Raw genomic sequence first — 72,089 nt, forward strand, 5'->3', positions numbered from 1 at the left:
CAATGAATATTCTAGTAAGAGCACCAGTGGAAGGGGAAGCCCTGGGTCCTGCTAAGACTGAACCCCCAGTGAACTAGATTGTTGGGGGGAGGGTGGCAAGGGGGGTAGGATGGGGAGGGGAACACCCATAAAGAAGGGGAGGCGGGAGGGGGATGTCTGCCCGGAAACCGGCAAAGGGAATAACACTCGAAATGTATATAAGAAATACTCAACTTAATAAAAAAATAAATAAATAAAACAAGACATAAGTTCACACAATTGGAGACACCTGATTTTTTGGCAAAATGTCAAGAATAGACTGGAGAAAAGAAAATATAGACATGTAAATCAATGGAATATAAAACAAGACATAAGTTCACACAATTGGAGACACCTGATTTTTTGGCAAAATGTCAAGAATAGACTGGAGAAAAAAAAAGACTTCAGTACATTGTGCTTTGAAAAGTGGATATCTACTTGTAGAATGAATTTAGATCTTAATACCTCATTATGCACATGCACATACATGCATTTGCGCACACACACACACACACACACACACACGCACGCACGCACGCACGCACGCACTAATTCAGGCACCAATCCTTAGTGGATCAAGATCCTCAAAAGAAAACCTGAAACACTGAAACTCCTGGAAGAAAGAGGAGAAATTTCACATTGAGACAGAATAAGAGGTAAAGTAGGTGATTCGTGTCATTTTAAAATTGGACCTCATGAAGTTAAAAGTCTTATGTCAACCAAAAGAATATAAAAGCACAGCCTATAGTATGAGAGAAAAATCTTTTGGCAGCAGTATACTCCCAAAGAAAGCCCATGTAGTATCAACATGAATTTAAAACTCACCCTTAAGAAACAACTGATGTGAGATAAGGGCACAGGAGCAGTAGGTCTCCTCGCTGATCCCGGCCCACAGCTCACTGCTCCCAAACGCCGTGGGAGACAGAGCTCACCGCCTGGACACGTGGGCACTCCTGAGACTGCAGAACAGAAGAGACCACCAACACTGCCCAACACTGCCGACATCCCTGGCTGAAGAGGAAACTGTATGCAGCCTCTGGGTTCCCGTAGATAAGGGCACAGGAACAGCAGGTCCCCTGCGACTGAGACACCCCTGGAAGCTGAACAGACCAACTGGATAAACAGTTCTCTGCACCCAAATACTGTGGGAGAGAGAGATAAACCATCAGAGAGGCAGACACGCCCGGGAAACCAGAAGAGACTACACTCTGCCCAAATTTCTAACTCCTGAGGAAAACACCAAACGCCATCTGGGATGCTGGTCCATGGGGGCTCCCGGAAAGCACGGCACAAGTTCTCCTGGTTGCTGCCCTTGTGGAGAGCTCATAAGCAACACCCCATGAGGAAATTTGAGCCTCTGGACCACAGGTAAGACCAACATTTCTGCTCCAAGCGACCTGCCTAGTGAACTCAGGACACAGGCCCACAGGAACAGCTGAAGATCTGTAGATAGGAAAAACTACATACCCAAAAGCAGAACACTCTGTTCCCATAACTGGCTGAAAGAAAACAGGAAAACAGGTCTACAGCACTCCGGACACACAGGCTTATAGGACAGTCTAGCCACTGTCAGAAATAGCAGAACAAAGTAACACTAGAGATAACCTGATGGCAAGAGGAAAGCACAGGGACCCAAGCAACAGAAACCAAGACTACATGGCATCATCGGAGCCCAATTCTCCCACCAAAGCAAACACTGAATATCCAAACACACCAGAAAAGCAAGATCTAGATTTAAAATCACATTTGATCATGATGATAGAGGACTTTAAGAAGGACATAAAGAACTCCTTTAGAGAAACGCAGGAAAACACAAATAAACAAGTAGAAGCCTACAGAGAGGAATCACAAAAATCCCTGAAAGAATGCCAGGAAAACACAATCAAACAGTTGAAGGAATTAAAAATGGAAATGGAAGCAATCAAGAAAGAACACGGGGAGTCCCAAACCCACGGATCCCTGACTGCAGCAGCTCGCTGCTCCCATCTGGAACCCTGGTGCACAGAAGCTCCCGGAAAGGGCAGTGCGGATCTTCCTGGTTGCTGCCGCTGTGGAGAGCTCGGAACCAACACCCCACTAGCAAACTTGAGCCTCGGGACCACAGGTAAGACAAACCTTCCTACTCCAAGCGACCTGCCTAGTGAACTTAGGACACAGGCCCACAGGAACAGCTGAAAACCTGTAGATAGGAAAAACTACATGCCAGAAAGCAGAACACTCTGTTCCCATAACTGGCTGAAGAAAACAGGAAAACAGGTTTACAACACCCCTGACACACAGGCTTATAGGACAGTCTAGCCACTGTCAGAAATAGCAGAACATGGAAACAGGAATTAAACAGAGACGTAGACAGACTAAGAGAAGTCATGAACCAAATGGACTTAACAGATATTTATAGAACATTCTATCCTGAAGCAAAAGGATAAAACTTCTCTCAGCTCCTCATGGTACTTTCTCCAAAACTGACCATATAATTCGTCAAAAAACGGGCCTCAACAGGTACAGAAAGATAGAAATACTCCCATGCGTGCTATCAGACACACCTACGGGCACTTGATTTTTGACAAAGGAGCCAAAACCATCCAATGGAAAAAAGATAGCATTTTCAGCAAATGGTGCTGGTTCAACTGGAGGTCAGCATGTAGAAGAATGCAGATCGATCCATGCTTATCACCCTGTACAAAGCTTAATTCCAAGTGGATCAAGGACCTCCACATCAAACCAGATACACTCAAACTAATAGAAGAAAACTAGGGCAGCATCTCAAACACATGGGCACTGGAGAAAATTTCCTGAACAAAACACCAATGGCTTATGCTCTAAGATCAAGAATCGACAAATGGGATCTCATAAAACTGCAAAGCTTCTGTAAGGCAAAGGACACTGTGGTTCGGACAAAACGGCAACCAACAGATTGGGAAAAGATCTTTACCAATCCTACAACAGATAGAGGCCTTATATCCAAAATATACAAAGAACTCATGAAGTTAGACCGCAGGGACACAAATAACCCTATTAAAAAATGGGGTTCAGAATTCTCTGCACCCAAATCCCGTGGGAGGGAGAGCTAAACCCTCAGAGAGGCAGACACGCCTGGGAAACCAGAAGAGACTGCATACACATCTCGGACACCAGAGGAAAACACCAAAGGCCATCTGGAACCCTGGTGCACTGAAGCTCCCGGAAGGGGCAGCACAGGTCTTCCTGGTTGCTGCAGCCGCAGAGAGCCCGTGGGCAGCACCCCGCGAGCCAACTTGAGCCTCGGGACCACAGGTAAGACCAACTTGTCTGCTGCAAGAAAGCTGCCTGGTGAAATCAGGACACAGAGGCAGAATTCCTCTAGGACCGGGCACGTCCTGTGTTTACCGGAAGTCCCACCCCGCGGATCCCGGCCCGCAGCAGCTCTCTGCTCCCAGACCCCATGGGAAAGAGACCTCACCGCCTGGTCAGGTGGGCACTCCTAAGGCTGCAGAGCGGAAGAGACCACCAACACTGCCAACCCCTGCCCACATCCCTGGCCCAAGAGGAAACTGTATAAGGCCTCTGGGCTCCCGTGAAGGAGGGCCCAGGAGCGGCAGGACCCCTGCCTGAGACACCGCCGGAACCTGAAGGAAACGGACCGGATAAACAGTTCTCTGCACCCAAATCCTGTGGGAGGGAGAGCTAAACCCTCAGAGAGGCACACACGCCTGGGAAACCAGAAGAGACTGCACTCTGCATACACATCTCAGAGGAAAACACCAAACGCCATCTGGAACCCTGGTGCACTGAAGCTCCCAGAAGGGGCGGCGCATATCTTCCTGGTTGCTGCCGCTGCAGAGAGCCCGTGGGCAGCACCCCACGAGCGAACTTGAGCCTCGGGACCACAGGTAAGACCAACCTTTCTGCTGCAAGAAAGCTGCCGGGTGAACTCAAGACACAGGCCCACAGGAACAGCTGAAGACCTGTAGAGAGGAAAAACTACACGCCCGAAAGCAGAACACTCTGTCCCCATAACTGACTGAAAGAGAGGAAAACAGGTCTACAGCACTCCTGACACACAGGCTTATAGGACAGTCTAGCCACTGTCAGAAATAGCAGAACAAAGTAACACTAGAGATAATCTGATGGCGAGAGGCAAGCGCAGGAACCCAAGCAACAGAAACCAAGACTACATGCCATCATCGGAGCCCAATTCTCCCACCAAACCAAACATGGAATATCCAAACACACCAGAAAAGCAAGATCTAGTTTCAAAATCATATTTGATCATGATGCTGGAGGACTTCAAGAAAGACATGAACACACTTAGGGAAACACAGGAAAACATTAATAAACAAGTAAAAGCCTACAGAGAGGAATCGCAAAAATCCCTGAAAGAATTCCAGGAAAACACAATCAAACAGTTGAAGGAATTAAAAATGGAAATAGAAGCAATCAAGAAAGAACACATGGAAACAACCCTGGATATAGAAAACCAAAAGAAGAGACAAGGAGCTGTAGATACAAGCTTCACCAACAGAATACAAGAGATGGAAGAGAGAATCTCAGGAGCAGAAGATTCCATAGAAATCATTGACTCAACTGTCAAAGATAATGTAAAGCGGAAAAAGCTACTGGTCCAAAACATACAGGAAATCCAGGACTCAATGAGAAGATCAAACCTAAGGATAATAGGTATAGAAGAGAGTGAAGACTCCCAGCTCAAAGGACCAGTAAATATCTTCAACAAAATCATAGAAGAAAACTTCCCTAACCTAAAAAAAGAGATACCCATAGGCATACAAGAAGCCTACAGAACTCCAAATAGATTGGACCAGAAAAGAAACACCTCCCGTCACATAATTGTCAAAACACCAAACTCACAAAATAAAGAAAGAATATTAAAAGCAGTAAGGGAAAAAGGTCAAGTAACATATAAAGGCAGACCTATCAGAATCACACCAGACTTCTCGCCAGAAACTATGAAGGCCAGAAGATCCTGGACTGATGTCATACAGACCCTAAGAGAACACAAATGCCAGCCCAGGTTACTGTATCCAGCAAAACTCTCAATTAACATTGATGGAGAAACCACGATATTCCATGACAAAACCAAATTTACACAATATCTTTCTACAAATCCAGCACTACAAAGGATAATAAATGGTAAAGCCCAACATAAGGAGGCAAGCTATACCCTAGAAGAAGCAAGAAACTAATCGTCTTGGCAACAAAACAAAGAGAATGAAAGCACACAAACATAACCTCACATCCAAATATGAATATAAAGGGAAACAATAATCACTATTCCTTAATATCTCTCAATACCATTGGCCTCACCTCCCCAATAAAAAGACATAGATTAACAAACTGGATACGCAACGAGGACCCTGCATTCTGCTGCCTACAGGAAACACACCTCAGAGACAAAGACAGACACTACCTCAGAGTGAAAGGCTGGAAAACAACTTTCCAAGCAAATAATCAGAAGAAGCAAGCTGGAGTAGCCATTCTAATATCAAATAAAATCAATTTCCAACTAAAAGTCATCAAAAAAGTTAAGGAAGGACACTTCATATTCATCAAAGGAAAAATCCACCAAGATGAACTCTCAATCCTAAATATCTATGCCCCAAATACAAGGGCACCTACATACGTAAAAGAAACCTTACTAAAGCTCAAAACACACATTGCACCTCACACAATAATAGTGGGAGATTTCAACACCCCACTCTCATCAATGGACAGATCATGGAAACAGAAATTAAACAGTGATGTCGACAGACTAAGAGAAGTCATGAGCCAAATGGACTTAACGGATATTTATAGAACATTCTATCCTAAAGCAAAAGGATATACCTTCTTCTCAGCTCCTCATGGTACTTTCTCCAAAATTGACCATATAATTGGTCAAAAAACGGGCCTCAACAGGTACAGAAAGATAGAAATAATCCCATGCGTGCTATCGGACCACCACGGCCTAAAACTGGTCTTCAATAACAGTAAGGGAAGAATGCCCACATATACATGGAAATTGAACAATGCTCTACTCAATGATAACCTGGTCAAGGAAGAAATAAAGAAAGAAATTAAGAACTTTTTAGAATTTAATGAAAATGAAGATACAACATACCCAAACTTATGGGACACAATGAAAGCTGTGCTAAGAGGAAAACTCATAGCGCTGAGTGCCTGCAGAAAGAAACAGGAAAGAGCATATGTCAGCAGCTTGACAGCACACCTAAAAGCTCTAGAACAAAAAGAAGCAAATACACCCAGGAGGAGTAGAAGGCAGGAAATAATCAAACTCAGAGCTGAAATCAACCAAGTAGAAACAAAAAGGACCATAGAAAGAATCAACAGAACCAAAAGTTGGTTCTTTGAGAAAGTCAACAAGATAGATAAACCCTTAGCCAGACTAACGAGAGGACACAGAGAGTGAGTCCAAATTAACAAAATCAGAAATGAAAAGGGAGACATAACTACAGATTCAGAGGAAATTCAAAAAATCATCAGATCTTACTATAAAAACCTATATTCAACAAAATTTGAAAATCTTCAGGAAATGGACAATTTCCTAGACAGATACCAGGTATCGAAGTTAAATCAGGAACAGATAAACCAGTTAAACAACCCCATAACTCCTAAGGAAATAGAAGCAGTCATTAAAGGTCTCCCAACCAAAAAGAGCCCAGGTCCAGACGGGTTTAGTGCAGAATTCTATCAAACCTTCATAGAAGACCTCATACCAATATTATCCAAACTATTCCACAAAATTGAAACAGATGGAGCCCTACCGAATTCCTTCTACGAAGCCACAATTACTCTTATACCTAAACCACACAAAGACACAACAAAGAAAGAGAACTTCAGACCAATTTCCCTTATGAATATCGACGCAAAAATACTCAATAAAATTCTGGCAAACCGAATTCAAGAGCACATCAAAACAATCATCCACCATGATCAAGTAGGCTTCATCCCAGGCATGCAGGGATGGTTTAATATACGGAAAACCATCAACGTGATCCATTATATAAACAAACTGAAAGAACAGAACCACATGATCATTTCATTAGATGCTGAGAAAGCATTTGACAAAATTCAACACCCCTTCATGATAAAAGTCCTGGAAAGAATAGGAATTCAAGGCCCATACCTAAACATAGTAAAAGCCATATACAGCAAACCAGTTGCTAACATTAAACTAAATGGAGAGAAACTTGAAGCAATCCCACTAAAATCAGGGACTAGACAAGGCTGCCCACTCTCTTCCTACTTATTCAATATAGTTCTTGAAGTTCTAGCCAGAGCAATCAGAGAACAAAAGGAGATCAAGGGGATACAGATCGGAAAAGAAGAAGTCAAAATATCACTATTTGCAGATGACATGATAGTATATTTAAGTGATCCCAAAAGTTCCACCAGAGAATTACTAAAGCTGATAAACAACTTCAGCAAAGTGGCTGGGTATAAAATTAACTCAAATAAATCAGTTGCCTTCCTCTATACAAAAGGGAAACAAGCCGAGAAAGAAATTAGGGAAACGACACCCTTCATAATAGACCCAAATAATATAAAGTACCTCGGTGTGACTTTAACCAAGCAAGTAAAAGATCTGTACAATAAGAACTTCAAGACACTGAGGAAAGAAATTGAAGAAGACCTCAGAAGATGGAAAGATCTCCCATGCTCATGGATTGGCAGGATTAATATAGTAAAAATGGTCATTTTACCAAAAGCAATCTACAGATTCAATGCAATCCCCATCAAAATACCAATCCAATTCTTCAAAGAGTTAGACAGAACAATTTGCAAATTCATCTAGAATAACAAAAAAAACCCAGGATAGCTAAAGCTATCCTCAACAATAAAAGGACTTCAGGGGGAATCACTATCCCTGAACTCAAGCAGTATTACTGAGCAATAGTGATAAAAACTGCATGGTATTGGTACAGAGACAGACAGATAGACCAATGGAATAGAATTGAAGACCCAGAAATGAACCCACACACCTATGGTCACTTGATTTTTGACAAAGGAGCCAAAACCATCCAATGGAAAAAAGATAGCATTTTCAGCAAATGGTGCTGGTTCAACTGGAGGGCAACATGTAGAAGAATGCAGATCGATCCATGCTTATCACCCTGTACAAAGCTTAAGTCCAAGTGGATCAAGGACCTCCACATCAAACCAGACACACTCAAACTAATAGAAGAAAAACTAGGGAAGCATCTGGAACACATGGGCACTGGAAAAAATTTCCTGAACAAAACACCAATGGCTTATGCTCTAAGATCAAGAATCGACAAATGGGATCTCATAAAACTGCAAAGCTTCTGTAAGGCAAAGGACACGGTGGTTAGGACAAAACGGCAACCAACAGATTGGGAAAAGATCTTTACCAATCCTACAACAGATAGAGGCCTTATATCCAAAATATACAAAGAACTCAAGAAGTTAGACCGCAGGGAAACAAATAACCCTATTAAAAAATGGGGTTCAGAGCTAAACAAAGAATTCACAGCTGAGGAATGCCGAATGGCTGAGAAACACCTAAAGAAATGTTCAACATCTTTAGTCATAAGGGAAATGCAAATCAAAACAACCCTGAGATTTCACCTCACACCAGTCCGATTGGCTAAGATCAAAAACTCAGGTGACAGCAGATGCTGGCGAGGATGTGGAGAAAGAGGAACACTCCTCCATTGTTGGTGGGATTGCAGACTGGTAAAACCATTCTGGAAATCAGTCTGGAGGTTCCTCAGAAAATTGGACATTGAACTGCCTGAGGATCCAGCTATACCTCTCTTGGGCATATACCCAAAAGATGCCTCAACATATAAAAGAGACACGTGCTCCACTATGTTCATCGCAGCCTTATTTATAATAGCCAGAAAATGGAAAGAACCCAGATGCCCTTCAACAGAGGAATGGATACAGAAAATGTGGTACATCTACACAATGGAATATTACTCAGCTATCAAAAACAACGAGTTTATGAAATTCGTAGGCAAATGGTTGGAACTGGAAAATATCATCCTGAGTGAGCTAACCCAATCACAGAAAGACATACATGGTATGCACTCATTGATAAGTGGCTATTAGCCCAAATGCTTGAATTACCCTAGATCCCTAGAACAAACGAAACTCAAGACGGATGATCAAAATGTGAATGCTTCACTCCTTCTTTAAATGAGGAAAAAGAATACCCTTGGCAGGGAAGGGAGAGGCAAAGATTAAAACAGAGACTGAACGAACACCCATTCAGAGCCTGCCCCACATGTGGCCCATACATATACAGCCACCCAATTAGACAAGATGGATGAAGCAAAGAAGTGCAGACCGACAGGAGCCGGATGTAGATCGCTCCTGAGAGACACAGCCAGAATACAGCAAATATAGAGGCGAATGCCAGCAGCAAACCACTAAACTGAGCATAGGTCCCCTGTTGAAGGAATCACAGAAAGAACTGGAAGAGCTTGAAGGGGCTCGAGACCCCAAAAATACAACAATGCCAAGCAACCAGAGCTTCCAGGGACTAAGCCACTACCTAAAGACTATACATGGACTGACCGTGGACTCTGACCCCATATGTAGCAATGAATATCCTAGTAAGAGCACCAGTGGAAGGGGATGCTCTGGGTCCTGCTAAGACTGAACCCCCAGTGAACTAGTCTATGGGGGGAGGGCGGCAATGGGGGGAGGGTTGGGAGGGGAACACCCATAAGGAAGGGGAGGGGTGAGGGGGATGTTTGCCCGGAAACCGGGAAAGGAAATAACATTCGAAATGTATATTAGAAATACTCAAGTTAATAAAAATAAAAAAATAAAAAAAAATAAAAACAAAATGCCAAGGGAAAAAAGATTATGGGTCTTTTTGGTGAAAACTCATAAAGATATTCTAGGATGGATTTACTGATAACTGTAATGTTATAAATATATTAAATGTAATTAATTAATTAACTTGCATACTTGCAATGAGTAAGTTGTACATTGTTTAGGTGACATTTAAATAAAGCTGTTATCAAACTTGAAAAAAAAAAGATAGAAATAATCCCATGCCTGCTATTAGACCACCACGGCCTAAAGCTGGTCTTCAAAGCAATAAGGGAAGAATGCCCACACATACGTGGAAGTTGAACAATGCTCTACTCAACGATAACGTGGTCAAGGAAGAATTAAAGAAAGAAATTAAAGACTTTTTAGAATTTAATGAAAATAAAGGTACAACATACCCAAACTTATGGGACACAATGAAAGCTGTGCTAAGAGGAAAACTCTGGTCCCTGCAGAAAGAAACGAAAGAGAGCATATGTCAGCAGCTTGACAGCACACCTAAAAGCTCTAAAACAAAAAGAAGCAAATACACCCAGGAGGAGTAGAAGGCAGGAAATAATCAAACTCAGAGCCGAAATCAACCAAGTAGAAACAAAAAGGACCATAGAAAGAATCAACAGAACCAAAAGTTGGTTCTTTGAGAAAATCAACAAGATAGATAAACCCTTAGCCAGACGAACGAGAGGACACAGAGAGTGTGTCCAAATTAACAAAATCAGAAATGAAAAGGGATACATAATACAGATTCAGAGGAAATTCAAAAAATCATCAGATCTTACTATAAAAGCCTATACTCAACAAAACTTGAAAATCTGCAGGAAATGCACAATTTCCTAGACAGATAACAGGTACTGAAGTTAAATCAGGAAGAGATAAACCAGTTAAACAACCCCATAACTCCTAAGGAAATAGAAGCAGTCATTAAAGGTCTCCCAACCAAAAAGAGCCCAGGTCCAGACGGGTTTAGTGCAGAATTCTATCAGACCTTCATAGAAGACCTCGTACCAATACTATCCAAACTATTCCACAAAATTGAAAGAGATGGAGCACTACCGAATTCCTTCTATGAAGTCACAATTACTCTTATACCTAAACCACACAAAGACCCAACAAAGAAAGAGAACTTCAGACCAATTTCCCTTATGAATATCGACGCAAAAACACTCAATAAAATCCTGGCAAACCGAATCCAAGAGCACATCAAAACAATCATCCACCATGATCAAGTAGGCTTCATCCCAGGCATGCAGGGATGGTTTAATATACGGAAAACCATCAACGTGATCCATCATATAAACAAACTGAAAGAACAGAACCACATGATCATTTCATTAGATGCTGAGAAAGCATTTGACAAAATTCAACACCCCTTCATGATAAAAGTCCTGGAAAGAATAGGAATTCAAGGCCCATACCTAAACATAGTAAAAGCCATATACAGCAAACCAGTTGCTAACATTAAACTAAATGGAGAGAAACTTGAAGCAATCCCACTAAAATCAGGGACTAGACAAGGCTGCCCACTCTCTCCCTACTTCTTCAATAAGTTCTTGAAGTTCTAGCCAGAGCAATCAGACAACAAAAGGAGATCAAAGGGATACAGATTGGAAAAGAAGAAGTTAAAATATCACTATTTGCAGATGATATGATAGTATATTTAAGTGATCCCAAAAGTTCCACCAGAGAACTACTAAAGATGATAAACAACTTCAGCAAAGTGGCTGGGTGTAAAATTAACTCAAATAAATCAGTAGCCTTCCTCTCCACAAAAGAGAAACAAGCCGAGAAAGAAATTAGGGAAACGACACCCTGCATAATAGACCCAAATAATGTAAAGTACCTCGGTGTGACGTTAACCAAGCAAGTAAAAGATCTGTACAATAAGAACTTCAAGACTCTGAAGAAAGAAATTGAAGAAGACCTCAGAAGATGGAAAGATCTCCCATGCTCATGGATTGGCAGGATTAATATAGTAAAAATGGCCATTTTACCAAAAGCGATCTACAGATTCAATGCAATCCCCATCAAAATACCAATCCAATTCTTCAAAGAGTTAGACAGAACAATTTGGAAATTCATCTAGAATAACAAAAAAACCCAGGATAGCTAAAACTATCCTCAACAATAAAAGGACTTCAGGGGGAATCACTATCCCTGAACTCAAGCAGTATTACAGAGCAATAGTGATAAAAAAAACTGCATGGTCTTGGTACAGAGTCAGACAGATAGACCAATGGAACAGAATTGAAGACCCAGAAATGAACCCACACACCTATGGGCACTTGATTTTTGACAAAGGAGCCAAAACCATCCAATGGAAAAAAGATAGCATTTTCAGCAAATGGTGCTGGTTCAACTTATCACCCTGTACAAAGCTTAAGTCCAAGTGGATCAAGGACCTGCACATCAAACCAGATAAACTCAAACTAATAGATGGAAAACTAGGGCAGCATCTCAAACACATGGGAACTGGAAAAAATTTCCTGAACAAAACACCAATGGCTTATGCTCTAAGATCAAGAATCGACAAATGGGATCTCATAAAACTGCAAAGCTTCTGTAAGGCAAAGGACACTGCGGTTAGGACAAAATGGCAACCAACAGATTGGGAAAAGATCTTTACCAATCCTACATCAGATAGAGGGCTTATATCCAAAATATACACAGAACTCAAGAAGTTAGACCGCAGCGAGACAAATAACCCTATTAAAAAATGGGTTTCAGAGCTAAACAAAGAATTCACAGCTGAGGAATGCCAAATGGCTGAGAAACACCTAAAGAAATGTTCAACATCTTTAGTCATAGGGGAAATGCAAATCAAAACAACCCTGAGATTTCACTTCATACCAGTGAGAATGGCTAAGATCAAAAACTCAGGTGACAACAAATGCTGGCGAGGATGTGGAGAAAGAGGAACACTCCTCCATTGTTGGTGGGATTGCAGACTGGTACAACCATTCTGGAAATCAGTCTGGAGCTTCCTCATAAAATTGGACATTGAACTACCTGAGGATCCAGCTATACCTCTCTTGGGCATATACCCAAAATATGCCCCACCATATAAAAAAGACACGTGCTCCACTATGTTCATCGCAGCCTTATTTATAATAGCCAGAAGCTGGAAAGAACCCAGATACCCTTCAACAGAGGAATGGATACAGAAAATGTGGTACATCTACACAATGGAATATTACTCAGCTATCAAAAACAACGAGTTTATGAAATTCATAGGCAAATGGTCGGAACTGGAAAAATATCATCCTGAGTGAGGTTACCCAATCACAGAAAAACATACATGGTATGCACTCATTGATAAGTGGCTATTAGCCCAAATGCTTGAATTACCCTAGATGCCTAGAACAAATGAAACTCAAGATGGATGATCAAAATGTGAATGCGTCACTCCTTCTTTAAAATGGGAACAAGAATACCCTTGGCAGGGAATAGAGAGGCAAAGATTAAAACAGACACAGAAGGAACACCCATTCAGAGTCTGCCCCACATGTGGCCCATGCATATACAGCCACCCAATTAGACAAGATGGATGAAGCAAAGAAGTGCAGACCGACAGGAGCCGGATGTAGATCGCTCCTGTGAGACACAGCCAGAATACAGCAAATACAGAGGCGAATGCCAGCAGCAAACCACTGAACTGAGAATAGGACCCCCGCTGAAGGAATCAGAGAAAGAACTGGAAGAGCTTGAAGGGGCTCGAGACCCCATATGTACAACAATGCCAAGCAACCAGAGCTTCCAGGGACTAAGCCACTAACTAAAGACTATACATGGACTGACCCTGGACTCTGACCTCATAGGTAGCAATGAATATCCTAGTAAGAGCACCAGTGGAAGGGGAAGCCCTGGGTCCTGCTAAGACTGAACCCCCAGTGAACTAGATTGTTGGGGAAAGGGCGGCAAAAGGGGGAGGATGGGGAGGGGAACACCGATAAGAAACGGGAGGGGGAGGGGGATGTTTGCCTGGAAACCGGGAAAGGGAATAACACTCAAAATGTATATAAGAAATACTCAAGTTAATAAAAAAAAAAAAAGAACACACCAACCCTGGGCATAAACATCTAGAAAGCGATTTGAGAATGTGACCATTAGTAAAATAATAACCGGAAGTTCTCCCCCTAGAGCCTATGTCTTCTATAGCTGCAGGCTTTTAACCATGTTTTCAGTACCAGGCACAATTCTTTCTAGCAAACAGTCCTAAACTCAACCAAAATTGGTTGGCTATTCAATAATTATTATGCTACTCTTGTACTAGTGGCATATCTTGCCTGCCAGCGTCCAACGCATAGTATCTTCTGGCGCTACAAAAGCTAGCCACGAGAAAGGAAGTCACCTGGTCAGTTTGAGGTTGGCTTCTATGTGTTTTGCAACCAAACTCTGAGGTGTCTACAGAAACAGTCTTCCCATCTAGTTAAGGTGGGCAGCCAAGAGCATGGCAGTAGCTTATCCATCCTACAAAGTGACCACAACCAAAATTCCATAGCCATTCTTCACAGACATAGGAAAAAAAATCTCAAAACTTACCCGGAGGCACAAAAGACCAAGGATGATCAAAGTAATCTTGAGCAAAAAGAATATTGTTAGGAAATCTGTATTTTGATATGTGGGAAAGGAAAAGTAGAACATTATCTTTCGCCATACACAAGATTCAACTTCAAATGGATTAAGGACCTCACCATAAGACCTGATACCCTGAGACTTCTAGAGAAAAAAGTAGGGAGGTCACAGAATGGGGAAAATCTTTGCCAGGTATACATCTGACAGGTTTCTCTAGAATACTCAAAGAACTCAAACATCTAAACATCAAGGAAAGAAATACAACTAGATAGCAAATATTTTTTTAAGTGTTCAACACTCTTAACCTCCAGGGAAATGCACTGCTAGGATTCTCTCTCGCTCTGGTCAGAACAGCCATCATTGAGGAATGCTAACAAATGCTGACGTGAAAGGGGTATGCTGCTTCCATACTGTTGGTAGGACCATAAACGAGTACAGTCCATTTGGAAATCAGTCTCGAAGTTTCTCCAAAAGAGTAGAAATAGAACTGCCAGGCTGGAGAGATGGCTCAGTGGTTAAGAGCACTAACTGTTCTTCCAGAGGTCCTGAGTTCAATTCCCAGCAATCACGTGGTGGCTCACAGCCATCTGTAATGGGATCTGATGCCCTCTTCTGGTGTGTCTGAATATAGCAACAATGTACTCACATACATAAAGTAAAAAAAAATCTTAAAAAAAATAGAACTGCCATATGACTCAGCTATCCACTCCTGAGTGTGCATGCATATGTATTTATATATATATATGTATGTATGTATGTGTGTAGATATGTATGTGTGTAGATATGTATGTAGATATGTATGTGTGTATATATATATGAATGTATGTGTGTAGATATGTATGTGTGTGGATATGTATGTATGTATGTAGATATGTATGCATGCATGTATGTGTGTGGATATGTATGTATGTATGTAGACATGTATGTATGTAGACATGTATATATGTATATATGTATGTGTGTATGTATTACTTTCTATCCAACTGCAGAGATACTTGTACATCCATGTTCATTACTGCTCTATTCATAATTTCCGGTGAATGGAATCGACCTAAATGTCCATCAATAGATAATGAAAATGTTGTAGCTATACACAACTGAATATTAATCAGCAATAAAGACAAATACTGTGAAAAAAAAGAAGGGGAGGGGGAGGGCTTAGGGGGTTGTTGGCCCGGAAACCGGGAAAGGGAATGACACTCGAAATGTAAATAAGAAATACTTAAGTTAATAAAAAAAAAGTAATAAAAATAAAAGAAACTAAGTTTCTGTAGTAGGGAAGATCTATTGGAACAGCAATAGGTACTGGAAATCATGGAAGATTGTTTACTGGGTGTCATCAAACTGGAATACCTGAGAGGAGGGAAACAGATCCACAGTAACTCCACACTGCCAATGCCTTACCCATCAAGCCTGTACCAATCAGGCTTCCTATGGTACAGGTGATACTCAGCATCTTCATCTTTTATCTCCATCTGCCATTTGGACTCCTGAAGCATTAAGAGTTCTCCACAATACAAGAAAATACACATAGCTCCTGTGTTAATACAAGACTATCAGTCCAGGGACACTGGCACTGGGGAAGAACCTCACTCAAGGTTTTCAATTCCAATGTCATCTCTTCTTCCCCTGGTTACTACCATATCTATGAAAGGAATGAAAGGGACCCTGGAAAATACAAGACTATGAATCTCCCATACTACCCACACAAACTACAAAAGAAAATTCATGTCCAATCCTCCATATTCATCAGCAGGCTTTCACATCTTTCCCATATTTGTCATGGGGGTTAAAAATCTACTCTGAAACATCTGGTCATAAATTTCTTCTCCAAACAGACATTTACCAACCTTCCCACCATTTATCCCTTTACATCCAGCTTATCCTTCCACCATGTAGCCCTACTAGAGTGTGTACACAGACAATATGAAATAATGGCCACATTGAGAGCACTCTTCTTTATTGATACACAGTGACAGTGAAAGTGTAAAAACTAACAGAGATTTGGAACTGTCCATCTATGTTCCATAAAGAAAAATGCAGTATATTTGGTGGTTGATCACATTGGAAAACTTTGCTCTACAGAATATGCAGCCCATAGGCTCTGCTCATTCTGTTCCATTAGAAGCCACCCCTTAGTTCTTTGTTGCTCTCCTTCTCACTTTTTTTCCTTTCTTTCTTTCTTATTCAAACAGGGTAGGTATGCCCACATATCGTTGACAATGCTAAATCTCACTATATAAATCAAACTGGCCTTCAAATTACAGAGATCTCCCTGCCTTTGTCTCCTGAGTGCTTGGATTAAGGTGTAGGAAAATAAAACCAGCTTAGTCCACACTTTATAACAGCATGCTCATGTGTGGAACAGTGAAAGGCACCCTGGTTCCCAGTTGCGGTGGCTTGAACCCCGGAGACCCTGAAAGGGACAATATAGAGTTCACCTGACTCCCTGGAAACCAGGCCCATCAGTAGCCCACAACCTTCCATAGATTTGTGGCCATCAGTCACATAAAGGGCAATGATCTAAGACCCTTCACAGTTAGAGGACATGGCCACAGGTCATGTAGGCTCAAGACACATGTCCATTATAATGAGGTACCTACAGGCCTAGAGTTTTGGCAATGAATTTTCCTTCCCAGACACTGCTCCCTACAAGAGGAATTTAATCTCAGGCCTACTCTGAGAAGTGGGGTACGGTTTTACTCATCCACTTTCTGTTATGACAATAACAAAAACAACAGACTGTCTCTTTTCATCAGGATCTGCCATGAGGAGCCTTAGAGAAGGTCTTTGCTCACAGAGCCGCCATCTAATTTCCTGAAGAAATCCTCCTTTTGCTCCCAGTCACCTCCACCACCAAACTAGGCACATCCAGTCCAGCCAAAGAATACCCTCATGGAAGCAACTGGGCCTCCCTTTCTTTTCCCCTTGGCCCAAGGCTAGGTCCAGGCCTGGAGACCTCAGCTCCATTCTCAGCTCTTCCACAGCACCCCAAGAGCACCTGAATGCCCCAGGGCCTGAGAAACAGATGGATCCAGCCTCTTTGCTAGGGCCAGTAACTGGCCCTAGCAAGTTCCAACTATGCCCCACTCTCAGACTGCACTTCCCCACCCCAGGAGAGGTGTCTCCTATTTGCCATACTTTTGTCAACTATCTGCATCATGCCTCCTGGAGCAGCCAAAACCTTGTGGGAGAGTGGATGCATGACCCTAGCATTGATGCTACACTCGTGTATATACACATATAATTCTAAGTGCCCATGAAGTCCAGAAGAGTGTGGGTGATCTATCCCTGCATTGGAGCTCCAGGAAGTTGGGAGACAGAACAGGGAAATTGCAACTGCACAGGGTGCTTCATAAATAGCTCATTGCAAATGAGCTGTCATCATGCACTGAAGATTTTAATTTCCTTGATGTTGAAGAACATTGTAAGAAGAACATTTGAAAATTGACTAGAATCACATTATGATTTTAAAGATAAAATATAAATCATGCAAAGGAGATTGGAGCAACTCATGAAATGATGAGGGAAGGTCATACTGAAGACAGGTGTACTAACTCACCTGAAAACTCAACACTAGAAGAAGCATGAAGATAGCTAGCATGTTAGGGCCATCCTGGACAACTTGAGATCTCCTATATCTAGACATTGTTGATGGTCTAAACTGCAGCATCGAGCCATGCTGGTGTCACCAGACCTTGCTGGAGCACAGAGACCATATTGCGGTGAATGGCCTATGCTTTTCCATTAGCCTATGTCAGTGTCTCTGATTCTGGAAGCCTCTGAGAACCCCATCAGGAGCCATGATACTACAGCTTCTAGGGTCTGTGTTCCTGGTGGGCTTTTGCAGAAAACACTGTGAAAACCCATAACCCGTTCTTTAACTGAAGTGAACAGCAAGAAGAATTCTATTGCTGTGATATTAATGACTGAAGATGCAGGGTTAGCAGGGATGGATATGGAAGGCTTTTGTCATAACCGCTATTCATACGCCAACTCAACCCACCTCCCAAGAAAGTAGCATGGAGACATTTAAGGCAATTCTTAAATGGGATAGAATTCTGAAGTGTACCACTACCCAATTAATGGGTAATGGAAGGGGTCCAGGAGGGGAAGAGATATATCCTATTTATGGAGCAGTCCAGGAAGAGTATGTCCCCATACTCCAGTGAGAGTATAGATAACACAAATTAATCTGGTTTAGTTTTATTTTTTTACTCTTTGGGGGACAGGGTGACTAAAAGAGTGGGTGGAAAGACAGTGCATCTGGCCAGGTGGTATCTGATGTTAAACATGTGAGAAAATCAATACAAATGCTATGTTTTGGCTGTATATTTGGAATATACTGAAAATATATAATACTACATTAACTGGGAAATTTTCAAAAAATCTTCCTTTAAAGTATTCTACATCATGTGTTAAACATTCAGTCTCTAAATTTCATCCATGCACTTTGGTAGATGGAGACAGGAATGTCCCTAACCTCGGGATCAACAGTTCTTAAATGACATCCAGGAATGAGAAGTACACAGTGAAGTCAGGCTGTGGCCCTTGGTCTAAGGCAGCATCCAATTCACTGAGTTGTTCAAGGAAGAGTTGGTCTTGGATGGCAGTCTGGTCTTGAACATCTTCTGTAAGTGTCTGTTGAGCAATGCAATCTCCCTCGGATTCCCAGCTGCCATAGCTGTGATGGACTGTGGAGTTCGGGTTAAGACTAGATTGTGGGCTGCAGCTGGTTTTGCTGGTCTTGTGACAAACTGGTAACTGATCTACAATACTATCTCCTGCTGCTGGTCCTTGTACAGCCTGTATAAAAATCAGGATTTTAGATAAGAAAGGATCATTGGTCTGAGCAATAGGGAAGACTGATTCCATGTCTGAGACCATACTAAGCATGAGAGGTGGAAAAGAACTTACATGAGATGATACGTCCCGTGAGGAAAATATGGATTCTGAGTCTGGGAACCTACTTAATGGGCTGTGACTGCATGGAGAATGAGAACTGAGAACATACTGTCTGTTGGTCGAGATATTCTCAAAGACAGAGATTAGTAGAAAGACAGTGCCTTGAAGATTGGAACCTTAGCACAGGAACCCAGGCCTTGCATTTTCATTTATACCATAGCCTTCTTCCTCTGCTTCCTTGGCTCCCTAGACTTTCTATTCCTCAGGTAGATTTCACAGGTCTGGTCAATTTTGGAGAAGATGGCCATCTGGTCTAGATAATTACTCAAGGGGCTGAGTTCAGGAAGAGGGCTCACAACTGATGGTGCCTGACACATAGAGAAGGGGGACTCTGAGTTTTGGGTTGTATTTGAAGATCTGAGTAGAGGAGGAGAGCTAAAACCCAAGAGTCTCTGACACATAGAATCATCACTAGCTGACACATCAGGAGGAGAAGGAACATTGGGAAGGCTAGACCTATCACTAGATAGGAGCCCTGGTTTCCTGGGAACGGCACTATACTTCTGATTCTAATACTCCCATCCCCACCCTGATAACGTGGCTCTTGGTGAAACACACCTCTTCCAAGGGCTCATCAGGGAGGAATAAGTTGGATTCTTGGTGAGGAAAGTTCTTCGATGGTCTAAACTGAGGCAAACAGCTGACATCCAAATGTCTCTGGCACACAGATTCTGTACTAGTAGCAGAAAGTGAAACTTCACCACCTTTGGGGTAGGTAGGCCTAGAATGAAGTCCAATTCCAATATTTTCAGGGAATTGTTTACACTTCTGACATTCTCTGGCTCGTCTATTCTTAAAATAGATCTAGAAAGACAAAGAAAAGGAGAGCTGATAAGAGGCCAGTTGTCTCCTTCTGGTCTGAGCAGACCTTGGGCACTGGCTCTGCAACCAGTCCCACAACACCGAGAGAAAGCTTAACTCCCAGGTGTTCTGCAATGCTCAGGATCACAGGATCACATATCACAGAGGCATTTCAACTCCCAGGAGATCAGACACAAGCAGAAGCACTGGAGCTCTGACACAGGCAAGATCACAGTTGAGGACCCAACATCTTTCCCAAAACACAGCATAAATAGGACCCCCCCATAGAAACCAGGGAAACATAAACCCCTGCCCAGACAGACACACAGGTTCCTTCCAGTCACTGTGCCTGGAGCAAACCCAGGACATTGGCTTGCCACCCACTCCTGCTAAGAACTGAGAAAGCTTGACTCCCAGAAGCTCTGACACAACAGGGTCTCAGAAGCTTGGTCACACCAGTATTTCAGGATCCCAGAGGCAGGTTGACTCTGCAGGAGCTCCGACACACCCAGGATCTCAGGATCACAGGATCAGAGAAATAGCTGGAGTCTGAGGGGTTCTGACACAACCAGGATCAGATGAAGGACAGTCTCCAGTTGGAGACAGGAAGGGCAGGTAGCAGTAGAAATAACCAGATGGCACTAGGTAGGAACAAAAACATAAGAAACAGAAACCAAGACGACTTTGCATCATTAGAATTCAGTTGTCCCACTACAGCAAAGCCTGGATACCCCCATCACACCAGAAAAACAAGATTCAGACTTAAAACCACATCTCATAATGATGATAAAGGAATTTAGGAAGGACATAAATAACTCCCTTAAAGAATTACAGGCGAACACTTGTAAACAGATAGAAGCCATTACAAAAGAAACACACAAAAAAAGTTAAAGAATTACAAGAAAACAAAAAAACACAAGTGAAGGAAATGAACAAAATTGTCCAGGATCTAAAAATGAGAATCAAAACGCAAAAAAAAAATCGCAAAGGGAGATAACACTGGAGATAGACAACCTAGGAAAGAGATCAGGAGACATAGATGCAAGCATCACCAACAGAATACAAGAGATAGAAGAGAGAATCTCAGGGGCAGAAGATACCATAAAAGTATTAACACAAGTCAAGGAAAATGGAAAATACAAAAATATTCTGACCCAAAACATTCAGGAAATGCAAAAGACAATGAGAAGACCAAAGGGAAGAAAAATAGGTATAAAAGAGAGTGAAGACTCCAAACTAAAGGGCCAGTAAATATCTTCAACAAAATTATAAAAGAAAACTTACATAACCTAAACAAAGAGATACCCAGAACAAAAAGCCTTAAGATTCTAAAGACTGGAACAGAAAAGATCCTTCTGTCACATAATAATCAAAATACCAAATACACAAAACAAAGAATATTAAAAGCAGTAAGGGCAAAAGGTCAAGTTACCCTGAAGACCAAGCTATACCACTACTGGGCCATATACCCAAAAGATGCTCCAACATACAACAAAGACACATGTACCACTATGTTCATAGCAGTCTTATTTATAATAGTCAGATACTAGAATGAACACAGATGCCCTTCAATAGAGGAAAAAATTCAAAAAATGTCGTACATTTACACAATGGAGCATTACTCAGCTATCAAAAACTATGACTTCATGAAATACATAGGCAAATGGATTGAACTAGAAAATATCACCCTGAGTGAGTTAACCCACGTAGTAGGGGATATGGAGGCAAAATTTAGAGCAGAGTCTGAAGGAACTGCCATTCAGAGCCTGCCCTACATGTGGCCCATATATATACAGCCACAAAAACTAGACAAGATTGATGAAGCTAAAAAGTGCATACTGAAAGGGATTGGATATATATCTCTCTTGAGAGACACAACCAGAGTATGTCAAATACAGAGGTGAATGCTAGCAGCAAACCACTGAACTGAGAACAGGACACCCTGTGGGGAAATATAATAAAAACACATGTTTTTCTATGTTCACAGCAGCCTTATTCATAAGAGCCAGAGGCTGGAAAGGACCACGATGTCCTTCAACAAAGGAATGGATACAGAAAAGGTGGTACATTTAGACAAGGGAGTACCACACAGCTATTAAAATTAATGACTTCATGAAATTCATAGGCAAAGGGATGGAACTGGAAAATATCATCCTGAGTGACATGCCCAGTCACAAAAGAAGACACATGGTATGGATTCACTAATAATTGGATATTATCCCGAAAGCTCAAATTGCCCAAGATACAAGCCACAGACCACATGGAGCTCAAGAAGGACAACCAAAGTGTGGATGCTTAAGCCCTTTTGAAGGGGGAACAAAAATATTCCTAGGAGGAGATATGGAGACAAAGTTTGGAGCAGAGACTGAGGGAATTACCATTCAGAGCCTGCCACACCAGTGAATCCAGCCCACATTTTTATAGAGCCAACAAACCTAGAGAATATTGATGAATCCAAGAAGTGCATGCTGACAGGAGCCTGATATACCTGTCTCCTGAGAGGTTCAACCAGAGTGTAACAAATACAGAGGAGAATGCTAGCAACAAACCATTGAACTAAAAACAGAGCCCCTGTATGAGGACTTAGAGAAAGGATTGAAGGAGCTGAAGGGGCTTGCAACCCCAAAAGAACAACAATACAAACCAACCAGAGCTCCCAGGGACTAAACCACTACCCAAAGCATACACATAGACAGAACCATGGCTCCAGCTACATATGAAGCAGAGGACAGCCTTCTTGGGCACTAATGAGAAGAGAAGCCCTTGGTTCTGCCAGAGCTGGATCCCCCCTCCCCATGTAGAGGAATGTCAGGGTGGAAAGACAGGAAGGGTGCATGGTTTGGGAGGGGAACACCCTTAAAAAGAAGGAGGAGAGAGGATCAGATAGAGGGCTTATGAATGGGAAAACAGGAAAGGAAATAACAGTTGAAATGTAAATAAAAATATCCAATAAAAAATAAATTAAGTATTGCTAAGAAACAAAAAAAGAAAGACATTATCATCTTGAGTGAGGTAACTAAATCACAAAAAAGACCACATGGTATGCACTCACTGATAAGTGGATATAACCCCAAAAGTTCAGAATACTCAAGATACAATGTAGAAACCACCTGAAGGTCAAGAAGAAAGACCAAACTGTGGATGTTGCAGTCCTTCTACGAAGAAGGAAAAAAATAGGCAGTGAAGAAATTACAAGACAAAGTGTGGAGAAAGACATAAGGAAAGGCCATTCAGAGACTATCGTACCTGAGGATCCACCCCACATACAGTCACCAAACCCAGATACTACTGGAGATGCCAAAAATTGCATGCTGACTGGAGCCTGAGAAAACCATCTCCTGAGAGGCTCTGCAAGAACTTTACTGAAACAGATGGGCATGATTTCAGCCACCCACTGAACTGAGCACAGGAACCATAAGGGAGGAATTAGAGAAAGGACTGAAGAAACTAAAGAGTTTGCCACCCCATAGAAAGAACAACAATATCAACCAACCAGACTCCTAAGTACTCCCAGGGACTAAACCACTAACTATATAGTATACATGGAGAAACCCAAGGCTACAGCCACATATGTAGTAGAGGATGGCCTTTTCAAGATCAATTGCAGAAGAGACTCTTGGTCCTTTTGAAGGCTCCAAGCCCCAGTGTAGCGGAATGCCAGCAGGGAGGGAGGAGGGAGTGGATAAGGCAGTGGGAGAAAACTCTCACAGAAGCAGGGTGCCAGTTGGGATAGAGGTTTCCAGAGCTGAAACCACAAAAGGAAATAACATTTGAACACTAAATAAAGAAAATATCCAATTAAAAAAAAAAGAGGTCGTTTGTACTCTCTGGGTCCCTAATATGGAGATGCTGGGTGAAAAGCCTGGGCTTTGGCTTCTACCCATCATCCATCACAGAATTCTAAGGAACCTGGGCACCAAAGCATAAATACAGGAAGAACTGGACTTAAAACCCACAGAAAAAGGAAGCATCTATATGGACTCATAAATTTTGAGGCTGGCAATGACCACTAAGATTCACTGACACTGTGGTACCAGTATGGCTTCCCCATGCACCAGAATTGTGCACTGAGGATAAGGAAGATTTGAATCCAGCCTTTACCAACCTTCTCCAACCTAGAACTGGGGCAAAGAACACAAAGCTATGAACAGGCACCAAAATTCAACAGTCAGGAAGTATACAAGTGACACATGGTGGAGTGGCTATCTGAACAGTAGAGAGGGAAACACAAGAGAGGCCATAACTTGATTTGTTTCTCCTTTATGCCAAGAGTTCAAGCCAGTGATCTGCATTGTTCCAAGCTCACGTAATTGTTCACATTATAATGGTCCTGCAGAAATAGCTTTTGCTTTTTGGAGAGCATATTTCGTTTCTTCCTCTCCATTCCTGGAGAATCAGGAGAATCTGGTGACACTGAAGGTACTTGTGAAGCCATGAGACCTTGTTCACTTGGTAGACCCGGGGCAACTGGAGAATTGGAGGATTTGTTACTTGAAAGAACAGAGCATCTTGCCATCATTTTTAGACTGGATGGGAATTAGAACCCGTGGAAAACTATAGAGCTCTAGATTTCCTGAAAATGTAATCCCAGAGCCAGACTTTGTTGAACAAGAGAACCTGAGACTAGTCGGGAGGATGGGGGAGAAAGGGAGGCAGAGACAGAGTCGGAGACAGAGAGATCTCAGAACTCTAGAGGTTTATCTTCTTCACTCTGGCATCTCTGTTGAAGTCTTCTTCCTAGGCTAGTACACAAAACATCGTAGCTGGGCCAACAACATGGTGTCCAACCAGCTGAATTCCTCTGGCTTCTGTGAGCCCTGCATGCCTATGGTTCCCAGTGCTGATATCTATGGGGGGAAAACTTCAACTGCTCCTGCCTTTTTTCAGGACCATCTATCCAACTTTCTGGGAATTTGGGGGACATCAACCTCCAAACACATATACCAGCTGCAGAATGCTCCCAAAAGCTCTTCATCTGCTAGCTCCCTCTGTCCTCCATGAGTGTAGCCACCCACAACATATCCATCATATACAAATTATACTCAGGACACCCACTCACCTGGCAAACAGTAGGTTGTTTTACCTTGATGGGTCTCCTCTCTGTGTTTGACTAGTTCTTCAGGAACCTGGCCTTAAATATCTTCTGCAGGCAGGATACTCAAAGCTCCACCCACTCTTTGGCTCCTCCCTCACTGTCGAACCTGCAATTCCTAAGATGAACCCTCCCTTTAGACACTCCTCCCAGACACTCCTTGTCTAATTGATTGAATCACAATTGTTTAGTTTTTTCCGTTGATTTTTGGGTCAGGGTCTGTCATTGCAGGAAGCTCTTTTCTTCCCAAGCCTATAAGTCATCCTGTTCTGCCCAGAAAAACAATCCCTGGCTGTTTAGGGGGAAATTCATGTAAAATATGTCATCAGTCTCACACGATGTTTACCTTTATTCAATGGACTCAGGAGACAAACCAGGTGCATCATTCTAAGTTCAAAGCTAGCCTCAACTACAAAACACTTTACAGGACAGATGGAGCTCCACAGAAAAACCATCTTCCAGATTATAAATGTACATTTATATATGTGAATATGTATAGAATCATATTGTTCCCCCAACACAAGCTCTTACACACATCTGTAATCTTAATATTCAAGATCTTTCTCTTACATAAACAATTTCAAAAGTAGTTGAAAATGATATAAATACCACAAACCACACATTCAAACCAACAAGTGCCCACCTGACCATATGGCCTACATGAGTTTTTTATTGTTCTACCTTCTGTACAACAACGTCTAAGTGAACTCAATAGAACTCATACTTTACCCATGCACTTTATATGTGTGATCTCTATAAGACTTTTAAGAAATGGGTGTTAGATTTTCTCAAAGTCTTTTTCAGCATCTAATGAGAAAATCATGTGATTTTTTTTCTTTCAGCTTGTTGACATGGTGGATTGCATTTGGTGAATTTTCTTTTTTTTTTCCAGAGCTGGAGACTGAACCCAGGGCCTTGCACTTGCTAAGCAAGCGCTCTACCACTGAGCTAAATCCCCAACCCTTGGTGAATTTTCGTATGTTCAAGCAGCCCCCTGCTTCCCTTGGATGAAGATTACTTAATCATGATAGATGATTTCTTTAATGTATTCTTTGATTCGGTGGCTGAGTATTTTACTGAGTATTTTTGCATCTATGTTCATGAGGGAAATTATTCTGAAACTTTCTTTCTTGAAACTTTCTGTGGTTTAGATATCAGGGTGACTGTTATCTAATAGAAAGAGGTTGGCAATGTTCCATTTTGTGTTTTGTGCAATAGTTTGAAGAGTATTTACACTAGCTCTTCTTTGAAAATCTGATAAAATTCTGTGCTTAAACCATCTAGACCACAGATTTTTTTACATTAGGAGGCTGTTAATGGCTGCTTCTGTTTTTGGGGGGCGTTATAAGACTATTTATACAGTTTACATTGTCTTGAGTTATCTTTGTCAAGTGGAATATGTCCAGAAAATCATCCATTTCATTTAGATTTTTCAATTTTGTAGTAGAGGCATTTGTAGTAAGACCTAATGTTTCTTTGAATTTCCTCGGGGTCCATTGTTATGGCTCCCATTTCATTTCATTTTTAAAAAGACTTATTTATTTGTTTGTTTTAAGTAAGTACATTGTACACTGTCATTCTCTTCAGACACACCAGAGGAGAGCGTAAGATCCCATTACAGATGGTTGTGAGCCACCATGTGGTTGCTGGGAATTGAACTCAGGACCTCTGGAAGAGCAGTCAGTGCTCTTAACCACTGAGCCATCTCTCCAGCCAACCAGTGTCATTTCTGATCCTGTTAATTTGAACACTGTCTCTCTGCCTTTTAGTTAGTTTGGCTAAGGGGTTGTTTATCTTCCTGATTTTTCTCAAAGAACCAGCTCTTGATCATTCTTTGTATTGATCTCTTTGGTTCTAATTGAACAAATTCAGCCATGAGTTTGATTATTTTCTGCTGTCTACTCCTCCCTGGCATGTTTGCTTCTTTATACTCCAGGGCCCTCAAATGAACACATTATTTGCTAATATTAGAGCTCTCTAAATTCTTAATGAGGGCACTTCGTGCTGTGAACTTTCCTCTTAGCACTGCTTTTATACTGTCCCATAAGTTTGGGTATGTTGTACTATCATTTTCATTGAACTCTATAAAGTCTTTATTTCTATATTCCCTGACCCAAGGATCATTGAGTAGAGACTTGTTAAATTTTTATGACTATGCAGGCTTATGGTTGTTTCTGTTCTTCTTGAAGTCCAGCTTTAATCCATGGAAGTCTGATAGGATGCGAGGGTTATTTCGATTTTCTTGTATTCATCAAGACTTGCTTTGTGACAGAGTATATATGGTCAAATTTGGAAACAGTTCCTTGAAGGGTTGAGAAAAAGGTATGTTCTTTTGTGTTTGGGTAAAGTATGTTATACATATATCAGGTCCATTTGATTCAAAACCTCTGTTAGCTTAATTATTTCTGTTTAGCTTCTGTCTGGATGACTTTTCATTTGGTGAGAATGGGGTATTGAAGGCTCACACTATTATTGTGTCTGTTCGATGTGTGAGGTCTGACTTGAACCTTTTCCCGGACCTCTTGAAGGGGACTCTTGGAGGCAGTGATTGCTGTAAAAGCCAGAAGAGTTTAAACTGACATGTCAGGGTCCTCCACTTCAAGGGGAGATGACCCCAGCAGACTCTGACAGGGAGTTATATATCTTACAAACAAGTGGGGCAGAATTCAAACAATTGGAACAGAATTCAAACAATGGTAACTAGGCAGAGTACTATGGGTATTTGGTGGAGCAAAACAACTTTCAGATCAGACTCAGTGTTCTGTTCAAAACTTTCCCAAGGAGGGGTCAGTTTGAAGCCACAGGTAGCTTTGTGTGACAGTTTGGTTTGCAGCTGTTCCAGGATCTAAACCAGCTTTTTTCTTCCTGGAAAGGAGAAGTCCTTCTGCTAGGAATTTTATGGTGGGAATTTTCACACTGGTCCTAGATCGTTTCCAATTCTAGCTCTTACAAATGTTTGGTTGGAGCATTAGTAAAGTTTCTTTTATGGATGTGGGTACCTTTGTATTTGGGGCATAGATGTTAAGAATTGAGATGACATCTTAGTGAAGTATTCCCTTTAGGAGTATGAAGTGTCCTCCCCAACTCTTTTGATTACTTTTAGTTAAAAGTCTGCACAGTACATAACAGAATGGCAATTCTATTCTTTTCTTGGGGCCATTTGTTTGGAAAGACTTTGTTTTTATTCATTACTCTAAGGTTTCTGCTACCTTTGTTCCTGAGGATCTAAAGTCAACATCCACTGATACGGAAGCTCTATTCCAAACACCTTGCTTTAATTGAATCTCAGAATAAAACAATCTCAGCAGCTCCACCTTTTATCCCATAGATCTAGCAGCCACTCCTTTCCTGTCCCACCCTGCAGCCCCACTCAGTCTGGCTAGAATGAAGACAGCTATCATTATTTTTTATGATTATTCTGTAGATTTCTTTGTTTTGTTTGGGGTTTTTCGCTGATAATATTTTTATTTGATTCATGCGTATATTTCCACTCTTCATAAACAGAACTCTGTGAAAGAAGAATTTGGTATAATTGTGTTGGGTACAAAATTATAAATTCAAATACATTTTATGGCTGAATCTGGACAGTTACATTCATTTACATTCTTTTTCCTTTTTTTAAGGCAAAATTCAATTCCTAAGTTTCAGTTCAGTTCAAGCAGCATTCAATGTTATAATTTTTTTTAGTTCCCAGATTTAATCAGTTTTAACAGTACTTTAACAATGCTTGATATTTTAACAGTTCTTTAACCACACCTGTCTGGTGTTCCAGATGGAGATGGGGCTCCCTCACCTGTTTCAGTTTTTTTTTTTCACTTTTTTTATGTAATTTTTATTTTTTTCCCATCTTTATTAAATTGGGTATTTCTTTACACTTCAAATGTTATTCCATTTCCCGGTTTCCAGGGCAACATCCCCCTAACCCCTTCCCATCCCCTTCTACGTGGGTGTTCCCATCCCCATCCACCCCCCATTACCACCCTCCCCCCAACAATCACATTCACTGGGGGTTCAGCCTTGGCAGGATCAAGGGCTTCCCCTTCCACTGGTGCTCTTACTAGGATATTCATTGCTACCTATGAGGTTGGAGCCCAGGGTCAGTCCATGTATAGTCTTTAGGTAGTGGCTTAGTCCCTGGAGGCTCTGGTTGGTTGGCATTGTTGTTCATATGGGGTCTCAGCCCCTTCAAGCTCTTCCAGTCCTTTCTCTGATTCCTTCAACAGGGGTCCCATTCTCAGTTCAGTGGTTTGCTGCTGGCATTCGCCTAGATATTTGCTGTATTCTGGCTGTGTTTCTTTGTTTTTTGAAAACAGGGTTTCTCTGTATAAATTTGCGGGCTGTCCTGTCACTCACTTGGCAAACAAGGCTGACATAGAGCTCACACAGATCCACCTGCTTCTGCCTTCCCAGTGCTGGGATGAAATATATATACCATCACCTGACATTGAGGACATATTTCTTAACTGAGCAGGCAGAGATATTCAATTCAGATTTGGTTAGAGTCTGAGAAAAAAAATCATAGCCTTTGCCCCATCACTTGGGGTATTCTGTACTTTGGGGATATAGCCAGAAGAAATTCGGCCTTCCCTAATCAGTGACCGTATGAAGAAATGAATGTCTTCTCAGCCTGTTCTGCAGAGGCCCTGCTCATTCCTGACTACTGATGTCACCTCTTAATTGTTCCCTCCCTCTTAAACAATTCATGCAGCTATTTTTACCACATTTACTTTGAGAATGAAGACCATTCCAGAAATGAGACTGTTGACATTCTAGAAAACGTAAAGATCACTCTGAATAAGGGGCACAGTCATTGTAAAGGGCCCAAGAGGAACTGTTCTGAGGAACTTCAATAACTTCAATGTAGAGCTGTTTCTCCTTGGAAAGAAAAAGAAAAGGCTCCATGTTGACAAATGGTAGGGTAACAGAAAAGAGCTGGCCACTGTAAGAACCATCTGTAGTCATGTTCAGAACATGATCAAGGGTGATTAGGCTTCTGTTACAATATGAGATCTGTGGATGATCACTTTCCTATCAACATTGTTGTTCAGGAGAGCAGGTCTTTGGTTGAAACCTGTAATCTTTTCGGTGAAAAGTACATCTGCAAGATTCAGATGAGGACAGGTGTTGCTTGTTCTGTTTTTCAAGCCCAGGAGGATGAATTAATCGTTGAAGAAAAGAATAATGAGCTTGTTTCAAATTTAGTGCCTCTGGTTCAGTCAGCTGCAACAGTTAAAAACAAGGATATCAGGAAGTTTTTGGATGGCATCTGTGTGTCTGAGAAAGGAACCCTGCACCAGGCTGATGAAGTAGACCTCAGTTTCCTAGAGGAATCTGAACTTGGTCATAAGCACAATTTGGGCTCTTTGGGGAGCCACGAACTCAGCATGAAAATCCTGGGCTGCTGCAGATTGCCCTAGCCTCTCTCTGTTTGTCCATTACTCACAGAACTTGCACTTACCTATCTCTCAAAAGATGAAACTTAATTTTCCTCCTACTCTTTGAATCCGCCCACTCTGCAGACCCACAAATCCATTATGCTCACCCACACTTTTGTGCCAGTCTTGGTTCATCCTTACCCAATCTGGACCTATTCTTGTGGATTTATTTACCCCTGTTTATTGTCTTTTGTTTCTGTTTTGAAACAAGGTCTTTCTATTATTCCAGCCTGTTCTAAAGATGTCCTTATCTCAGAATTCTGAGTCCTGATTACAGGTATGAGTCCCCACAATCTTCAAGATTTAATCATTTTTCCAGAGAAACTAAAGGGTGACAGGTTTGTGTAGAAAGTGAAAACTAAGGGAAAAGTAGCCTTTCCCCCATAAGACTCCAACCCTGAAAAAATTAAGGCTACACCTGTCAGTCATTTCCTCAAGAAATGAAATTCTACTCACTCTGCTTCCAGGGTTCCTGACCATTCCTTCCTCTTAATAAGGACCCATTCTTAGAGGGCAACAGCCTGTTCAGTCTTCAACTGCCTTGTTTCCTCCCTTATTCAACCACTTTCCTCTTCTTGGGGCATCCATAAATTGTATGTGACCTCTCAAATGCTCTGTATATTCTATGTTATCTACCTAGATTCCCAAAGTCTCCTGCACAGAGAGCTCAAGCTTTTGCAGGATGGTACCTGGGTTTCTGCCTCTAGTTTGCCCTGTCACTAAGCTAAAGGGTTTTAAGAAAAAAAATGCTGATAATGGTGATGTGGTTTTGTGAGAGTATAAACTGGTTTTTTGTTTGTTTGTTTGTTTGTTTGTTTGTCTGTCTGTTTGTTTTCAAAATCTGTTTGCTTCAGATTATTGTGGTATATTGGATAATTTATGTATTTACATTTCAAATGTTATCTCCTGTCCTCCATTTTCCATACCCTTCTGGCTCCCCCTGCTTCTATGTAGATGTTCACACTCAGAGCCATCCACTCCCACCTCAATGCCCTGGCTTTCCCCTACACTGGGGAAACAAGTTTTCACAGGACCAAGGGCTTCTCCTATTGATGTCAGACAATGCATCCCTCTGCTACATATGCAGGTGGTACCAAGGATCCCTCCATATGTACTCATTTGTTGATGGTTTAGTACCTGGGATTTTGAGAAGGATCTGGTTAGTTGATATTGCTGCTCTTCCTATGGGGTTGCAAACCCCTTCAGCTCCTTCCGGTTTCAAACTTTGGAACATGGGTATCCAAAAACCTGTTGTCTGTACATGGGATGTGATCCTCTAGCTGGACTTCTAGCTTCTCTGACTTCAATGGCTGGAGACTTTGAAGTGCCAGGGTGAGGGGATATCCAGAGGTGCCCCATCTGCTCAGAAAAGAGGGGGAAAGGGATTGGGGAAGGATTGTGGGAGGGGGTGACCCAAAGGAGGCAGTAGGCACCACATAAAGCAAATAAGATAAAAATTATCTTAAATAAAGAAGAAAATGCTGATTCTTTTTTGAGTGGAAATGAACTGTTTTTAATCACTGTCAAGGAGACTCAGTTTGCTTCCCAGGAGTCCAGTCACTCTCACCTGCAGGAATAAAGAACCTCCAACTGGTCTCTTACTTGTCCTCAAAAACTGTGTTAGGGAAGACCTTAGATTACTGAGTCAAATCCTGGGAAGCTTTCTTCACATCAAGAGAGGAATAAGACCGGAAGTCCCACACCGGCGGATCCCGGACCGCAGCAGCTCTCTGCTCCCAAACCCCGTGGGAGAGAGACCCCACCGCCTGATCAGGTGGGCACTCCTGAGGCTGCAGAGCGGAGGAGACCACCAACACTGCCCACCCCTGCCCACATCCCTGGCCCAAGAGGCAACTGAATAAGGCCTCTGGGCTCCCGTGGGGGAGGGCCCGGGAGCGGCAGGACCCCTGAGCCTGAGACACTGCCGGAACCTGAAGGAAACAGACCGGATAAACAGTTCTCTGCACCCAAATCCCGTGGGAGGGAGAGCTGAACCTTCAGAGAGGCGAACACGCCTGGGAAACCAGAGGAGACTGCACTCTGTGCACATCCAGGCGCCAGAGGAAAACACCAGACGCCATCTGGAACTCTGGTGCACGGAGGCTCCTGGAAAGAGCGGCGCAGATCTTCCCGGTTGCTGCCACAGCGGAGAGGACTTAGGCAGTACCCCACGAGCAAACTTGAGCCTTGGAACTGCAGGTAGGACCAACTTTTCCCCTGCAAGAAACCTGCCTGGTGAACTCAGGACACACAGAGGCAAAATTCCTCTAAGGCTGGGCACTTCCTGTGTTTACCGGAAGTCCCACACCGGCGGATCCCGGACCGCAGCAGCTCTCTGCTCCCAAACCCCGTGGGAGAGAGACCTCACCGCCTGATCAGGTGGGCACTCCTGAGGCTGCAGAGCGGAGGAGACCACCAGCGCTGCCCACCCCTGCCCATATCCCTGGCCCAAGAGGCAACTGTATAAGGCCTCTGGGTTCCCGTAGGGGAGGGCCCGGGAGCGGCAGGACCCCTGCGCCTGAGACACTGCCGGAACCTGAAGTAAACAGACCGGATAAACAGTTCTCTGCACCCAAATCCCATGGGAGGGAGAGCTGAACCGTCAGAGAGGCGGACACGCCTGGGAAACCAGAAGAGACTGCACTCTGTGCACATCCAGGCGCCAGAGGAAAACACCAAACGTCATCTGAAACCCTGGTGCACGGAGGCTCCCGGAAGGAGCAGCACAGATTTTCCCGGTTGCTGCCACAGCGGAGAGGACTTAGGCAGTACCCCACGAGCAAACTTGAGCCTTGGAACCACAGGTAGGACCAATTTTTCCCCTGCAAGAAACCTGCCTGGTGAAATTAAGACACAGGCCCACAGGAACAGCTGAAGACCTGTAGAGAGGAAAAACTACACGCCCGAAAGCAGAACACTCTGTCCCCATAACTGGCTGAAAGAAAACAGGAAAACAGGTCTACAGCACTCCTGACACACAGGTTATAGGACAGTCTAGCCACTGTCAGAAATAGCAGAACAAAGTAACACTAGAGATAATCTGATGGCGAGAGGCAAGCACAGGAACCCAAGCAACAGAAAGCAAGACTACATGGCATCATCGGAGCCCAATTCTCCCACCAAAGCAAACACGGAATATCCAAACACACCAGAAAAGCAAGATCTAGTTTCAAAATCATATTTGATCATGATGCTGGAGGACTTCAAGAAAGACATAAAGAACTCCCTTAGAGAACAAGTAGAAGCCTACAGAGAGGAATCGCAAAAATCCCTGAAAGAATTCCAGGAAAACACAATCAAACAGTTGAAGGAATTAAAAATGGAAATGGAAGCAATCAAGAAAGAACACATGGAAACAACCCTGGACATAGAAAATCAAAAGAAAAGACAAGGAGCTGTAGATACAAGCTTCACCAACAGAATTCAAGAGATGGAAGAGAGAATCTCGGGAGCAGAAGATTCCATAGAAATCATTGACTCAACTGTCAAAGATAATGTAAAGCGGAAAAAGCTACTGGTCCAAAACATACAGGAAATCCAGGACTCAATGAGAAGATCAAACCTAAGGATAATAGGTATAGAAGAGAGTGAAGACTCCCAGCTCAAAGGACCAGTAAATATCTTCAACAAAATCATAGAAGAAAACTTCCCTAACCTAAAAAAAGAGATACCCATAGGCATACAAGAAGCCTACAGAACTCCAAATAGATTGGACCAGAAAAGAAACACCTCCCGTCACATAATTGTCAAAACACCAAATGCACAAAATAAAGAAAGAATATTAAAAGCAGTAAGGGAAAAAGGTCAAGTAACATATAAAGGCAGACCTATCAGAATCACACCAGACTTTTCGCCAGAAACTATGAAGCCAGAAGATCCTGGACAGATGTCATACAGACCCTAAGAGAACACAAATGCCAGCCGAGGTTACTGTATCCTGCAAAACTCTCAATTAACATAGATGGAGAAACCAAGATATTCCATGACAAAACCAAATTTACACAATATCTTTCTACAAGTCCAGCACTACAAAGGATAATAAAGGGTAATGCCCAACATAAGGAGGCAAGCTATACCCTAGAAGCAAGAAACTAATCATCTTGGCAACAAAACAAAGAGAATGAAAGCACACAAACATAACCTCACTTCCAAATATGAATATAACTGAAAGCAATAATCACTATTCCTTAATATCTCTCAATATCAATGGCCTCAACTCCCCAATAAAAAGACATAGATTAACAAACTGGATACGCAACAAGGACCCTGCATTCTGCTGCCTACAGGAAACACACCTCAGAGACAAAGACAGACATTACCACAGAGTGAAAGGCTGGAAAACAATTTTCCAAGCAAATGGTCAGAAGAAGCAAGCTGGAGTAGCCATTCTAATATCAAATAAAATCAATTTTCAACTAAAAGTCATCAAAAAAGATAAGGAAGGACACTTCATATTCATCAAAGGAAAAATCCACCAAGATGAAGTCTCAATCCTAAATATCTATGCCCCAAATACAAGGGCACCTACATATGTAAAAGAAACCTTACTAAAGCTCAAAACACACATTGCACCTCACACAATAATAGTGGGAGATTTCAACACCCCACTCTCATCAATGGACAGATCATGGAAACAGAAATTAAACAGAGATGTAGACAGACTAAGAGAAGTCATGAGCCAAATGGACTTAACGGATATTTATAGAACATTCTATCCTAAAGCAAAAGGATATACCTTCTTCTCAGCTCCTCATGGTACTTTCTCCAAAATTGACCATATAATTGGTCAAAAAACGGGCCTCAACAGGTACAGAAAGATAGAAATAATCCCATGCGTGCTATCGGACCACCACGGCCTAAAACTGGTCTTCAATAAAAATAAGGGAAGAATGCCCACATATACGTGGAAATTGAACAATGCTCTACTCAATGATAACCTGGTCAAGGAAGAAATAAAGAAAGAAATTAAAAACTTTTTAGAATTTAATGAAAATGAAGGTACAACATACCCAAACTTATGGGACACAATGAAAGCTGTGCTAAGAGGAAAACTCATAGCGCTGAGTGCCTGCAGAAAGAAACAGGAAAGAGCATATGTCAGCAGGTTGACAGCACACCTAAAAGCTCTAGAACAAAAAGAAGCAAATACACCCAGGAGGAGTAGAAGGCAGGAAATAATCAAACTCAGAGCTGAAATCAACCAAGTAGAAACAAAAAGGACCATAGAAAGAATCAACAGAACCAAAAGTTGGTTCTTTGAGAAAATCAACAAGATAGATAAACCCTTAGCCAGACTAACGAGAGGACACAGAGAGTGAGTCCAAATTAACAAAATCAGAAATGAAAAGGGAGACATAACTACAGATTCAGAGGAAATTCAAAAAATCATCAGATCTTACTATAAAAACCTATATTCAACAAAACTTGAAAATCTTCAGGAAATGGACAATTTCCTAGACAGATACCAGGTATCGAAGTTAAATCAGGAACAGATAAACCAGTTAAACAACCCCATAACTCCTAAGGAAATAGAAGCAGTCATTAAAGGTCTCCCAACCAAAAAGAGCCCAGGTCCAGACGGGTTTAGTGCAGAATTCTATCAGACCTTCATAGAAGACCTTATACCAATATTATCCAAACTATTCCACAAAATTGAAACAGATGGAGCCCTACCGAATTCCTTCTATGAAGCCACAATTACTCTTATACCTAAACCACACGAAGACACAACAAAGAAAGAGAACTTCAGACCAATTTCCCTTATGAATATCGACGCAAAAATACTCAATAAAATTCTGGCAAACCGAATTCAAGAGCACATCAAAACAATCATCCACCATGATCAAGTAGGCTTCATCCCAGGCATGCAGGGATGGTTTAATATAAGGAAAACCATCAACGTGATCCATCATATAAACAAACTGAAAGAACAGAACCACATGATCATTTCATTAGATGCTGAGAAAGCATTTGACAAAATTCAACACCCCTTCATGATAAAAGTCCTGGAAAGAATAGGTATTCAAGGCCCATACCTAAACATAGTAAAAGCCATATACAGCAAACCAGTTGCTAACATTAAACTAAATGGAGAGAAACTTGAAGCAATCCCACTAAAATCAGGGACTAGACAAGGCTGCCCACTCTCTCCCTACTTATTCAATATAGTTCTTGAAGTTCTAGCCAGAGCAATCAGACAACAAAAGGAGATCAAGGGGATACAGATCGGAAAAGAAGAGGTCAAAATATCACTATTTGCAGACGACATGATAGTATATTTAAGTGATCCCAAAAGTTCCACCAGAGAACTACTAAAGCTGATAAACAACTTCAGCAAAGTGGCTGGGTATAAAATTAACTCAAATAAATCAGTTGCCTTCCTCTATACAAAAGAGAAACAAGCCGAGAAAGAAATTAGGGAAACGACACCCTTCATAATAGACCCAAATAATATAAAGTACCTCGGTGTGACTTTAACCAAGCAAGTAAAATATCTGTACAATAAGAACTTCAAGACACTGAGGAAAGAAATTGAAGAAGACCTCAGAAGATGGAAAGATCTCCCATGCTCATGGATTGGCAGGATTAATATAGTAAAAATGGCCATTTTACCAAAAGCAATCTACAGATTCAATGCAATCCCCATCAAAATACCAATCCAATTCTTCAAAGAGTTAGACAGAACAATTTGCAAATTCATCTGGAATAACAAAAAACCCAGGATAGCTAAAGCTATCCTCAACAATAAGAGGACTTCAGGGGGAATCACTATCCCTGAACTAAAGCAGTATTACAGAGCAATAGTGATAAAAACTGCATGGTATTGGTACAGAGACAGACAGATAGACCAATGGAATAGAATTGAAGACCCAGAAATGAACCCACACACCTATGGTCACTTGATTTTTGACAAAGGAGCCAAAACCATCCAATGGATAAAAGATAGCATTTTCAGCAAATGGTGCTGGTTCAACTGGAGGGCAACATGTAGAAGAATGCAGATCGATCCATGCTTATCACCCTGTACAAAGCTTAAGTCCAAGTGGATCAAGGACCTCCACATCAAACCAGACACACTCAAACTAATAGAAGAAAAACTAGGGAAGCATCTGGAACACATGGGCACTGGAAAAAATTTCCTGAACAAAACACCAATGGCTTATGCTCTAAGATCAAGAATCGACAAATGGGATCTCATAAAACTGCAAAGCTTCTGTAAGGCAAAGGACACTGTGGTTAGGACAAAACGGCAACCAACAGATTGGGAAAAGATCTTTACCAATCCTATAACAGATAGAGGCCTTATATCCAAAATATACAAAGAACTCAAGAAGTTAGACCGCAGGGAAACAAATAACCCTATTAAAAAATGGGGTTCAGAGCTAAACAAAGAATTCACAGCTGAGGAATGCCGAATGGCTGAGAAACACCTAAAGAAATGTTCAACATCTTTAGTCATAAGGGAAATGCAAATCAAAACAACCCTGAGATTTCACCTCACACCAGTGAGAATGGCTAAGATCAAAAACTCAGGTGACAGCAGATGCTGGCGAGGATGTGGAGAAAGAGGAACACTCCTCCATTGTTGGTGGGATTGCAGACTGGTAAAACCATTCTGGAAATCAGTCTGGAGGTTCCTCAGAAAATTGGACATTGAACTGCCTGAGGATCCAGCCATACCTCTCTTGGGCATATACCCAAAAGATGCCTCAACATATAAAAGAGACACGTGCTCCACTATGTTCATCGCAGCCTTATTTATAATAGCCAGAAACTGGAAAGAACCCAGATGCCCTTCAACAGAGGAATGGATACAGAAAATGTGGTACATCTACACAAGGAATATTACTCAGCTATCAAAAACAACGAGTTTATGAAATTCGTAGGCAAATGGTTGGAACTGGAAAATATCATCCTGAGTGAGCTAACCCAATCACAGAAAGACATACATGGTATGCACTCATTGATAAGTGGCTATTAGCCCAAATGCTTGAATTACCCTAGATCCCTAGAACAAAGGAAACTCAAGACGGATGATCAAAATGTGAATGCTTCACTCCTTCTTAAATGAGGAAAAAGAATACCCTTGGCAGGGAAGGGAGAGGCAAAGATTAAAACAGAGACTGAAGGAACACCCATTCAGAGCCTGCCCCACAGGTGCCCCATACATATACAGCCACCCAATTAGACAAGATGGATGAAGCAAAGAAGTGCAGACCGACAGGAGCCGGATGTAGATCGCTCCTGAGAGACACAGCCAGAATACAGCAAATACAGAGGCGAATGCCAGCAGCAAACCACTGAACTGAGAATAGGACCCCCGTTGAAGGAATCAGAGAAAGAACTGGAAGAGCTTGAAGGGGCTCGAGACCCCAAAAGTACAACAATGTCAAGCAACCAGAGCTTCCAGGGACTAAGCCACTACCTAAAGACTATACATGGACTGACCCTGGACTCTGTCCCCATAGGTAGCAATGAATATCCTAGTAAGAGCACCAGTGGAAGGGGAAGCCCTGGGTCCTGCTAAGACTGAACCCCCAGTGAACTAGACTATGCGGGGAGGGTTGCAATGGGGGGAGGTTTGGGAGGGGAACACCCATAAGGAAGGGGACGGGGGAGGGTGATGTTTGTCCGGAAACCGGGAAAGGGAATAACACTTGAAATGTATATAAGAAATTCTCAAGTTAATTAAAAAAAAAAAAAAAAAGAAGCTGACTTTCTCAGCAATGGCTACAACACTTTACTCTGTTAAATGTCACACTTAGACTGGGTAATTGGAAGTGAAAAAGACTGACTCTGGAAAGAACAGACACAAATTAAACAGAACATACAGATTTCCGATGTAACGGATGGCCAAAAAAAAAAAAAAAAAAAAAAAAAAAGAGAGGAATAAAATGTATCACAAAACCAAATGCAATTTACACAAAATGGAACGTGGTGGGTAATTGTCAGAGTATTGATCTATATTTGTGTGAGATACTAGGAACAAAACACAATATTTAGTGGGAAAAAAGAAATAGGTTGAAAATTGTTATGAATTATTTTATGTATGAATTTGGTTATTATCTTATGAAGGTCCACATGTGAATGTTAGAAAGGAACATGTATAAACTGGTTTTGCCTTTCCACTGAGTGGGCCATGTACATAAAACTCAGTCAGGGTTGATGACAAGCTGTTTGGCTGTGCTATCACACCAGCCTCAGATTTTTTTTAAAGATTTATTTGTTTTATTTATATGAGTACACTGTAACTGTCTTCAGACACACCAGAAGAAGGCAACAGATGTCATGACAGATGGCTCTGAACCACCATGTGGTTGCTGTGAATTGAACTCAGGATGTCTGGAAGAGCAGTCAGTGCTCTTAACCACTAAGCCATCTTTCCAGACCTTCAGATTTTTTATTTTCTAGCTGATCTCAAACTCACTGGGAGACTGAAGTGTAATGAATTTCTCATCCACTGCCCAATAAATGTTGTGATTAGAGTCCATCATCCCTTGAGTGAACCTTTCCTGTTCCCTTTAGTACTTCATGGTGGCATTCTGCTCTTAGTGCATATTTACATGGTTTTCCTTTTGGAAAACATGTTTCCTCAGATCAAGTTTTATCCCAATTGCATTTAATGCCACCACACCTCTGTCTCTCTATCTTACTCTGTCTGTATGTAAATCTGTCTTTATTTGTCTCTTTGTCTCTCTCCTTCTCTGTCACTAAATCTGTCTGTTTCTGTTTATCTCTGTGTCTGTCTCTCTCTGTCTGTCTCTCTGTGTCTCCATCTTTTCTTACTATTTCAGGGAAGTATCCCTGTGTAACACTGACTGTTCTGGAACTTCCTCTATAGACCAAAGCTGGCCTCAAACTCAGGAAGATCTGCATCTCCCTCCCTAGTGCTGGGAACAAAGGCCTGAGACACCACTTCCCAGGCTCTACCCAGCTTGTGTAGCTTCTGCAAAGACACTGGTACTGAAACTGCTCTTGGTATACACCAAAGAGACAAGAAAGCATTACACTATGTTAGATTTGACAAATGCATTTCCTATTGAAAAGAATATTATCGAAAACCCGCGGATCCTGGCCCACAGCAGCTCTCTGCTCCCAGACCCCGTGGGAGAGAGACCTCACCGCCTGATCAGGTGGACACTCCTGAGGCTGCAGAGCAGAAGAGACCACCAACACTGCCCACCCCTGCCCACATCCCTGGCCCAAGAGGAAACTGAGGCCTCTGGGTTCCCGTGGGGGAGGGCCCAGGAGCGGCAGGACCCCTGCGCCTGAGACACCTCTGGAACCTGAAAGGACAGACCAGATAAACAGTTCTCTGCACCCAAATCCTGTGGGAGGGAGAGCTAAACCTACAGAGAAGCAGACACGCCTGGGAAACCAGAAGAGACTGCACTCTGCACACATCTCTGACACCAGAGGAAAACACCAAACACCATCTGGAACCCTGGTACACGGAGGCTCCCGGAAAGGGCAGCGCAGATCTTCCTGGTTTCTGCTGCCACAGAGAGCTCATAGGCAGCATCCCACAAGCAAACTTGAGCCTCGGGACCACAGGTAAGACCAACTTTTCTGCTGCAAGTGACCTGCCTGGTGAACACCAGACACAGGCCCACAGGAACAGCTGAAGACCTGTACAGAGGAAAAACTACACGCCCGAAAGCAGAACACTCTGTCCCCATAACTGGCTGAAAGAAAACACTAAAACAGGTCTACAGCACTCCTGACACACAGGCTTATAGGGACAGTCTAGCCACTGTCAGAAATAGGAGAACAAAGTAACACTAAAGATAATCTGATGGCAAGAGGCAAGCGCAGGAAACCAAGCAACAGAAACCAAGACTACATGGCATCATCTGAGCCCAATTCTCCCACCAAAACAAACACGGAATATCCAAACACACCAGAAAAGCAAGATCTAGTTTCAAAATGATATTTGATCATGATGCTGGAGGACTTCAAGAATGACGTGAAGAACTCCCTTAGAGAGCAAGTAAAAGCCTACAGAGAGGAATCACAAAAATGCCTGAAAGAATTCCAGGAAAACATAAATAAACAAGTAGAAGCCCATAGAGAGGAGACACAAAAATCCCTGAAAGAATATCAGGAAATCATAAATAAACAAGTAGAAGCCCATAGAGAGGAGTCACAAAAATCCCTGAAAGAATTCCAGGAAAACACAATCAAACAGTTGAAGGAATTAAAAATAGAAATAGAAGCAATCAAGAAAGAACACATGGAAACAACCCTGGATATAGAAAACCAAAAGAAGAGACAAGGAGCTGTAGATACAAGCTTCACCAACAGAATACAAGAGATGGAAGAGAGAATCTCAGGAGCAGAAGATTCCATAGATATCATTGACTCAACTGTCAAAGATAATGTAAAGCAGAAAAAGCTACTGGTCCAAAACATACAGGAAATCCAGGACTCAATGAGAAGATCAAACCTAAGGATAATAGGTATAGAAGAGAGTGAAGACTCCCAGCTCAAAGGACCAGTAAATATCTTCAACAAAATCATAGAAGAAAACTTCCCTAACCTAAAAAAAGAGATACCCACAGGCATACAAGAAGCCTACAGAACTCCAAATAGACTGGACCAGAAAAGAAACACCTCCTGTCACATAATAGTCAAAACACCAAACGCACAAAATAAAGAAAGAATACTAAAAGCAGTAAGGGAAAAAGGTCAAGTAACATATGAAAGCAGACCTGTCAGAATCACATCAGACTTTTCGCCAGAAACTATGAAGGCCAGAAAATCCTGGACTGATGTCATGCAGACCCTAAGAGAACACAAATGCCAGCCCAGGTTATTGTATCCTGCAAAACTCTCAATTAACATAGATGGAGAAACCAAGGTATTCCATGACAAAACCAATTTCACACAATATCTTTCTACAAATCCAGCGCTACAAAGGATAATAAATGGTAAATCCCAACATAAAGAGGCAAGCTATACCCTAGAAGAAGGAAGAAACTAATCATCTTGGCAACAAAACAATGAGAAGAAAAGCACACAAACATAATCTCACATCCAAATATGAATATAACAGAAAGCAATAATCACTATTCCTTAATATCTCTCAACATCAATGGCCTCAATTCCCCAATAAAAAGACATAGATTAACAAACTGGATACGCAACGAGGACTCTGCATTCTCCTGCCTACAGGAAACACACCTGACAGACAAAGACACACACTACCAAAGAGTGAAAGGCTGGAAAACAACTTTCCAAGCAAATGGTCTGAAGAAGCAAGCTGGAGTAGCCATTCTAATATCAAATAAAATCAATTTTCAACTAAAAGTCATCAAAAAAGATAAGGAAGGACACTTCATATTCATCAAAGGAAAAATCCACCAAGATGAACTCTCAATCCTAAATATCTATGCCCCAAATACAAGGGCACCTATATACGTAAAAGAAACCTTACTAAAGCTCAAAACACACATTGCACCTCACAAAAAATAGTAGGAGATTTCAACACCACACTCTCGTCAATGGACAGATCATGGAAACAGATATTAAACAGAGACGTAGACAAACTAAGAGAAGTCATGAGCCAAATGGACTTAACAGATATTTATAGAACATTCTACGCTAAAGCAAAAGGATATACCTTCTTCTCAGCTCCTCATGGTACTTTCTCCAAAATTGACCATATAATTGGTCAAAAAACGGACCTCAACAGGTACAGAAAGACAGAAATAATCCCATGCGTGCTATCGCACCACCACAGCCTAAAACTGGTCTTCAATAACAATAAGGGAAGAATGCCCACATATACGTGGAAACTGAATAATGCTCTACTCAATGAAAACCTGGTCAAGGAAGAAAGAAAGAAAGAAATTAAAGACTTTTTAGAATTTAATGAAAATGAAGATACAACATACCCAAACTTATGGGACACAATGAAAGCTGTGCTAAGAGGAAAACTCATAGTGCTGAGTGCCTGCAGAAAGAAACAGGAAAGAGCATATGTCAGCAGCTTGACAGCACACCTAAAAGCTCTAGAACAAAAAGAAGCAAATACAGCCAGGAGGAGTAGAAGGCAGGAAATAATCAAACTCAGAGCTGAAATCAACCAAGTAGAAACAAAAAGGACCATAGAAAAAATCAACAGAACCAAAAGTTGGTTCTTTGAGAAAATCAACAAGATAGATAAACCCTTAGCCAGACTAACTAGAGGACACAGAAAGTGTATCCAAATTAACAAAATCAGAAATGAAAAGGGAGACATAACTAAAGATTCAGAGGAAATTCAAAAAATCATCAGATCTTACTATAAAAGCCTATATTCAACAAAACTTGAAAATATGCAGGAAATGCACAATTTCCTAGACAGATACCAGGTACCGAAGTTAATCAGGAACAGATAAACCAGTTAAACAATCCCATAACTCCTAAGGAAATAGAAGCAGTCATTAAAGGTCTCCCAACCAAAAAGAGCCCAGGTCCAGACAGGTTTAGTGCAGAATTCTATCAGACCTTCATAGAAGACCTCGTACCAATATTATCCAAACTATTCCACAAAATTGAAACAGATGGAGCACTACCGAATTCCTTCGATGAAGCCACAATTACTCTTATACCTAAACCACACAAAGACACAACAAAGAAAGAGAACTTCAGACCAATTTCCCTTATGAATATCGATGCAAAAATACTCAATAAAATTCTGGCAAACCGAATCCATGAGCACATCAAAACAATCAACTACCATGATCAAGAAGGCTTCATCCCAGGCATGCAGGGATGGTTTAATATACGGAAAACCATCAACGTGATCCATTATATAAACAAACTGAAAGAACAAAACCACATGATCATTTCATTAGATGCTGAGAAAGCATTTGACAAAATTCAACACCCCTTCATGATAAAAGTCCTGGAAAGAATAGGAATTCAAGGCCCATACCTAAACATAGTAAAAGCCATATACAGCAAACCAGTTGCTAACATTAAACTAAATGGAGAGAAACTTGAAGCCATCCCACTAAAATCAGGGACTAGACAAGGCTGCCCACTCTCTCCCTACTTCTTCAATAAGTCTTGAAGTTCTAGCCAGAGCAATCAGACAACAAAAGGAGATCAGAGGGATACAGATTGGAAAGTAAGAATTCAAAATATCACTATTTGCAGATGATATGATAGTATATTTAAGTGATCCCAAAAGTTCCACCAGAGAACTACTAAAGCTGATAAACAACTTCAGCAAAGTGGCTGGGTATAAAATTAACTCAAATAAATCAGTAGCCTTCCTCTACACAAAACAGAAACAAGCCGAGAAAGAAATTAGGGAAACGACACCGTTCATAATAGAACCAAATAATATAAAGTACCTCGGTGTGACTTTAACCAAGCAAGTAAAAGATTTGTACAATAAGAACTTCAAGACTCTGAAGAAAGAAATTGAAAAAGTCCTCAGAAGATGGAAAGAACTCCCATGCTCATGGATTGGCAGGATTAATATAGTAAAAATGGCCATTTTACCAAAAGCGATCTACAGGTTCAATGCAATCCCCATCAAAATACCAATCCAATTCTTCAAAGAGTTAGACAGAACAATTTGGAAATTCATATGGAATAACAAAAAACCCAAGATAGCTAAAACTATCCTCAACAATAAAAGGACGTCATGGGGAATCACTATCCCTGAACTCAAGCAGTATTAAAGAACAATAGTGATAAAAACTGCATGGTATTGGTACAGAGACAGACAGATAGACCAATGGAACAGAATTGAAGACCCAGAAATGAACCCACACACCTATGGGCACTTGATTTTTGACAAAGGAACCAAAACCATCCAATGGAAAAAAGATAGCATTTTCAGCAAATGGTGCTGGTTCAACTGGAGGTCAACATGCAGAAGAATGCAGACCGATCCATACTTATCACCCTGCACAAAGCTTAAGTCCAAGTGGATCAAGGACCTCCACATCAAACCAGATACACTCAAACTAATAGAAGAAAAACTAGGGAAGCATCTGGAACACATCGGCACTGGAAAAAATTTCCTGAACAAAACACCAGTGGCTTCTGCTCTAAGATCAAGAATCGACAAATGGGATCTCATAAAACTGCAAAGGTTCTGTAAGGCAAAGGACACTGTGGTTAGGACAAAATGGCAACCAGCAGATTGGGAAAAGATCTTTACCAATTCTACATCAGATAGAGGGCTTATATCCAAAATATACAAAGAAGTCAAGAAGTTAGACCGCAGGGAGACAAATAACCCGATTAAAAATGGGGTTCAGAGCTAAACAAAGAATTCACAGCTGAGGAATGCCGAATGGCTGAGAAACACCTAAAGAAATGTTCAACATCTTTAGTCATAAGGGAAATGCAAATCAAAACAACCCTGAGATTTCACCACATACCAGTGAGAATGACTAAGATCAAAAACTCAGGTGAGAGCAGATGCTGGTGAGGATGCGGAGAAAGAGGAACACTCCTCCATTGTTGGTGGGATTGCAGACTGGTACAACCATTCTGGAAATCAGTCTGGAGGTTCCTCAGAAAATTGAACATTGAACTGCCTGAGGATCCAGCTATACCTCTCTTGGGCATATACCCAAAATATGCCCCAACATATAAAAAAGTCACATGCTCCACTATGTTTATCGCAGCCTTATTTATAATAGCCAGAAGCTGGAAAGAACCCAGATGCCCTTCAACAGAGGAATGGATACAGAAAATGTGGTACATCTACACAATGGAATGTTACTCAGCTATCAAAAACAATTCATGAAATTCATAGGCAAATGGTCGGAACTGGAAAATATCATCCTGAGTGAGGTAACCCAATCACAGAAAAACACACATGGTATGCACTCATTGATAAGTGGCTATTAGCCCAAATGCTTGAATTACCCTAGATGCCTAGAACAAATGAAACTCAAGACGGATGATCAAAATGTGAATGCTTCACTCCTTCTTTAAAAGGGGAACAAAAATACCCTAGGCAGGGAATAGAGAGGCAAAGATTAAAACAGACACAGAAGGAACACCCATTCAGAGTCTGCCCCACATGTGGCCCATGCATATACAGCCATCCAATTAGACAAGATGGATGAAGCAAAGAAGTGCAGGCCGACAGGAGCCAGATGTAGATCTCTCCCGAGAGACACAGCCAGAATACAGCAAACACAGAGGCGAATGCCAGCAGCAAACCACTGAACTGAGAATAGGACCCCCGTTGAAGGAATCAGAGAAAGAACTGGAAGAGCTTGAAGGGGCTCGAGACCCCATATGTACAACAATGCCAAGCAACCAGAGCTTCCAGGGACTAAGCCACTACCTAAAGACTATACATGGACTGACCCTGGACTCTGACCTCATAGGTAGCAATGAATATCCTAGTAAGAGCACCAGTGGAAGGGGAAGCCCTGGGTCCTGCTAAGACTGAACCCCCAGTGAACTGGACCGTTGGGTGGAGGGCGGCAATGGGGGGAGGGTTGGGAGGGGGACACCCATAAGGAAGGGTAGGTGGGAGGGGGATGTTTGCCCGGAAACCGGGAAAGGGAATAACACTTGAAATGTATATAAGAAATACTCAGAGAGCCCCTGGGCAGCACCTCACCAGCGAACCTGAGCCTCGGGACCACAGGTAAGTCCAAATTTTCTGCTGCAATAAAGCTGCCTGGTGAGCTTGGGACACACGGAAGCAGAATTTCTCTAGGACCGGGCAAGTTCTGTGTTTACCGGAAGTCCCACACCCGCGGATCCCGGCCCGCAGCAGCTCTCTGCTCCCAGACCCGGTGAGAGAGAGACCTCACCGCCTGGTCAGGTGGGCACTCCTGAGGCTGCAGAGCGGAAGAGACCACCAACACTGCTCACCCCTGCCCACATCCCTGGCCCAAGAGGAATCTGTATAACGCCTCTGGGCTCCCGTGGGGGAGGGCCCAGGAGCGGCAGGACACCTGCCTGAGACACCGCCGGAACCTGAAAGAAACAGACCGGATAAACAGTTCTCTGCACCCAAATCCTGTGGGAGGGAGAGCTAAACCATCAGAGAGGCAGACAAGCCTGGGAAACCAGAAGAGACTGCTCCCTGCACACACATCTCGGACGCCAGGGGAAAAAGCCAAAGACCATCTGGAACCCTGGTGCACTGAAGCTGCTGGAAGGGGCGGCACAGGTATTCCTGGTTGCTGCCGCTGCAGAGAGCCCCTGGGCAGCACCCCACGAGCGAACTTGAGCCTCGGGACCACAGGTAAGACCAAATTTTCTGCTGCAAGAAAGCTGCCTGGTGAACTCAAGACACAGGCCCACAGGAACAGCTGAAGACCTGTAGAGAGGAAAAACTACACGCCCGAAAGCAGAACACTCTGTCCCCATAACTGACTGAAAGAGAGGAAAACAGGTCTACAGCACTCCTGACACACAGGCTTATAGGACAGTCTAGCCACTGTCAGAAATAGCAGAACAAAGTAACACTAGAGATAATCTGATGGCGAGAGGCAAGCGCAGGAACCCAAGCAACAGAAACCAAGACTACATGCCATCATCGGAGCCCAATTCTCCCACCAAAACAAACATGGAATATCCAAACACACCAGAAAAGCAAGATCTAGTTTCAAAATCATATTTGATCATGATGCTGGAGGACTTCAAGAAAGACATGAACACACTTAGGGAAACACAGGAAAACATTAATAAACAAGTAGAAGCCTACAGAGAGGAATCACAAAAATCCCTGAAAGAATTCCAGGAAAACACAATCAAACAGTTGAAGGAATTAAAAATGGAAAAAGAAGCAATCAAGAAAGAACACATGGAAACAACCCTGGATATAGAAAACCAAAAGAAGAGACAAGGAGCTGTAGATACAAGCTTCACCAACAGAATACAAGAGATGGAAGAGAGAATCTCAGGAGCAGAAGATTCCATAGAAATCATTGACTCAACTGTCAAAGATAATGTAAAGCGGAAAAAGCTACTGGTCCAAAACATACAGGAAATCCAGGACTCAATGAGAAGATCAAACCTAAGGATAATAGGTATAGAAGAGAGTGAAGACTCCCAGCTCAAAGGACCAGTAAATATCTTCAACAAAATCATAGAAGAAAACTTCCCTAACCTAAAAAAAGAGATACCCATAGGCATACAAGAAGCCTACAGAACTCCAAATAGATTGGACCAGAAAAGAAACACCTCCCGTCACATAATTGTCAAAACACCAAACGCACAAAATAAAGAAAGAATATTAAAAGCAGTAAGGGAAAAAGGTCAAGTAACATATAAAGGGAGACCTATCAGAATCACACCAGACTTCTCGCCAGAAACTATGAAGGCCAGAAGATCCTGGACTGATGTCATACAGACCCTAAGAGAACACAAATGCCAGCCCAGGTTACTGTATCCAGCAAAACTCTCAATTAACATTGATGGAGAAACCAAGATATTCCATGACAAAACCAAATTTACACAATATCTTTCTACAAATCCAGCACTACAAAGGATAATAAATGGTAAAGCCCAACATAAGGAGGCAAGCTATACCCTAGAAGAAGCAAGAAACTAATCGTCTTGGCAACAAAACAAAGAGAATGAAAGCACACAAACATAACCTCACATCCAAATATGAATATAAAGGGAAACAATAATCACTATTCCTTAATATCTCTCAATATCAACGGCCTCAACTCCCCAATAAAAAGACATAGATTAACAAACTGGATACGCAACAAGGACCCTGCATTCTGCTGCCTACAGGAAACACACCTCAGAGACAAAGACAGACACTATCTCAGAGTGAAAGGCTGGAAAACAACTTTCCAAGCAAATGGTCAGAAGAAGCAAGCTGGAGTAGCCATTCTAATATCAAATAAAATCAATTTCCAACTAAAAGTCATCAAAAAAGATAAGGAAGGACACTTCATATTCATCAAAGGAAAAATCCACCAAGATGAACTCTCAATCCTAAATATCTATGCCCCAAATACAAGGGCACCTACATACATAAAAGAAACCTTACTAAAGCTCAAAACACACATTGCACCTCACACAATAATAGTGGGAGATTTCAACACCCCACTCTCATCAATGGACAGATCATGGAAACAGAAATTAAACAGTGATGTCGACAGACTAAGAGAAGTCATGAGCCAAATGGACTTAACGGATATTTATAGAACATTCTATCCTAAAGCAAAAGGATATACCTTCTTCTCAGCTCCTCATGGTACTTTCTCCAAAATTGACCATATAATTGGTCAAAAAACGGGCCTCAACAGGTACAGAAAGATAGAAATAATCCCATGCGTGCTATCGGACCACCACGGCCTAAAACTGGTCTTCAATAACAATAAGGGAAGAATGCCCACATATACGTGGAAATTGAACAATGCTCTACTCAATGATAACCTGGTCAAGGAAGAAATAAAGAAAGAAATTAAAAACTTTTTAGAATTTAATGAAAATGAAGATACAACATACTCAAACTTATGGGACACAATGAAAGCTGTGCTAAGAGGAAAACTCATAGTGCTGAGTGCCTGCAGAAAGAAACAGGAAAGAGCATATGTCAGCAGTTTGACAGCACACCTAAAAGCTCTAGAACAAAAAGAAGCAAATACACCCAGGAGGAGTAGAAGGCAGGAAATAATCAAACTCAGAGCTGAAATCAACCAAGTAGAAACAAAAAGGACCATAGAAAGAATCAACAGAACCAAAAGTTGGTTCTTTGAGAAAATCAACAAGATAGATAAACCCTTAGCCAGACTAACGAGAGGACACAGAGAGTGCGTCCAAATTAACAAAATCAGAAATGAAAAGGGAGACATAACTACAGATTTGGAGGAAATTCAAAAATCATCAGATCTTACTATAAAAACCTATATTCAACAAAATTTGAAAATCTTCAGGAAATGGACAATTTCCTAGACAGATACCAGGTATCGAAGTTAAATCAGGAACAGATAAACCAGTTAAACAACCCCATAACTCCTAAGGAAATAGAAGCAGTCATTAAAGGTCTCCCAACCAAAAAGAGCCCAGGTCCAGACAGGTTTAGTGCAGAATTCTATCAAACCTTCATAGAAGACCTCATACCAATATTATCCAAACTATTCCACAAAATTGAAACAGATGGAGCCCTACCGAATTCCTTCTACGAAGCCACAATTACTCTTATACCTAAACCACACAAAGACACAACAAAGAAAGAGAACTTCAGACCAATTTCCCTTATGAATATCGACGCAAAAATACTCAATAAAATTCTGGCAAACCGAATTCAAGAGCACATCAAAACAATCATCCACCATGATCAAGTAGGCTTCATCCCAGGCATGCAGGGATGATTTAATATACGGAAAACCATCAACGTGATCCATTATATAAACAAACTGAAAGAACAGAACCACATGATCATTTCATTAGATGCTGAGAAAGCATTTGACAAAATTCAACACCCCTTCATGATAAAAGTCCTGGAAAGAATAGGAATTCAAGGCCCATACCTAAACATAGTAAAAGCCATATACAGCAAACCAGTTGCTAACATTAAACTAAATGGAGAGAAACTTGAAGCAATCCCACTAAAATCAGGGACTAGACAAGGCTGCCCACTCTCTCCCTACTTATTCAATATAGTTCTTGAAGTTCTAGCCAGAGCAATCAGACAACAAAAGGAGATCAAAGGGATACAGATCGGAAAAGAAGAGGTCAAAATATCACTATTTGCAGATGACATGATAGTATATTTAAGTGATCCCAAAAGTTCCACCAGAGAACTACTAAAGCTGATAAACAACTTCAGCAAAGTGGCTGGGTATAAAATTAACTCAAATAAATCAGTTGCCTTCCTCTATACAAAAGAGAAACAAGCCGAGAAAGAAATTAGGGAAACGACACCCTTCATAATAGACCCAAATAATATAAAGTACCTCGGTGTGACTTTAACCAAGCAAGTAAAAGATCTGTACAATAAGAACTTCAAGACACTGAGGAAAGAAATTGAAGAAGACCTCAGAAGATGGAAAGATCTCCCATGCTCATGGATTGGCAGGATTAATATAGTAAAAATGGCCATTTTACCAAAAGCAATCTACAGATTCAATGCAATCCCCATCAAAATACCAATCCAATTCTTCAAAGAGTTAGACAGAACAATTTGCAAATTCATCTGGAATAACAAAAAACCCAGGATAGCTAAAGCTATCCTCAACAATAAAAGGACTTCAGGGGGAATCACTATCCCTGAACTCAAGCAGTATTACTGAGCAATAGTGATAAAAACTGCATGGTATTGGTACAGAGACAGACAGATAGACCAATGGAATAGAATTGAAGACCCAGAAATGAACCCACACACCTATGGTCACTTGATTTTTGACAAAGGAGCCAAAACCATCCAATGGATAAAAGATAGCATTTTCAGCAAATGGTGCTGGTTCAACTGGAGGGCAACATGTAGAAGAATGCAGATCGATCCATGCTTATCACCCTGTACAAAGCTTAAGTCCAAGTGGATCAAGGACCTCCACATCAAACCAGACACACTCAAACTAATAGAAGAAAAACTAGGGAAGCATCTGGAACACATGGGCACTGGAAAAAATTTCCTGAACAAAACACCAGTGGCTTATGCTCTAAGATCAAGAATCGACAAATGGGATCTCATAAAACTGCAAAGCTTCTGTAAGGCAAAGGACACTGTGGTTAGGACAAAACGGCAACCAACAGATTGGGAAAAGATCTTTACCAATCCTACAACAGATAGAGGCCTTATATCCAAAATATACAAAGAACTCAAGAAGTTAGACCGCAGGGAAACAAATAACCCTAATAAAAAATGGCGTTCAGAGCTAAACAAAGAATTCACAGCTGAGGAATGCCGAATGGCTGAGAAACACCTAAAGAAATGTTCAACATCTTTAGTCATAAGGGAAATGCAAATCAAAACAACCCTGAGATTTCACCTCATACCAGTGAGAATGGCTAAGATCAAAAACTCAGGTGACAGCAGATGCTGGCGAGGATGTGGAGAAAGAGGAACACTCCTCCATTGTTGGTGGGATTGCAGACTGGTAAAACCATTCTGGAAATCAGTCTGGAGGTTCCTCAGAAAATTGGACATTGAACTGCCTGAGGATCCAGCTATACCTCTCTTGGGCATATACCCAAAAGATGCCTCAACATATAAAAGAGACACGTGCTCCACTATGTTCATCGCAGCCTTATTTATAATAGCCAGAAGCTGGAAAGAACCCAGATGCCCTTCAACAGAGGAATGGATACAGAAAATGTGGTACATCTACACAATGGAATATTACTCAGCTATCAAAAACAACGAGTTTATGAAATTCGTAGGCAAATGGTTGGAACTGGAAAATATCATCCTGAGTGAGCTAACCCAATCACAGAAAGACATACATGGTATGCACTCATTGATAAGTGGCTATTAGCCCAAATGCTTGAATTACCCTAGATCCCTAGAACAAACGAAACTCAAGACGGATGATCAAAATGTGAATGCTTCACTCCTTCTTTAAATGAGGAAAAAGAATACCCTTGGCAGGGAAGGGAGAGGCAAAGATTAAAACAGAGACTTAAGGAACACCCTTTCAGAGCCTGCCCCACATGTGGCCCATACATATACAGCCACCCAATTAGACAAGATGGATGAAGCAAAGAAGTGCAGACCGACAGGAGCCGGATGTAGATCGCTCCTGAGAGACACAGCCAGAATACAGCAAATACAGAGGCAAATGCCAGCAGCAAACCACTGAACTGAGAATAGGTCCCCTATTGAAGGAATCAGAGAAAGAACTGGAAGAGCTTGAAGGGGCTTGAGACCCCAAAAGTACAACAATGCCAAGCAACCAGAGCTTCCAGGGACTAAGCCACTACCTAAAGACTATACATGGACTGACCCTGGACTCTGACCCCATAGGTAGCAATGAATATCCTAGTAAGAGCACCAGTGGAAGGGGAAGCCCTGGGTCCTGCTAAGACTGAACCCCCAGTGAACTAGTCTATGGGGGGAGGGCGGCAATGCGGGGAGGGTTGGGAGGGGAACACCCATAAGGAAGGGGAGGGGGGAGGGGGATGTTTGCCCGGAAACCGGGAAAGGGAATAACACTCGAAATGTATATAAGAAATACTCAAGTTAATAAAAAAAAAAGAAATACTCAAGTTAATAAAAAAAATAAAATAAAATAAATGCCTACAGTTCATATTTGCAATTGGCACAAACCTGCAGCTGTGAAAAAAAAAATACTCAAGTTAATAAAAAGAAAAGAAAAAAGAAAAGAATATTATCAATACCTTTGTTTCAGGTAGGGCCTGGTATATCTTTTTTTTTTCATCTTTATTAACTTGGGTATTTCTTATTTACATTTCAATTCTTATACCCTTTCCCGGTTTCCAGGCATACATTCCCTAGCCCCTCCTTCTCCCCAAATATATGGGTGTTCCCCTCCCCATCCTCCCCCATTACCTCCTTCCACCCAACAATCTCTTTCACTGGGGGTTCAGTCTTAGCAGGACCCAGGGCTTCCCCTTCCACTGGTGCTCTTACAAAGCTATTCATAGCTACCTATGCAGTTGGAGCCCAGGGTCAGTCCATGTATAGTCTTTCGGTAGTGACTTACTCCCTGGAAGCTCTGGTTGGTTGAAACTGTTGTTCATATGGGGGTCTCAGGCCCGTTCAAGCTGTTTCAGTCTTTTCTCTAATTCCTTCAATGGGGGGGGTCCCGTTCTCAGTTCAGTGGCTTCCTGCTGGTTTAATGATGGCATTCGCCTATGTATTTCCTGAATTCTGGCTGTGTCTCTCAGGAGAGATCTACATCCAGTTCCTGTCAGCCTGCACTTCTTTGCTTCATCCAACTTATCTAGTTTGGTGGCTGTAATGTATGGGCCACATGTGGGGCAGGCTCTGAATGGGCGTTCCTTCTGCCTATGATCTAAACTTTGCATCCCTATCCCCTCCCAAGGGTATTCTTGATCCCCTTTTAAATAAGAAGTGAAGCATTTGCATTTTGGTCATCCTTCTTGAGTTTGATGTGCTCTGTGCATCTAGGGTAATTTGAGCATTTGGGCTAATATCCACTTATCAATGACTGCATACCATGTGTATTTTTCTGTGATTGAGTTACCTCACTCATGATGATATTTTCCAGTTCCATCAATTTGCATGTGAATTTAATAAAGTCATTGTTTTTGACATCTGTGTAATATTCCATTGTGCAGATGTACCACAATTTCTGTATCCATTCCTCTGTTGAAGGGCATCTGGGTTCTTTCCAGCTTCTGGCTATTATAAATAAGGCTGCTATGAACATAGTGGACCATATGTCTTTGTTATATGTTGGTGCATTTTTGGATATATGCCCAAGAGAGGTATCCCTGGGTCCTCAGGTAGTTCAACGTCCAATTTTCTGAGGAACCTCCAGACTGATTTCCAGAATGGTTGTACCAGTATGCAATCCCACCAACAATGGAGGAGGGTTCCTCTTTCTCCACATGCTCACCAGCATCTGCTGTCACCTGCGTTTTTGATCTTAGCCATTCTCACTGGTATGTGGTGAAATCTCAGGGTTGTTTTGATTTGCATTTCCCTTATGACTAACGATGTTGAACATTTCTTTAGGTGTTTCTCAGCCATTCAGCATTCCTCAGCTGTGAATTCTTTGTTTAGCTCTGAACCCCATTTTTCATAGGGTTATTTGTCTCCCTGCAGTCTAACTTCTTGAGTTCTTCGTATATTTTGGATATAAGCCCTCTATCTGTTGTAGGATTGGTAAAGATCTTTTCCCAATCTGTTGGTTGCCATTTTGTCCTAACCACAGTGTCCTTTGCCTTACAGAAGCTTTGTAGTTTTCTCAGATCCCATTTGTCGATTCTTGATCTTAGAGCAGAAGCCATTGGTGTTTTGTTCAGGAAATTTTCTCCAGTGCCCATGTGTTCGAGATTCTTCCCCACTTTTTCTTCTATTAGTTTGAATGTATCTGGTTTGATGAGGAAGTCCTTGATCCACTTGGACTTAAGCTTTGTACAGGGTGATAAGAATGGATCGATCTGCATTCTTCTACATGCTGTCCTCCAATTGAACCAGCACCATTTGCTGAAAATGCTATCTTTTTTTCATTGGATGGTTTTGGCTCCTTTGTCAAAAATCAAGTGACCATAGGTGTGTGGGTTCATTTCTGGGTCTTCAATTCTAGTCCACTGCTCTATCTGCCTGCCTCTGTACCAATACCGTGCAGTTTTTATCACTACTGCTCTGTAATACAGCGTGAGTTCAGGGATAGTGATTCCCCCAGAAGTCCTTTTATTGTGGAGGATAGTTTTAGCTATCCTGGGGTTTTTTTGTTATTCCAGATTAATTTGCAGATTGTTTTGTCTAACTCTCCGAAGTGTCCCGCGCCCAACGTCTCACCAGCAAGAACGACGCGCGGCAACAGGATTCTTCTGCAAACAAGACTTTATTGTACAGCTCTCTTGAACAGGGACAAGGGACCCCAAGGGAGGAAAAGGCACTGCTTATATATGCTTACGAGACTCGTGTCGCTACCTGATTGGTGCAAGCCCCAATGCCCAATTTGTATGCCCTGAGAGCGGGCTGTGACATGCTTGGCTCATGCACACTGTGTCCTTCGGGGTGGACAACAGCTGTGCCCTGTTGACTCATTCACGGAAATCAGCCCCACGTTGGGCGCAGTATGGGCAGCTACTAACAGACAACAGCTGTGCCCTGCTGACTCATTCACAAGAAATCGGCGCCATCTTTGGGCACGGTACAGGCGGCTACCAACACCGAAGAATTGGATTGGTATAATGATGGGGATTGCATTGAATCTGTAGATCGCTTCTGGAAATGTTTACAATATTAATCCTGCCAATCCATGAGCATGGGAGATCTTTCCATCTTCTGAGATCTTCTTCAATTTCTTTCTTCAGAGGCTTGAAGTTCTTATCATACAGATTTTTCACTTGCTTGCTTAGAGTCACACCAAGGTATTTTATATTATTTGGGACTATTATGAAGGGTGTCGTTTCCCTAATTTCTTTCTCGGCTTGTTTCTCTTTTGTGTCGAGGAAGGGTACTGATTTATTTGAGTTAATTTTATACCCAGCCACTTTGCTGAAGTTGTTTATCAGCTTTAGTAGTTCTCTGGTGGAAATTTTGGGATCACTTAAATATACTATCATATCATCTGCAAATAGTGATATTTTGACTTCTTACTTTCCAATCTGTATCCCTCTGATCTCCTTTTGTTGTCTGATTGCTCTGGCTAGAACTTCAAGAACTATACTGAATAAGTAGGGAGAGAGTGGGTAGCCTTGTCAATTCCCTGATTTTAGTGGGATGGCTTCAAGTTTCTCTCCATTTAGTTTAATGTTAGCAACTGGTTTGCTGTATATGGCTTTTATTATGTTTACGTATGGGCTTGAATCCTATTCTTTCCAGGACTTTTATCATGAAGGGGTGTTGAATTTTGTCAAATGCTTTCTCAGAATCTAATGAAATGATCATGTGGTTCGTATATTTCAGTTTCTTTATGTAGTGGATTACATTGATGGTTTTCCATATATTAAACCACCCCTGCATGCCTGGGATGAAGCCTACTTGATCATGGTGGATGATTGTTTTGATGTGCTCTTGGATTCGGTTTCCAAGTATTTTATTGAGTATTTTTGCATTGATATTCATAAGGGAAATTGGTCTGAAGTTATCTTTTTTGCTGGGTCTTTGTGTGGTTTAGGTATAAGAGTAATTGTGGCTTCATAGTAGGAATTTGGTAGTGCTCCATCTGTTTTAATTTTGTGGAATAGTATGGATAGTATTGGTATGAGATCTTCTTTGAAGGTCTGATAGAATTCTGCACTGATCCCATCTGGACCTGGGCTCTTTTTGGATAACTGCTTCTATTTCTTTAGGAGTTATAGGGTTGTATAAATGGTTTATCTGTTCCTGATTTAACTTGGTACCTGGTATCTGTCTAGGAAATTGTCCATTTCCTCCAGATTTTCAAGTTTTGTTGAATATAGGCTTTTGTAGTAGGATCTGATGATTTTTTTTTAATCCTCTGATTCTGTAGTTATGTCTCCCTATTCATTTCTCATTTTGTTAATTTGGACACACTCTCTGTATCCTCTGGTTATTCTGGCCAAGGGTTTATCTATTTTGTTGATTTTCTCAAAGAACCAGCTTTTGCTTCTGTTGATTCTTTGTATAGTCCTCTTTGTTTCTACTTGGTTGATTTCAGCTCTGAGTTTGATTATTTCCTGCCTTCTTCTCCTCCTGAGTGTATTTGCTTCTTTTTTTTCTGGAGTTTTAGGTGTGCTGTCAAGCTGCTGATATATGCTCTCTCCTGTTTCTATCGGCAGGCACTCAGAGCCATGAATTTTCCTCTTAGCACAGCTTTCATTGTGTCCCATAAGGTTGGGTATGTTGTACCTTCATTTTCATTAAATTCTAAGAAGTCTTTAATTTCTTTCTTTATTTCTTCCTTGACAATGTTATCATTGAGTAGAGCATTGTTCAACTTCCATGTATATGTGGGCGTTCTTCCCTTATTGTTATTGAAGACCACCTTTAGCCCATGGTGGTCTGATAGGACGCATGAGATTATTTCTGTCTTTCTGCATCTGTTGAAGCCTATTTTATGACTGATTATATGGTCAATTTTGGAGAAAGTACCATGAGGTGGTGAGAAGAAGGTATACCCTTTTGTTTTAGGATAGAATGTTCTATAAACATCTGTTAAGTCCATTTGGTTCATGACTTTTCTTAGTCTGTCTATGTCTCTGTTTAATTTCTGTTTCCATGATCTGTCCATTGATAAGAGTGGGGTGTTGAAATCTCCTACTATTATTGTGTGAGGTACAATGTGTGCTTTGAGCTTCAGTAAGGTTTCTTTTATGTATGTAGGTGTCCTTGTATTTGGAGCATAGATATTTAGGATTGAGAGTTCATCTTGGTGGATTTTTCCTTTGATGAATATGAAGTGTCCTTCCTTATCTTTTTTGATAACTTTTGGTTGAAAATCGATTTTATTCGATATTAGAATGCCTACTCCAGCTTACTTCTTCAGACCATTTCCTTGGAAAGTTGTTTTCCAGCCTTTCATTCTGAGGTATTGTCTGTCTTTGTCTCTGAGGTGTGTTTCCTGTAGGCAGCAGAATGTAGGGTCCTCATTTTGTATCCAGTTTGTTAATCTATGTCTTTTTATTGGGGAATTGAGGCCATTGATGTTGAGAGATATTAAGGAATAGTGATTGTTGCTTCCTGTTATATTGGTATTTGGATGTGAGATCATGTTTTTGTGCTTTTCTTCTCTTTGTATTGTTGCCAAGATGATTAGTTTCTTGCTTTTTCTAGGGTGTAGCTTGCCTCCTTATGTTGGGCTTTACCATTTATTATCCTTTGTAGGGCTGGATTTGTAGAAAGATATTGTGTAAATTTGGTTTTGTCATGGAATATCTTGGTTTCTCCAACTATGTTAATTGAGAGCTTTGCTGGATACAGTAATCTAGGCTGGCATTTGTGTTCTCTTAGGGTCTGTATGACATCAGTCCAGGATCTTCGGGCTTTCATAGTCTCTGGCGAGAAGTCTGGTGTAATTCTGATAGGTCTGCCTTTATATGTTACTTGAACTTTTTTCCTTACTGCTTTTAATATTGTTTCCTTGTTTTGTGCATTTGGTGTTTTGACTGTTATGTGACAGGAGGAGTTTCTTTTCTGGTCCAATCTATTTGGAGTTCTATAGGCTTCTTGTATATTTATGGGCCTCTATTTCTTTGTCTTATGGAAGTTTTCCTCTTTGATTTTGTTGAAGATATTTACTGGTTCTTTGAGCTGGGAGTCTTCACTCTCTTCTATACCTATTATCCTTAGGTGTGATCTTCTCATTGAGTCCTGGATTTTCTGTATGTTTTGGACCAGTAGCTTTTTCTGTTTTACATTATCTTTGACAGTTGTGTTGACAATTTCTAGGCATCTTCTGCTCCTGAAATTCTCTCTTCTATCTCTTGTATTCATTTGGTGATGCTTGTATCTACGTCTCTTTGTCTCTTCCTTTGGTTTTCTATATCCAAGGTTGTCTCCCTTGGGCTTTCTTTATTGCTTCGATTTCCATTTTTAATTCCTTCACCTGTTTGACTGTGTTTTCCTGGAATTCTTTCAGGGATTTTTGCATTTCCTCTCTATAGGCTTCTACTTGTTTATTTATGTTTTCCTGCATTTCTCTGAGGGAGTTCTTTATATCTTTCTTGAAGTCCTCCATCATCAGGATCAAATGTGATTTAAAATCAAGATCTTGCTTTTCTGGTGTGTTTGGATATTCAGTGTTTGCTTTGGTCGGAGAATTGGGCTCCGATGATGCCATGTAGTCTTGGTTTCTGTTGCTTGGGTTCCTGCTTTTGCCTCTCGCTATCATGTTGTCTCTGGTGTTACCTTTTTCTGCTATTTCTGACAGTGGTTAGACCGTCCTATAGGCCTGCATGTTAGGAGTGCTGGAGGCCTGTTTTCCTGTTTTCTTTCAGCCAGTTCTGCTTTCAGGCATGTAGTCTTTCCTGTCTACTGGTCTTCAGCTGTGGGGAGCACCCATATAGAAGGGGAGAGGGAAGGGTTAGGGAATGTTGGCCCGGAAACCGGGATGGGGAATAACAATTGAAATGTAAATAAGAAATACTCAAGTTAATAAAGATGAAACAAATAAAGATGGAGAAAAAAAGGGTTAATATATGCAATAAACACTTCCAAGTGGTATAGGAAGTCTTAAAAAAAAATGTAAGATACTGGGTGACATGCCAATTAGCAAAAGGCAGAGACAGTGTTTGCACCTGGGGAGAGGTTAGTTGAAAGGAGGGGCCTCCTCATAATGTAGGGCAGCATACCCACTGACCCCAGAACAGTGGGCAGAAAGCCAGCAGCCCCTGAGATCCTTGGATTCATGGTGTCTTGCTTCATAACAGCAAAAGTGGCTGGGGTCAAAATCACCCTGAAGACATCTTTAGCCCAATGCCTCACGATTGATTCTTGGTTTGTCTGCTTGACTATCCTACAGTGCACAGAAAATGGTAACACCCAGTGAATGGTGATTACAAGGGGTGCTGTGTAGAGCCATTTGAAGTTGTGTTTTTATCATCTTATTCCATTAGCTTTTCTCAGTATTTCCAGAGAACTCTGCCTTAGAAAAATGTTCTCAGAACTCCAAAATAGTCTATCTGTAATCTAGATAGGCCTGAACCATGGACCTGCTCAGCAGTAAGTCTTGCACCGAGCATCCCATCAGTACCTTAACCACAAACAACCGCTGTTTTTTATCCTTCAGAAATCTATCAAACTATTATGATAGACGCAGAGACCTTCAGTTAGAGCAAATAGGATCTTCAATACGTGAAGAGAGAACACAGAGGAGTAAACCCAGTCATCAGGCTGTGGAGAGCATGCCAACTGGAGAAGAGCATTATGGTGAGCTGGTGAAAAAGGAGCTCAGAATTCCATCTCACTGCTTGCATTGCTGGGAGTATGCGGTTGTGAGCACTCTACTGTGCAGGCAGATTGGCTCAGAATAAACATCCATAATGCTTTATTTCATGTACCAATTTCTGAGATGAAGCTGCACAATGAATTCGGCTGCACAACACAGTGCTAAATCAGTTCAAGCAGTCAAACCACAATCCAAGCAAGAGTGTTCTTCCCAGAATGGAACTCTTGGGCTTATACCAATCTCATGCTAATGTGAGTCCATTGTATATTCTTATTCGGACCAACAAAAAGGATTAACCCATTTCAGACCTCCTACATGCTCCATAAAACATGTAGCATTTAGTGAGCAAGGGGTCTCTCTGAAGGACAAAGACCACACGGTGTGCCTCAGGATTCCTCTTCTCATGTTGGTAATTTTTAATTCACTGTTCTTGTCTCGCCTCACAAATGGCCAAAAATCCACTCAGTAGATTTGTTTTAAATGAGGAAAATAGTCTAACAAAACTTCTGAGAATAAAAATCTTATGTTTTCTGTCTTATAAAAATCACTATATTTATTTAAAGATAAAGTATAAATAACAGAATGGGAGATTATTTCAACTCATTAATTGATAAGGGAAGGTCATAGTGAAGCAAGATGTGTTAGCACACATTTGGAATCTCAAAACTGAGAAAAAAGAAGATAGACAGAATGTTAAGGCCATGGTGGACTCCATGAACAAATGCTCTAATAGGTGTAAGCAGTCTGTGTTGTATTCTGAGGCCATGTTGGTGTCAGCAGGCCTTGCTGTAGGTAGAAGATCATATTGATATTAATGGCCTGTCCTTCACATTAGTCCATGTCTATGAATATGGTCCTAGCTGCATCTGTTGGCCTTGTCAGGGTCCATAATTCTGCTGCTGGGGCACACATTCTTGATATATGTTTTCTCAGTGAACCAGATAGATGCCCAAATACAAAACCCAAACTAAACTAACAAACTATTAAAATGTGATGGGATGCTGAAGTGCAGCCCTTCACAAATAATGGTTTCTAGCAAGGGTGAAAGAAGAGAATTCGGTTGTGTTTAAGATGCAGTCCATGAAGAGTATGATCATGCTATTATAGTTATACAGATAATACAAATTGGTCCTGTTTCTATTACATTATTTTTACTATATGTGTTAGGGGAGGTCACAAGATTGGAGTGGACTTGGAAGGATGGGGAAATGAATATGACCAGGTAGGTGGTAAATGATACAAAATTCTAAGAGATTCAACAAATTGTTATGTTGAAAAACAGATATATATGTGTATATACATATACACAATTCTTGGTGAATACCCCCCTAATTAATTGATTGGATAATAAAGACAACAAGAAGCCAATCACTGGGCAAGGAGGAGTCAGATCTTCCTGGTCCAAGAGAGGAAGGAGAAATGTAGGAGGAGGAGGGCACTTCCTTTTGGATGGTGAGGCAGGAACAAAAGCAGGCAAAATGTAGCCCTGGAACTGTTAGATCTGATGGCAGAATCCTCAGAATCTGTCCCCTGAAAATTTTTATCAGTGAATAGTTGATGAGTTTAGGGTAGTAGATTCTGAGCCCAGTGGTTGTCTTAACTGTTGATTTTTAAATTAAGATTGTATGTTTTCCATTTTCGGTGACTCAAGTGGGCCAGAGGGAAATAACATAGCTGCAGTGGAATTGGGCCAGGCGTTAGGGTGGGAAAATTGGATCTTACACCCAATTGGTGGGAACATGAGGAGACTGCCAGGAACTGTTAGTCAAATGTAGGACCAAAGAGAGTCTTTATTTTATGAGTCTGATCCACATTGCAAGCCTTCCCTTCTCCGCAGGTTAGGAATCCAATGCTTCCATCCAGGAATATGATATATATATATATATATATATGCTTAAGCTGGGATTCTCAAGATTTGACCTTACATTGAGGAGGGCGTAAAGGAGCACAGACCTTCAAAGGACCTTCCTGACCCGGGAAGAAGTAATTCATTCTCCTATCAAGAGCTAGTGTATTTTACAAACTGGTCACAGCTGTCAGGGAACATTTAATTGCCTGTTTCCCATTGTCCAAGAGTGAGCTTTTTACCACTAAAAGGATATTGGCTCCTGCCAATATCTGTAGGCCTATCTTAAGTTGAACATGCAGCCTTCCTAGGTAGTACTTTAGTATTCTTCTTCTGCCTGCAAGCACATCTCTTTTGGAAACAGATCTAGAAAGACAAAAAGAAAGCAGACATCAGGAAAGGCCTGGCTTAAGACTTGTGCACCAAATCTGAATGCTGCCTGAAAAACTTAGGACATTTCTCTACCAAGAACTCATCACAGAACTCTAAGATTCCTGGACCAAGAACAATGGAGGGAAAATGACCTGCACCTGAAACCCACAGAGGGGGCTGGAGAGATGGTTCAGTGGTTAAGAGCATTTACTGCTCTTCTAGACATCCTGAGTTCAAATCCCAGCCTTCACCTGGTGGCTCACAACTATCTGTAATTTGATCTGATGCCCTCTTCTGGTGTGTCTGAAGACAGCTACAGTGTACTTATATATAATAAATAAACCTATAAAGAAAGAAACCTACAGAAATGTCTCTTAAGAGTCAGAAATTTTGAGGAATGCTCTGATTTCTATACCTCCATGACATTGAGTGTAACCAGTATGAATTTCCTAGTGTATCAGATTTCTGCATGAGAGGCTGCAGGGTATGGAAATCCAAACCTGAGTACACCTTCATAGCCCTCCTACAACCTGGAACTGGGCTAAGAAGGTGGGGCAGTCGGGGAAGTGTGCCCTTGGGTCATGAGGGAATGTATAGCTGACTAAGAGAGAGACAAAGGGCCAGGCCTTGATCTTGTGGTCCATCAATCCAAGTCTTTGAGCCAGTGCCATATGTTGTTCCTTGGTTGGGTACTTGCACTTATCAATATGTTCTTTGAAAACTAGGGTTTTTCTTTGACACCTACAATGGGGTCTATTCTCTGCCTCCTTGAATCATTGGGAGAAATTGTGACACCGGAGGAAGTTGGAATGCCAGGAAAAGTTTTTTTGTTTTTTTTTTTTTTTGGTTCTTTTTTTTCGGAGCTGGGGACCGAACCCAGGGCCTTGCACCCAGGAAAAGTTTTTAACTTGGTATACCTGAGAGTTTGGGATCATATCTCTGACTAATTCTGTCAAATTTTTCTCTAATTCATCACTTTATCTGGCTCTTATTACAGATCATTGTTTGTAATTGAAGGTGTGTGCAAAACTGTTGTACCTTGCACCTTGGTAAGGTTGTAGTCTACCATGTCCAGACAGCTTTACTAAGTTCAGCACAAAATGGAGGACTTCCTTATCTTATCAAAGTTTCATCTTCTCCACATGATCTGGGAATCCCACCCCCAATCTTCAACCTGAGGAATGTCAAACAATCCTGCTGACCCTCACATTCTGAACTTTGATTCATTCTTTCCCATCTGGTAGACATTAGCTCCCAGATATCCCAAGGAAAGAAGCATGCACAGCTGCAATTCTTCCTGCCTGCCTGGTAAGCAGCAGCACCAGAACACTCCAAGGGAAGAAAGAAAAAATTGAACCAAACTAAAGATTCCTGCCAGACTGATAAACATGTTTGGAAGATTAACATGTTCCAACCAGATCACACAAACCTAGAATCTCTTTGCATATGATCAGAGCAGCCATATGCTTAGATCAACATTCCTGTACACCAGGGCTTACAAGTCTTCTCCAGACAGGAAACTCAAAACCTCCCCCTCCTCTGACTCCTTCCTGCAGACCCTCAAATCCATTAGATGTACACATTTTGACACCACTCAGATTTCTGGTCCATTCCAGAGAGTCCTGATCTTCTTGATTGAATCACAATTGTTTTCTTTTCTTTTGCCTCATTTGGACTAAGGAACTCTCCATGTAGAGCAATCTGTTATAAAATGCACTCTGTTGAGTAGCCAGGCCCCAAAATCACAGAGCTTGTTTTGCCTCATCTTCCTAGAGTGCTACCATTAAAGGTGTGGTTAATCAGGGTCATGAAAGGGTTAACATTCATTTTTTGCAGAACATTTATTGAGTGACAGGATTGTGTGGAAAACGGAATGTAAAAGAACATTGATCCTACCCTCTTGGGGCTGAAGACCTGAGAAATCATGCCTCCACATATTGCCCAGTTTGGTGGCCATTAAAATTCATTGCCAGATCTTTGAAGCATTGTAGAACTTAGAGACATATATTCCTCTCCATGTCAAGTTGTTTCAGAAACCTTTTTTGCCTTAGAGCTTGAAAAATAAGGAGGAAGGGTTAAACTGAGCCTTGATTATATAGCAGTTCCAAACTTGCCTAGGATACACAAGTCCAGACTTGGAAAGGAAAAAACTACCAAGCAACAACAGAAGCAATAACTAAACACAAACTGAGGGAGTAATGGAGACAGAATACCTAGGGAAGAGAACAGAAACTACAGATACAAGTATCACTAACAGAATGCAAAGGATGGAAGACAGAATCTCTTGCATAAAACATACAACTCAGAGCTGGAGAGATGACTTAGGAGTTAAGAGCACTGACTGCTCTTGTAGAGGTCCTGAGTCCAATTCCCAGCAACCACATGGTGGCTCACAACTATCTGTAATTGGGTCTCATGCCCTCTTCTGGTGTGTCTGAAGACAGCTACAGTGTACTCATACAAATAAAATCAATAAACTTTTAACTACATAAAAATCTCGATCTATAAAACAAATAAACTGAACAAGTATTTGCTGTAAATCAAAGAACACCATCAAGAAAACAAAACAGCACCCTACAGAAAGAGAAAAGATTTTTTTTTCACCAACCTCCACATCCAACAGAGGGCTGATATCAAAACTAGGTAAAGAAGCCAAGGATTTAGACATTAACACACCAAATAACCCAATTTCACAATGAGTTACAGAGATAAACAGAGAATTCTCGAAAGAGAAATCTCTAATGAGTGAGATTCACTTAAAGAAATGTTCATCATCCTTAGTCATCTGGGTAAAGTAAATCAAAATGACTCTGAGATTCCTCAGATGACTAAGGTCAAAAACTCAACCCGGAGGAGGAACACTCTTCCATTGTCTGTGGGAGTGCAAACATGTAAAACCTTGGAAATCAGTTTGGCAGTTTCACAGATAATTGAGAATAGACCTATCAGAAGATCCAGCTATACCACTCATGCACAAACACCAAAAAGATGCTCCACCATACCCAAAAATTCTTACTCAACTATGTTCATAGCAGTTTTATTCATAATAGCCAGAAACTGGAAGCAAGTGAGATGTCCCTGGACCAAAGAATGGATAAAGAAAATGTAGTACATTTATACAGTATAGCAATTTAAAACAAGAATATCATGACAATTTATGCAAATGGACAAACATAAAAATGTCACCCCGAGTGAGGTAACTCAAACCAAAAAAGAAAAGAATAATATGTAATCACTTCTAAGGAGATAATAGTCAAAAACTAAAGAATAACCATGTCACAATCCACAGCCCAAAGAAGCTAAGCAATAAGAAAGGCTAAAGGCTAAAGGGGAGATGATTGACCATCACTGAGGAGCAGAAGGAGAATGGACATCTTGGGTGGAGAGGGAGAGTGGAGTATATGGGGGAAAGTGAGGATTGAAACAGTAGGGATCAGGTAAAGGGAACAGATGCAGAGAGTACTGGGAAAGATGACTGAAATAGACTGTGTATATCAGGGAGAAGCTAGAAACCAAGAGTAATAGACACTCCCAGGAAGTTATCAGGGTGGCTCTAGCTAGCGTTCCTAACATAAAGAGATATGGAAACAGAAACTTACATTCCTTGTAATTGGGAAAGACTTGCAATATAAGGAGTGGGACAATAACCCAGCCACAAAAGTTTTCACCTAAAAATTACTCTGCCTACAAGATTGTAGGCTGAGTACAGGTTGAGGGGATGGTCAATGAATGACTGCCTCAGCTTAAGAAGAAGAGGGAGCCACACCAACACTGTTCATGCTATTCAGCTGTACTTGCAACCAGGAGCCTAGCATAACTGTCATCAGAGAGGTTTGCCTCATCAGTGACAGAAATAAATGCAGTAGCACACAAACATTAAGCAGACATTGGGAAATTCTATGGAAAAGGGAGAGGAAGGATTGAAAATGCCAGGATCAAGGACACCACAAGAAAAGCTTCAGAATCAACTAAACTGGACCCATTGGGGGCTCATAGAGATTGTACCGCCAACAAGATGGTATGCATGGGATGGATCTAGGAGCTCTGATCATATCAAACAGTTGTGCATCTGTGGAACTCCTAAAGGGGGAGCAGGGGCTGTCTATGACTACATTGTCTGCTTTTCCAGCCCTTTCGCATAAATGTGCTGATTCGTGTAGCCTCAATAGAAGATGATGTACACAGGGATATCTATGAGGTCCTGCGCAGACTGGTCTTTAAGACCTTTGGACAGCCAGCAATATATAGACTGACTTGGTCTCAAAAAAGCAAGGAAGGAAGCAAACAAACCTTGAATATTCTTAGCCTTCAGAACAATGCAAATTAATTCTACTTTGAAAATTCTGGTCTGAATGGGCAAGATAATTAAATTCAACAAGAACTTATGCCCATGAGAGAAGAGGAATACATGCTCATTGTTGGTGGGTATATCCAAGCCACCATCACCATCTTATCTAGAGAGGATCCTTACTCATCAATCACCCTGGATATGAGCAGGCTCTCCCATCTTGCCAAGATCCTTCCTGGTGGTTCTGGTAAATGACAGCTAGAGAATCATCTGTGGTTCACAAGATACCAGTTCAGTAGATGACACCTTTACTTTGCTGTGATACATGATGCTGGTCAGCTGGGGCTGAGAAATTATCAGTAATCAAGAAAAAAAGCCAGGATTAAAGAGATGGCTCAATGGTTAACAGCACCAACTGATCTTCCAGAAGACCTAGGTTTCAATTCCAAGCACCCACATGGCAGTTCAAAAGATGTCTATAACTCCAGTTGCAGGCATCTGATATCCTCATATAGACAAACAGACATGCGAGCAAATCACCAATGAAAATAACATAAAAAATAAAACAGTAGTGACCTGTGGAGGGTACGGCACAAGACACAGGACTGCAGGGGCTCCAAGGCCAGCCCTGTAGCCACAGGCTAGTGCTGACATGAGCCCAAAGTCCTCAAAAAGTGTTTCTCATTATCCAGAGCCACAAGACCACCATCTTCACAGACTCCAAGGAGTCCAGTATGGTGTTTGAGCAGAAGCACATTGTCAAGGGCAGCCTCAAGCTGCAGGAGGAGCAGAGGCTGTGCAAGGAAGACCAACTCCTTGATGACAGGAAAACTCTGGGCGAATGTGGCATCACTGGTCAGACAGCAAGGTCACAAGCCCCAGACACAATGGGTCTGGCCTTCTGAGCAGATGATGCCTTTGAAGCTCTGAACAGTGAACCTTTCTCCAGCCCTCTAGAGCTTCCAGATGTGATGAGGCTGCAGGATTCTGGAGGCAGTGCCAATGAACAAATTGTAAGACCACCCCCTACAAACTAATTCCGCCAATTAAAGAAAAAGATTTGAATGTTTAAAGTAAAATAACTTTTTTTTTTAAAAATCCCAGCATAATTGAGGGGGAGTCTTCTGGAGACAGACAGTAGCTGTGTTCAAGACTTGCCCAAGTTTGAACCTGGTTCTGGCAGCTGAACTTGGTTACATGACTGTAGTGAGCTTTAGCTTATGCACCCGGACTTTAAAGGATAACCAGTTCCTAGTCTACTGACCCTTTAAGAATTCTTAGCTCTAGAGACTGAAGGAATGGCCATTCACAGCCTGCCCCTCCTGGGCACCCAGTCCATATGCATAGAGCATATGCATATATATAGAGAGAGAGCATATGCATCAGACAATATTGCTGATGCCAAGAAGTGCATGCTCACAGGAGCATAATATAACTGTTTCCTGACAGGCTCTGCCAGAGCATGACAAATACAGAGGCAAATGCTAGCAGCCAACCATTGAACTGAGAATGGGATCCCCGTTGGAAGAATTAGAGAAAGGATTGAAGGAGCTGAAGGTACTTGCAGCCTCATAAGATCAACAATACCAACAAACCAGACCTCTCAAGGACTAAACCACTACCTAAAGGATACACATCGACAGACCCATGGCTCCAGCTGCATGTGTAGCCGAGGATGGCATTGTTGGGCACCGATGGGAGGAAAAGTCCTCGGTCCTGCCATGACTGGATCCAACCCCAAGTGCAAGGGGATGTCAGGTGTGGTAAGGGTGTGGTGGTTGGGGAGGGGGAACACTCTCATATAAGAAGGGGAGGGGGATAGGATAGGAAGTTTACAGCCTGGAAACTGAGAAAGGGTATTATATTTGAAAGGTAAATGAAAAACATCCAGTAAAAAAAGAAGGGGTAGGAGGGTTGCAATATGGGGTTTAAGGATGGGAAACTGGGAAAGGGGATAACATTGAAATATAAATTTAAAAATCCAATTAAAAGAATTCTTAACTCTTAGAACTGGTGGATCCCAAGACTTTCAATGTTCTTTGCCTCTTGAATTGGATTTTAAATAACAAGATAGAATACATACACGGCACTTCCTGTGTTTACCGGAAGTCCCACACCCGCGGATCCCGGACCGCAGCAGCTCTCTGCTCCCAAACCCCGTGGGAGAGAGACCTCACCGCCTGATCAGGTGGGCACTCCTGAGGCTGCAGAGAGGAGGAGACCACCAACACTGCCCACCCCTGCCCACATCCCTGGCCCAAGAGGCAACTGTATAAGGCCTCTGGGTTCCCGTAGGGGAGGGCCCAGGGGCGGCAGGACCCCTGCGCCTGAGACACCGCCGAAACCTGAAGGAAACAGACCGGATAAACAGTTCTCTGCACCCAAATCCCGTGGGAGGGAGAGCTAAACCTTCAGAGAGGCGGACACGCCTGGGAAACCAGAGGAGACTGCACTCTATGCACATCCAGACGCCAGAGGAAAACACCAAACGCCATCTGGAACCCTGGTGCACGGAGGCTCCCGGAAAGAGCGGCGCAGATCTTCCCAGTTGCTGCCACCGCGGAGAGGACTTAGGCAGTACCCCACGAGCAAACTTGAGCCTTGGAACCACAGGTAGGACCAACTTTTCCCCTGCAAGAAACCTGCCTGGTGAACTCAGGACACACAGAGGCAAAATTCCTCTAGGACCGGGCACTTCCTGTGTTTACCGGAAGTCCCACACCCAGTGGGAGAGAGACCTCACCGCCTGATCAGGTGGGCACTCCTGAGGCTGCAGAGCGGAGGAGACCACCAACACTGCCCACCCCTGCCCACATCCCTGGCCCAAGAGGCAACTGTATAAGGCCTCTGGGCTCCCGTAGGGGAGGGCCCAGGGGCGGCAGGACCCCTGCGCCTGAGACACCGCCGAAACCTGAAGGAAACAGACCGGATAAACAGTTCTCTGCACCCAAATCCCGTGGGAGGGAGAGCTAAACCTTCAGAGAGGCGGACACGCCTGGGAAACCAGAAGAGACTGCACTCTATGCACATCCAGACGCCAGAGGAAAACACCAAACGCCATCTGGAACCCTGGTGCACGGAGGCTCCCGGAAAGAGCGGCGCAGATCTTCCCAGTTGCTGCCACCGCGGAGAGGACTTAGGCAGTACCCCACGAGCAAACTTGAGCCTTGGAACCACAGGTAGGACCAACGTTTCCCCTGCAAGAAACCTGCCTGGTGAACTCAGGACACACAGAGGCAAAATTCCTCTAGGACCGGGCACTTCCTGTGTTTACCGGAAGTCCCACACCCTCGGATCCCGGCCCGCAGCAGCTCTCTGCTCCCAAACCCAGTGGGAGAGAGACCTCACCGCCTGATCAGGTGGGCACTCCTGAGGCTGCAGAGAGGAGGAGACCACCAACACTGCCCACCCCTGCCCACATCCCTGGCCCAAGAGGCAACTGTATAAGGCCTCTTGGCTCCCATAGGGGAGGGCCCAGGGGCGGCAGGACCCCTGCGCCTGAGACACCGCCGAAACCTGAAGGAAACAGACCGGATAAACAGTTCTCTGCACCCAAATCCCGTGGGAGGGAGAGCTAAACCTTCAGAGAGGCGGACACGCCTGGGAAACCAGAAGAGACTGCACTCTATGCACATCCAGACGCCAGAGGAAAACACCAAACGCCATCTGGAACCCTGGTGCACGGAGGCTCCCGGAAAGAGCGGCGCAGATCTTCCCGGTTGCTGCCACCGCGGAGAGGACTTAGGCAGTACCCCACGAGCAAACTTGAGCCTTGGAACCACAGGTAGGACCAACTTTTCCCCTGCAAGAAACCTGCCTGGTGAACTCAAGACACAGGCCCACAGGAACAGCTGAAGACCTGTAGAGAGGAAAAACTACACGCCCGAAAGCAGAACACTCTGTCCCCATAACTGGCTGAAAGAAAACAGGAAAACAGGTCTACAGCACTCCTGACACACAGGCTTATAGGACAGTCTAGCCACGGTCAGAAATAGCAGAACAAAGTAACACTAGAGATAATCTGATGGCGAGAGGCAAGCACAGGAACCCAAGCAACAGAAACCAAGACTACATGGCATCATCGGAGCCCAATTCTCCCACCAAAGCAAACACGGAATATCCAAACACACCAGAAAAGCAAGATCTAGTTTCAAAATCATATTTGATCATGATGCTGGAGGACTTCAAGAAAGACATAAAGAACTCCCTTAGAGAACAAGTAGAAGCCTACAGAGAGGAATCGCAAAAATCCCTGAAAGAATTCCAGGAAAACACAATCAAACAGTTGAAGGAATTAAAAATGGAAATAGAAGCAATCAAGAAAGAACACATGGAAACAACCCTGGACATAGAAAATCAAAAGAAAAGACAAGGAGCTGTAGATACAAGCTTCACCAACAGAATACAAGAGATGGAAGAGAGAATCTCGGGAGCAGAAGATTCCATA

At 42.1% G+C, this 72,089-nt stretch overlaps 2 pseudogenes; both read left to right on the plus strand.

Moving 5' to 3' along the window:
* The first annotated feature begins 15,705 nt into the window (after positions 1-15,705).
* Positions 15,706-30,666, plus strand: Rpl9-ps10 (ribosomal protein L9, pseudogene 10; annotated as a pseudogene).
* A 25,612-nt stretch (positions 30,667-56,278) lies between these two features.
* Positions 56,279-68,679, plus strand: LOC134484359 (elongin-B-like; annotated as a pseudogene).
* Positions 68,680-72,089: the final 3,410 nt, after the last annotated feature.

Source organism: Rattus norvegicus, chromosome 1 (assembly GCF_036323735.1).
Source record: "Rattus norvegicus strain BN/NHsdMcwi chromosome 1, GRCr8, whole genome shotgun sequence".
Taxonomy (NCBI): domain Eukaryota; kingdom Metazoa; phylum Chordata; class Mammalia; order Rodentia; family Muridae; genus Rattus; species Rattus norvegicus.